This window comes from Girardinichthys multiradiatus, chromosome 1, assembly GCF_021462225.1.
Source record: "Girardinichthys multiradiatus isolate DD_20200921_A chromosome 1, DD_fGirMul_XY1, whole genome shotgun sequence".
Taxonomy (NCBI): Eukaryota; Metazoa; Chordata; class Actinopteri; order Cyprinodontiformes; family Goodeidae; genus Girardinichthys; species Girardinichthys multiradiatus.
The window spans coordinates 14,514,225-14,586,313 of record NC_061794.1 but is presented as its reverse complement, the minus strand read 5'-3'; the positions used below and the strand labels follow the sequence as shown (position 1 = coordinate 14,586,313).

Genomic DNA, 72,089 nt, shown 5'->3' with positions numbered 1-72,089 from the left:
ATCAGGGATTGCAGTATTCTCCTTTAAAATACTTTTTCTGTCATGATGTTCATTTGTGCGAACACTGTGCTGGCAACAACCATGAACCACAGGAGATAGTGTCTGTTAATATAACAGGTCTTGAGGTTAAGGTTAGGCTGGGAGCAAGTTTCTTAGCCAAAGCCATATGCGGAGAGGGACAAGAAATAGCAAGGTATGAATGCCTGAAAGTGCCCAAAAATAATTGAACCTATAGGTTGGGGAAATATGCCAACATTTGCCACGAGATTCCTCCAGATGGGGGCACCGATCTGTAATTTGTGATACAAACCTAGTTGACATAAAATCCTTCTTTAAGTCTTTTTTGGGGATTCACACATCGGCAGTTCGAAGGTGAGCTACCCATCATTCACACCAATAGTTTAGTTTGTTGATATAGAGAAAAATTTATGTTTCTTCAAGATTTGGGAGTGGGTTCCAGGATGACAGTAAGAAGGAAAGGTTAGCGGTTATTACATAAAGTGGTGTTAGATAATATGCAATGAAGAGAATTGGAGTTGAGTCTTAATGTTATCGAGGTAGCACATGGTCCAGAGAGAAAGGTGAATACATCCACTAGGACCGAGACTGGCAAGTTGTGGTGTGTGGTGCAGATTGTTGATAGTGTTTGTTTCCTTGATCCAGAGGGACGATGGGGATGACAACGGAGCGATGCAGATCCGAGGAGGAGCCACCAGAGAGGCAGTGAGAAGACTCTTCTGAAGATGATCCGGGGTTGAGTTCACCAGAGAACTCTGGAAAATGTGGAGGCAGAGGGCTGAGAGATAGAGTGAGGCCTTCAGGATTGGAGATTGGGCATCTTTCCTGGAAGGGGAACACAGAATGGTAAGCTAAGAAACATTAAGCAGAACACAACAAAATAACTAGGAGGCCTGATTACCACTCTGTTAAATATAACAATCTGGCCTGCCTCAAGGGATGCACTACTCTTCATGCTCCTCCTGATTGGCCTGAACAAGCACTAGCTGCAAGGACACACCTGCCAGACACAACCTCCAATCACAAAAGGTAGGCATGCACACACACACACAAACCTGTACACATCCCCGTGGATATGACATCTTTTTACAGAAAAAAACACTTAAGTTTATGTAAAGTAAGTAAAATAATCTTAAAATAATAGGTGACAGTATAAATAAATGAGGAACTTAATGCCTAATAGAAAATTCTTGATGTCAGTTACCCAAGAATGAGTACTAATACTAAATTCAACTAAGTGAATTTGGGGTGTTTACTCTTTATATTTACATTCCAGTAATTATTTGGTTTGCAAAAAGCCCGAAAAAGAAAAAGGGAAAAAAAACATGATCCTTATTTTAACACTGAAGTCGCTTTTAGCTTAGGAGGACAGGATGTTAGTTCAAACATGCAGGAGGCATTACCTTCATTTTCTAGCTCCCACTCACAGGTCTGTATGAGAAATCAAGTAATGCCCACTCAGTCCAATCAGGGAGAATAGTTCTGGGCAGCCAACCACCAGCAATAAAAACAACTCCTTTCCTTTACCAGACCATACTTAAGATTAACCCTATAATATGGAAATTAATTGCAACTGTGGAGATGGAAACATCATGAGCATTTTAATTTGCTTATCACATTCATGGGAGGATGCAGGTGACTTCTGTATTGAAAATCATCAAACTATTGACCTTTCTTACTTCTGTAGCCCAAAGGGGTGATGACGATTGTGACCAAACTTCTTGCTTTGCATCCAGAAGGCAAACAAAAGACAGCTGAGTGGGAGCATCATCTACTAGTATGTAGAGAGCATGATCATTTCTGCAGCATGATAAGATGGAGACTCAACCCATCTTGTTGAGGCAGTAGCAGTGGCAGGATGCAGTGCATTCCACAGTCCCACCACCAAAAAATGTATATTACCTGCCAGCACAGTGCTCGCACAGTGAAGTTCTTGCCTAGGTATGAAGCTAAAACCCTTTGTGACCTATTCTATCATAACATATGTAAGAGGCAGTCTACTATGTCTATACATTGTAAAATTATCAAGCAGGTCACTTCTCTCAGTTATTTAGGAATACACAAAGATAACGATTTTTAGCTGGAACAAGCAGGTGACAAATGTTTGTGCTAAAGTCCATCAGCACCTCAATTTTTTTATGACGACTACGACTGTTTGATGTCTGTAAAAATATTATGTTAATTGGCTACAAGGCAGTAACTGAGTCCATCATTTGGTATGGGATCACTTGCTGGTTTAGTTTCCTGACTGTTAAGAATAAGGTCCAGATTCACAATCTGGTAAAGACACCAAACAAGATAATGACTACCAAGATCCCATCCACCTAGCAAGAGCTGTTTGAGCAGGCCCTCAACAAACAGGCTAACGATATCTGTTTGGATATGAAACATGTATTGTTGTTGCAGTATGTTCAGTTAAAGTCAGGAAAAGGTAGAGTATTCTGTTTTGTAAGCACTTGAAAACACTTATTTTTTCCTCTTTTAAATAAACAAATCAATTGACAGGAGATGAAAAGAAATGAAGATAAACAATAGCATATGTTTTAAGTCTTTGATATTCCAAACAACTGTGCCACTGGAAAGGATTTTTTTACCTGCCACATATATTTTAATTAATTCAGTTAATAATTGTTTGATCATTTGTTGCATTGCAGTGTATAGCATTGAATTTTCAACCTAAGGTGGTAAGGCAATCATTATATATGCAATAAATGGTAAATGGCCTGAACTTGTATAGCGCTTTATCAACTCTGAGGACCCCAAAGCACTTTACACTACAATTAGTCATCCACCCATTCATACACACATTCATTGTAGCTACAGCTGCCCTGGGGCAGACTGACAGAAGTGAGGCTGCCATACAATCTGCCCCACCAAGCCCTCAATAAAATAAGACAGTGATGTCAAAAAAAGCAACAATGTTTTGATGCAGCTGACCTCTGTAGATTTTTCACCCTAAATCCCAATAACATGCACTATACCAAATTGGGGTGCATTTAAAGAGACTCCCATAATAATCCATAGACATGGCATGATTTGATCTTCCAAGTTTTTCCACATTCATACCCACATAAAACTAATTCTTAGAAATGCCAAAATAAATGGCAAGATAAGAGAATGTGTCAGCACATTTAAGTTATCTTTAGTTTAAAACAAAGACTACAGATAAAGGGCAGATTTTAGGATTCAAGTTATTCTGTAAACATCAATGCAAATCTGAGCCATTAGATTTCACAGTGTAGATCAACCATGATGAGTAGCCTTACTCCACCTCAAATGTTAAGCCCATCCACCATCGATGTGGATATGTAACAGAGCCTTAAAGAGAATTTCAGTTATATAGCCTCGAGGTGCTGTTATTGTTATACTTCTTTTGCTTCATTAAATAGGCTAATGAACAGTTAGCTACAGCAGTGCCATTCAGGGCTTATTTCATGCTAGTAGCTAATGTTTGAACCAGAGGCAGGCTCTCCTGACTGAGTTTCCAGTTACGTAAAAGCCTATTTTACTCACTGGGCTTATTTAGGTTATAATGGGGAGTCAATATTAGGACAAAGAGTGGGATGATCGGCAAGCAGCAACACTGATATGATAAATTGAAATAGCTCAAACACTACACAGGTTACACAACATACACCGTCAACCCAGAAGCAGAGATGTTTGCTCAGTGAGTTCATGCTTCTACGCACATGCTGCACACAAGATTAGTTTTACAGCTGGGTCCCTGTGCAATCAAATGACACTGAAACATTGTGTTGGACAACTGGATCAAAACTGGATTTTTCAAAGAGAATTTTCAGGATGTGTAACACAAACCAACTGCCAGTATTACATAAAAATGTCCACCTGAATCTTAATCTAAACCCCAAGGCAATCAATTTGAGGTGCATTTGGAAAAGGTTGAGATCCGAATATTAGAGTAAATTCAAAGTAGAAAACTAGACCTTTTTTTTAACTTAATTTAAAATATAATTTAAGACCTTTTCAAACTTTCTCCTCAGCTGTCTTTGTCTAAGCTGATTAAATTTGCTTGACATTATAGGAGGGACTTCTTGCAGGGTCTGAAAGTGAGGAGATAAAGGCATGAGTAAGTGCGAGCAGGGTGGCTGTCTGAGTGTGCAGATGAGCCATCTCCACTGATATCCTGCCACCCAGGGCTGTGATACTCGACACTCCACGCTGAGACTCTAGTGTCAAGCTGGACAGTGAGTCTTCTTCTGTTTCTTATTAAATGGAGACCCCTACACACACAAAAACACAAAAAATACTGCCATTGAAGTGAGCCAGCGCCTGGGGCTACTCAACTATTTTTGGGGGAAATGTCATATCTTCTTGATTCAAAGACAAAAACACAGATTTTCTCCTTTCATGACATTGCAGATCATCCTCTGCATTCAGAGTGGAAAGAAATGGTTCTTGTGTTCACATTGTGCAGCAGATAATTCACTGCAAGTTATTAAAAGAGAGCAGGATTCTATTTTATTCATAGGTAAAATCTAGGGGATGCAGAAAAGAAAACCGGACACCTCTGTCTGGAACAACTGGTACCTACTTCATCAAAACAAAAGATTCTGGTAGATACTGATGTTTCCTTTTGTTTTCACACAGTTGCAGTAATGTCACAAAGATTTCTCACATCTCGAAAAGCTGATGCTGATAACTTTGGCTCTGCAAGCTAAATTCAAGCTTTATGGTTTCTCAGAAATAAGACCTTTTTAACAAGGAATAGGTATTTAATTGTCATTTCCTATTCAGCAGGAAAAATTAGTATTGGACACATCAATATTTCTTTCTGTTAATATGATTTTTATGATCTTGTTGACATGAAACCCACGCAAGCATGTAACTTGGTCAGCAAAGAAAGTTGAAGCTAATTTAAAGATTGCTGAAGAATATTTGGAAAACTAATGAAACACTGCGAGAATGTGGTTTGGTCAGATAAAATTAACACTGAACTCTTTGGATGTCACTGCAAATGCTATGTTTTGAAATTGCAATATGTTCAAAATATACATTAAAATTAAATCCATTGTTCTTGTCTGAAAGATGTTGATGAAGAGGGATGCATCTTTCAGATTTCAGGAGATCAACCTGCATTTGCATTGAGAATCGCCTGCCTCTTGCCTGCACGAGCAGCAGGGAAGGTGCCCGTTGTTGTCTTCAAGTATGGCATCTCAGGACAAAAACAACAGCACAAATCTTGTTGGGAGAGGGTTTTTTTTCTATTGTTTTGGCTGGTCATGTGTAAGGTTGTAAGGTTGCTATTCACAGTGCAAGTAGCACAAACCAAACAAGAAGAGTAGCAGAGTATAAAGTGTGTTACTTAATAAATATTAAACATATGCATGGTTTAATATGACTAGAGAAAGATGATGTATTGCAAATTATGACCAACTTGAACAACTGCCTAATTTAGCAGCCTTTATGCTGCTGCTGCTTCTCCTGAAGCATAAAAGACAACACTATTCATCTTGATCTCAGGACAATCCCTCGTAACCAAATATGCACAAGTATATTGAGGTCTTAGCTAATTAGTAAAACTCATTGGTCATGAACGATGTCTGTCCACCATGGTAACCAGCTCCTATACACGTTGATGGTGGTAGTTACCACAACATTCATTACTGCACCAGGCTTTAAAACATACATTCACCACAGCATCATAATATTGAGTAGACGTAAACAGTAGCTATATTATCTGGATGGAAGACATGATAGCTACCATCCCACATTCAGCTAGATTCAGAGATGTGTCTATGGACACGATAAAAGCTGCTATCGAAAGGAAAAACATTCCCAGTAGAAACATTTGTGTAGGTCATCCTTATCACCTTCAAAAACTAATAACACTTTTCCATCATGATGCATGAAGCCAAAATATATATATATTTTTTAAAACAAAAGGCCACTGAGAACATGGGTGCAGCCATTCTCAAATAACTGTTAAAGTGCATGCATAAATAAAACAACTAGGCAATTTGATTGTCATGCGTTCAGTCCTACCTTAAAGTAGAAAAATTTGGCACATGATAAATCACCACGATGCACAAGCGTTTTGCATGATTACATGGTGGAGGAAATGATAAATCAAGCTTGATTTGCTAATTGGCTGCAAGACCCTTAACTATGTGCATTCTGAATTGAAAATGTTTCCAAACAAATACAAATGACCACTAAAAAAATCAGATCAAAGTAAAAGCCTGCTAGAAGACACAGATAATATCAAAGGGACTTTTTATCTAATACAGTATATGCATGGAGAGACTGTTACAAGTTGCAGAGCGCCGGTTCTCCGCCTTGTGCTGCTGTGTCACTGTTGTAATTTTGTTGAATCATACAAAAAGAGCTGGATAAATCATAGGTTGAGCAACATCAGCAGAACAGGTTGACATGGAGGGGTGGGGGTGCAGTCATGTGAAATGAAAGGAGCTGACCTTGAACAATTGCTCACTTTGTGTTGGAGGTGGGGGCTAAATTCTGGTTAAGCACAGAGGGTGATCGAATACCCAGTCATTCAGTAATATTTTATTTTGAAACAAATATATAAACAAATTGTGCACCAAAGCACAATAATAAGGTCTTCAGCATTTTCCTCTGACATGTATGTTGTATAGATTGGTAAGAAAGGTAATCTGGGTAGTTTTTGGCTTTCATAATCAATTTTGCAAACACCATTAAGTCTAAAACCACTCTTGTTTGTTAAATGTTAATGCCTGAGACATTGCTGACATCCAGTATCAATGGAAATTTACTGGAGCACATTCAAGGACAATTGACTTGCTGGTTGAGTCTCTCTCTTTAGTCAAGCAGAGGAGATGTAATGATGAGAAATTCCTCAGTGAAGCACCGTCACCCTGTCAGTGCCTACCTGGAAGTACAGTGTGTGGAGTCATCTCTATGGAAACAAGCACAACACTGTCAGAAAAGAGGCATACATTAGGCATAACCTGAAGTAGAAACTGTACCACAGAGAAAAGTGGGCTATAATTGATCGGTCAGTAGCTCTGACAGAAGCAAAAAAAAAGAACTACTGTGTTCCATTTTCCCAAGTCATGCATTTGATGCCCACATTTCCTACATGTAAGCAGAAAATAGTTGTTGCATCAAGTGGCAACAGTGGTGTTTGGGAGAAAACATAAAAGGGGGAGTGTAATGCACATAGGCTTGGAGCTGGAGTCTGAACGCTTACGGCAGATTCAGCCCGGGCAGAGGGGTCTCTTAATAGACTGATCCAGTTATGTTAGTTTGACGAATATGAACCCTTCTAACAATGTAACATCAGCTCCACTGGCCACTTGTTATTGCAACTTCGAAATTAAAATAAAACTTACATGAAGTATAGCTGTATTCCCAGAGATGCTGATTTATTTAGCAGAGTTTGTGATAAGCATATAGCGGGTGTGAAATACAAGCGTCCCACTTCCACTTGAGAAACATAGCATGAAGACCACCATGATTGTGTCTTTACTTATTCCAAGTCACTTCCCTGCCCTGTCATTTATAAAAATACTGCCCCTTTCTGTGGGATAGCCTACAGACCGTTGGTAAAGCAAAACACAGTCTGAGTGGCATTGGTGTATTGAGGCTATTAAGAGGCCAGGGCAGCCAATATTACACAGGGCTGACTCAAGGAGAGGGATTACATGGATAGTAGCGAACAGTGTCAGCTCATGTCTTTATATACATAGATCTATAGGATGTTTTCTTCATCAAAAGGTCTGTAGAGATCCATAAAGGGGAGTTTAGGAATTTTAACAGTTTGGAGAGCAATATTTGGGACAAGAACTGTGCTGCTGTAAAAACATGCACTCTGAGGTGATCAGACAGAATCAGTTTACACAGTGTGAGAGGTTTGTCACTGAAACTGAATTATAGCAAAACAATGGCATTATTCCTCAGGCTGCTCTACTGGGATGGTATAAATCATTTTGCTGCTGAGCAATAAAAAAATGTCAGGCAATGGATTAAAGACACTCTGGCTATAGACTTTTCTTCCCTGGTCTCAATCTAACCAAATACGACATTTGAAAATAACAGGACCCTTGAAGCAAAAGCAGCAATCATCTTTGTAACATAACCGACCATACTATACTATGACTATTGGTTCCCAGGGGCTGGATAATTGTGTGTTTTGATAAGAGCGAATGTGCTACCAACATGTTAGGAGGTGGTTAACAGGTTTTACTTGCTTTCATTGGAATTCAAAGGGTTTTGCAGAACATACAAAATCGTTCTTCATTCCACATTTTGTCTTGTGGGTATTTGCAGATTTAGCTCAGATTTCAGTCAAAGTGCAATTCAAGATAGGCATTTAGGGCAGTGTTATTTGCCTGATCTCATCATGTTCCTCACCTCCATTCCATTTTTCTTCTATGGTACATCTCCACCTCTCTCTGTTGAAGCTTTGTTGGAAAAATAGGGGGTCACAGATCCAATGAGATTTGTCAAAAGCTCAAATCAGATTAGTTTAATCTGGTGCTAGGCAAGTGCCAAATGCACTTCCTCTAAATATGGAGCATCAGACTCAGATGGAACAAAAGCCTAGGGTGTTGTGTTCTGTTTAAAGGCTACAACATGCAGCTGTTGGAGAATTACGTTTTTGAGCAACATGCTGTGAGGAACCCTTAGTTGTAGATTTGATGACTCGAAGGTCCACCAGCTTACATCATGTTTTTATTATATGGTGGATTATATAAAAACAATTTTTTGCAAATTGTGCATTGAGGAAAACTCACCCCCAGATAAGGCTATATAAAACATAGCCTTATCTTTGCTTCTATCTTTTGCTAATCTTGAGCTCAGACCTGACACTGTTCTAATTACCTTATATGGATTCAGTTTACGATCTTCTGTTAGGATCAAAAGACCAGGTGCTTTCTGATAATAATGTTAAAGTTATAAGTACATTCAGAAAATTTTAAAGCTTACTGCCTAACCTGGCAGAGCTAACTCTAGACTCAATTTCAGCAATAAGGTGATTTCAAGGATTTAGATCCTTGCTTGCACACACACTGCTAAGGTTTTCTTGTAAAGTATTATATTGTGCCGTGTCACTGAAGTAATAGAATATAAATGAAAAAAAAAAAAAAAAGACCTGTTCTTATTTGCAAAGCCTAAAGTGTTGCAATTAGGCATGAGGTCTGAGAGTCCCATGGAATAATTTAAGGAAAGATATCACGGTTTTATAATATTTCCGCAAAAAACTTTACACAAAACATATATAAAATTGTTACGGTCCTTGGCCTCCAGGGGGACTCAGGAGCGACTTTACTTTTTTCTTGTGTGTTTCAGGTTTACCTTGATGCCACAGGTGTGATGTATTGCAGCTCGTCAGCCACTCCATATAGAGCTTCACCTCAGACATGTCCCTTGCCCCGTTTTTGTTTGAATTTAAGTAGGTAGAAGAAGAAGAGGAAGCGGATACGGCGGTGGATGGGAGGCAGGATCTTGGCGCGAAACTTCGATCTGAAAACGTTGGTCTACTAAGAACCCCACAGTGGTAGAAATTATTTACTTTTGGAAGTGGCAGTAAAAGGCATAAACTGGTATGTGAATGGTTCAGAATGGATACACAGGAGGATAATATGGACTTTGATGAATGGACGCCAGTAAGTAGAGGGAGAGGACGCGGAAGAGGTAAAGCAGAAGAAGGAAAAATGTTAGACAGCCAAAGGAATAAAAGAGAGTTGGAAGAAAACAGTTCTGAAGAAGAGAGAGTAGTTAGGAGGAAAATCGGAAGGGAAGAATGTAAAATAATATTAAAGATAAAAAATGAAGAAGAAAAAGAGAACCTGAGTCCTATTTCACTATCTAGAGAAATTAAAAAAAAGATAGGAGATGTTGAAATGGTGAAGGTCTTGAGAGATGGAAATATACTGGTGGTGTGTAAAACCGAAGAACAAAGAAGAAAGGCTTTACAAGTGGAAAACATTTGCAAGAAAACAGTGACAGAGAGGAAGATTATAGGAGAAGATAAAATCATTCGGGGGGTAATTTATGGCATTCCTATGGAGGAAGATATAGACAAGTTAAAAAAAAGCATTGTTGGTGCAAAGGTAAAAAATCTCAAAAGACTGACAAAAAATGTAAATGGTGAAAGAGTAGGAAGCCTGTCAATTTTAATAGATTTTGAAGAAAAGGTGTTGCCACAAAATGTTAAAATAGGATATCTGAGTTTTTCTGTGAGGCCTTTCATTCCTCCACCACTAAGATGTTTTAAATGTCAGAGATATGGTCACATAGCAGCTGTCTGTAAAGGAAAACAAAGATGTCCAAAGTGTGGAGAAGATCACAGAATTGAAGATTGTGGGGAAGAAGTGCAGGAAAAATGTTGCAATTGTGGAGGGCAACATAGAGTTACATTCGGGGGATGTGAGGTAAGGAAGAAAGCAAAAGAAATCCAACAAATTAAAATGACTAAAAACATAAGCTATGCCGAAGCAGTCAAAAATGTACAGAAAGAAAGATCAAGGGATGAAGGTCAAATTAGGATTCAAGATTATCAACAAAGAAAAGTAGAATCAGAGGAAAATGTTACAATGTCTGTGGAAAAACTGATATTATTCATAGCTTATGTCATTAACTGCACTGAACAGGCTAAACACAAAACAGAAAAGATTAAAATAATAGTCAGAGGAGCAGAAAAGTTCTTAGGGTTTAAAGAAGGATCTTGGGAAAACATTAATAAAAAGTTGGAAACAGATGGAAGGCAAGGAGGAACCCCAGCTGATAGAAATATATGATAATATTACAGTGGAATGCAAGAAGTTTAATCGCTAATGGACAGGAATTTAAAGGGTATATAGATGGAATTGAAGAAAAACCAGAAATTATATGTATACAGGAGACGTGGTTAAAGCCAAACCTAGATTTTGTGTTTAAAGGGTATAATAGTATCAGAAGGGATAGAATAGAAGGAAGTGGAGGAGGATGTGGAATATTTATAAAAGAAGGGATACAATATCAGATATTAGGAAAAGGCAAAGAGTTAGAATATATAGTAGTTGAAATTTACAATAAAAAGGAAAAGTGTAAAATAATAAATTTTTATAATCCATGTAAAATATTATCATTTGAGTTGATGGATGAATTAATGGGATACTTAGAAGGAAAAGTAATCTGGTGTGGAGATTTTAATGCTAACAGCACATTATGGGGAAAATGTAATGATAAAAATGGACAAGTTATTGAAGAAATAATGGAAATAAAAAATTTGGTATGTATAAATGATGGAAAAGGAACAAGAATTAATGTAAAAACAGGTACAGAATCTGTGATTGATTTAACAATAGTATCAAATTGTTTAGCCAATAACTGTGAGTGGGACATTGACAAAGATACAACAGTAGGCAGTGATCATTACCCCATTAAAATCATAACAGGAATATTAATAAATAACAGGAATACAGGATTATATAAAAGATGGAACTTTAATAAGGCTGATTGGGAAAAATTTAAATATTTAAGTCAAAAGAAATTGGAAGAAATAGATGAGTCAATTGATATAAATAGTTTAAATATAAATATCTGTAAAAAAATATTACAGGCTGCAGAAGAATCAATAAAAAAAGGAGGAAGAAAGAACGATAAAAAAATTGTGCCATGGTGGACAAAAGAATGTAGTGAAGTTATAAAATTAAGAAATAAAGCATTTAAAATGTTAAAAAGTAACCCAATTTATCAGAATCTAATTGAGTACAAAAGAAAGCAGGCAAAGGTAAGAAAGATCATTAAACATACAAAAAGAGAATATTGGAGAAACTTTTGTAATACCGTAGGGAGAGAAACAAAAATTGATCAAATTTGGAAAACGATTAAAAGAATGAAGGGTATTAGAAAAGAATATGGATATCCTATATTAAAAATAGATAATATAACTATAACGGAAGATAAAGAAAAAGCAGAAATATTAGCTAAAACATTTAGTAAAATTCATAGTTCAAATAATATTAGTGAAGAGGGAAAGAAAGGTAGGGAAATCACAAAGATGAAATATAAAGAATTAATGCAAAATAATGTAGATACAAATAAATTAATAAATGAACCATTTACACAAGGAGAATTGAACTTTGTAACCAGGAAAACAAAAAATACATCACCTGGAAAAGATCAAATTTACTATACGATGATAGAACATCTTAATGACAAAGCAAAAGACAAAATATTAGAATTATACAATAAAGTCTGGGAGGAGGGAGAGCTGCCACAGAGCTGGAAGGAAGCAATAATTATTCCAATAGCTAAACCAGGAAAAGATAACACAAAACCAGAAAATTATAGACCAATCGCATTAACATCAAATATTTGTAAAATAATGGAAAAAATGATTAATAATAGATTAACATATTATTTAAATATTAATGGATATATATCTAGAAATCAAAATGGGTTTAGAAAAGGGAGAAGCACAAATGACTCTGCATTATGTTTAGAATATGAAATTAGGAGAGCACAAATAAACAAAGAAAATGTAGTAGCTGTATTTTTTGATATAGAAAAAGCATATGACATGATGTGGGTTGAAGGATTATTAATTAAATTAAATAAAATGGGTATTACTGGAAAAATGTTTAACTGGATTAAAGATTTTTTATCAAATAGAACAATACAAGTAAGAATTGGTCAAGAATTGTCAGATAAATATATAATAGATAATGGTACTCCTCAAGGAAGTATTATAAGTCCGTTATTGTTTTCTATAATGATAAATGATGTATTTAAAAATATTGGTAAGGACGTCGGTTGCTCACTATTTGCAGATGATGGAGCTATATGGAAAAGGGGTCGTAATATCAAATTTATTGAAAAGAAAATACAGGATGAGATTATTAGAATAGAACAATGGGCAAATCAATGGGGATTTAAATTCTCAGTGGAAAAAACAAAAGTAATGGTGTTTACACAGAAAAGGAAAAGAGAAAATATAAAACTAAAATTATACAATCAAGTTTTAGAACAAGTAAAAAATATAAAATTTTTAGGTATATGGTTTGATGAAAAAATTATATGGAAAGTACATATAGAAAAAATCATAGATAAATGCAAAAGAATATTAAACATTATGAGATGTATGGCTGGTATTGATTGGGGAGCAGATCGAACATCATTAAAAAGAATTTATACAGGATTAATTAGATCAAATATTGATTATGGAAGTATAATTTATGGATCAGCAGCAAACACTCATCTTATAAAATTAGACAATATACAACATCAAGCTTTAAGAATTTGTACTGGAGCAATCAGAACCAGTCCAATAGCAGCACTTCAGGTAGAGATGGGAGAGATGCCATTAGATTTAAGAAGGAAACAGTTAGCAATAAATTACTGGATAAACTTACAAGGCAATAATCCGGATCATCCCACACGTGATATTTTAAAACCATGCTGGGAAAAAGAAAAAAAACAAGTTAAGAGTTTTGGTTGGATTATCAATAATATAGCAGAAGAATTTCAAATATATGAAAAAGAAATAAGTTCAATGTTGCCTTTGCCAGTAGTGCCACCGTGGCTGTTACCAGAAGCAGTGGTGGATATGGTATTGATGGAAAAGAAAAAGGATCCAAAATGTAGATTAGATTCAAGTATAATACAAGAATATATAAACAATTACTATCATTATGTCCAGATTTACACAGACGCATCAAAAACAGATGAAAAAATAGGAGTAGCATTTGTAATACCAGAATTTAAAATAAAAGTAGGAAAAAGAATTACAGATGGATTATCAGTATATTCAGGAGAATTATTAGCCATATTGTTAGCAGTGCAGTGGGTGGAGGATATAAAACCATTAAAAACAATCATTTGTTCAGACTCAAGTTCAGCATTATTAAGTTTAAAACATAATCATTCAGAGGGTAGACCAGACATTTTGTTGGAAATAAAACTTACTTTATTTAGAATACAAAGAATGGGATTAATATTAGTGTTTTTATGGGTACCAGCACATGTAGGAGTTGGAGGGAATGAGAAGGCGGACAGGATAGCAAAGAAGGCAACACAAAACAACATTAGCTTTATAATAAATATTAGTAGGTCAGAGGCAAGAAATATAATTAAACAGAGAATCAGGAAAGAGTGGCAAAAAAGGTGGGATGAAGAAAAGAAAGGAAGATGGTTTTACAGAATCAACAAGATAGTAGGAGAAGTAAGAACAGGAAGAAGGAGTAGAAAAGAGGAAAGATTAATTACAAGATTAAGACTAGGACATACAGGACTTAATTCTACATTGTTCAAGATAAAGAAACATAATACAGGAAAATGTGATTATTGTGGAGAGGAGGAAACAATAGAACATGTAATATTGAAGTGTCAGAAATATGAACAAGAAAGAACAATTTTAAGGAGAGAATTTGTAGGTATTAAAGAAAATTTTATATTGAGAGATACTTTGCAAAGAAGTTTAGGTAGCAAACATATTCAAATTATAATTAGATTTTTCAAAAGCACTAAATTAATAAATAAAATTTGATTGTTGTAATAGTAAATAAGATTTAAAACCATGAAGAACCACACTCCATACCAGTTGGTGGCGGTAATGCACATCTTCAAGTTATTTGCCAACTGCCAAAAAACAACACAGAAGAAGAAGAAGAAGATGTCCCTTGCCCCTCTTTTCCTCTGGGCCTTGATCTGGTGTGATCTTATTTGTGTGGTGTGCTTTGAAAAGCTGTACAGTAGTTTTGTGTGGATACCTTGTCATTGGGTAACTGAAAAGGAAAGTTAGATTTTTTTGTTCTTCTCACAGTGGAAGCTGGTAGGGGTTCTCTGCCATTTTTGTTGGAACACTTTTTCTCCTGTTTTGTGGTCAGGCAGGGAGCTCAGCCTTTGTACTTTTAAGTTTACTCTTAGCTAGAGATATTTTGCTTTCATACTTAGTGGGGGGTGTTAATTATTTTGGCCTTGGAGACCCTGAAGCTTAAAGCTTCACTGTGTTTAAATATTGTGTTTGTAATTTTACCATTTCAATATTGTAAAATAAATTGAATCTTCACTCACTGACATCAACTGCTTCAGGCGGATTCCTTGTTTTATGTTACACCCAGTGCCATGACTGAACTTCCTTAAGAAGATTGTAGAATAAGTGGGGGCTCGTCCGAGATAAATTGATTTTGAACATGGCACAGTTTAATATGGAGGAGTTTGTTAGTAATCCTTCCTTACAGCAGTTTGATGTTTGTAGAAAGGATGATTTATATGAAATTGAATCCTGTTACGGTATCTCAGTGTCTAAGTCTATGCTCAAAAGTGAATTAAAATCTCTTGTCTTTAGTAGCTTAGTTGACAAAGGAGTATTGCCACTGGAAGTGGATAATGAGGGGGCCACCTCATCTTTTGGAGCTGCTGATCAGTCTGCAGTTGATGACAGAATGGGGACACCTGCTGCTACTACAAAATCAGAGGGAGGTAAACCACCACCTTCTCTCCCATGGTTTGTGCCTTTTTCTAGTGAGTCCACAAGTCCTAGTGGTGGAGCTCAATTAAAGGTGCATCTGGCTCATCTTGAACTGGAAGCCAAAGAGAGGGAATGTAAAGATGAACTTGAATTTAAGCTTAAATGCCAACGAACTGAAGCTGAAACTGCCATTAAAATGCGTCACCTGGAATTGCAGTTCCAAAAGCCATCCACTAACTTACCTACTTTAACTTTTGTTGGGGATGGAGGTAATGGCAGTAATTAGGCAGTTAAATCTCTTTCTTCTACACCCTCTACATTTGACATAAGTAAAAATATTACTCTAGTTCCACCATTCAGAGAGACTGAATTGGATGTGTATTTCAATGCATTTGAGTGGATTGCTATTGCTTTGCACTGGCCTATGAACGTTTGGCCTCTTTTGGTGCAATGTAAACTTGTTGGTAAAGCACAAGATGTGTGTGCAGCGCTGACTATTGAAGACAGTCTTGTGTATGAGAAGGTTAAAGCTGCCATACTCCGGGCATATGAATTGGTGCCTGAGGCTTACAGACAGCGTTTTAGAGCTTTAAGGAAGAACACTAGACAAACATTTGTTGAGTTTGCAAGAGAAAAAGGAATTTTGTTTAACAAATGGTGTAAAGCAACTAAGGCTACCGACTTCAATTCTCTGTGAATTGGTGTTGTTGGAAGAGTTTAAAAATTGTCTTCCCGATTGTACGGTTTTGTATCTCAATGAGCAAAAGGTTACTACTCTACAGGAAGCAGCTGTTCTGGCTGAAGAGTTTGCCCTCACTCACAAAAATGTGTTTGTGAAAAAATCTAAACAATTTTCTTGGGATAAATCATGTAAAGAGGTTAAGCCACAGTCTCAGATTAAAAGTAATTCTACATCAAAGAGACTATGTTTTTACTGTCACAAAGTGGGTCACATAGTCTCTGACTGTTTGGCCCTGAAACATAAACAAGCATCTCAACCATCAAAACCAGCTAAAGGAGTTGGTTTAGTCAAGACTCAAAGTTCCCCTTTACTGCTATTAAACCTCAGGGAACCTGATTAATGTTTCAAGCCATTCATTTTTGATTTTGTCTCCCTAACAGGACTTCCTAAGGATGAGAAATCAATAAAATACTGAGGGACACAGGTGGTTCTCAATCCTTCATCCTTTCCAATCTGCTGCCATTCAATGCGGAAACATACTGCAATGCAAGTACCATAGTACAAGGAATTGGGATGGCCTACATACCTGCACCGTTACATCATGTTCACATAAAGTCCAAGTTGGCCTCTGGGTTCTTCAAAGTGGTGGTGAGAAACTTATTTCCTGTCCAGGGGGTTGACTTTATCATGGGAAATGATCTTGCTGGGGATAAGGTACTTCCTAAACCTGAAGTGGTGGACAAACCTCGTATGATGGAGGAGGATGAAATGTTGAATTCCCACCATGATGTGTTTGCTGTCAGTGTTCTTACCAGGTCCCAAGCTCAACAGCCGGAGGAAGTGAACTTGACTGAATCTGTTCTTGGATCTGCTTTGAAGGAGGACAAGCTACTAGGAGCTGAACCTTCAAAACCAGCACATATCGAGGAAGAATTGACTCCAATGTCAGACAGTTTTCTCCTCCCATCATTGTCATGTGAGTGTTTGAGCCAAGCTCAAGAAAGTGATGAAATGCTCACTAAATGCTTTGAGTGTGTAAGTGATGCACCAGATGGAACCAAGCCCATACGTTCTACAGGTCCTTCTCAAAATATTAGCATATTGTGATAAAGTTCATTATTTTCCATAATGTCATGATGAAAATTTAACATTCATATATTTTAGATCCATTGCACACTAACTGAAATATTTCAGGTCTTTTATTGTCTTAATACGGATGATTTTGGCATACAGCTCATGAAAACCCAAAATTCCTATCTCACAAAATTAGCATATCATTAAAAGGGTCTCTAAACGAGCTATGAACCTAATCATCTGAATCAACGAGTTAACTATAAACACTTGCAAAAGATTCCTGAGGCCTTTAAAACTCCCATCCTGGTTCATCACTCAAAACCCCAATCATGGGTAAGACTGCCGACCTGACTGCTGTCCAGAAGGCCACTATTGACACCCTCAAGCAAGAGGGTAAGACACAGAAAGAAATTTCTGAACGAATAGGCTGTTCCCAGAGTGCTGTATCCAGGCACCTCAGTGGGAAGTCTGTGGGAAGGAAAAAGTGTGGCAGAAAACGCTGCACAACGAGAAGAGGTGACCGGACCCTGAGGAAGATTGTGGAGAAGGGCCGATTCCAGACCTTGGGGGACCTGCGGAAGCAGTGGACTGAGTCTGGAGTAGAAACATCCAGAGCCATCATGCACAGGCATGTGCAGGAAATGGGCTACAGGTGCCGCATTCCCCAGGTCAAGCCACTTTTGAACCAGAAACAGCGGCAGAAGTGCCTGACCTGGGCTACAGAGAAGCAGCACTGGAGTGTTGCTCAGTGGTCCAAAGTACTTTTTTCGGATGAAAGCAAATTCTGCATGTCATTCGGAAATCAAGGTGCCACAGTCTGGAGGAAGACTGGGGAGAAGGAAATGCCAAAATGCCAGAAGTCCAGTGTCAAGTACCCACAGTCAGTGATGGTCTGGGGTGCCGTGTCAGCTGCTGGTGTTGGTCCACTGTGTTTTATCAAGGGCAGGGTCAATGCTGCAGCTATCAGGGGATTTTGGAGCACTTCATGCTTCCATCTGCTGAAAAGCTTTATGGAGATGAAGATTTCAATTTTCAGCATGACCTGGCACCTGCTCACAGTGCCAAAACCACTGGTAAATGGTTTACTGACCATGGTATCACTGTGCTCAATTGGCCTGCCAACTCTCCTGACCTGAACCCCATAGAGAATCTGTGGGATATTGTGAAGAGAACGTTGAGAGACTCAAGACCCAACACTCTGGATGAGCTAAAGGCCACTATCGAAGCATCCTGGGCCTCCATAAGACCTCAGCAGTGCCACAGGCTGATTGCCTCCATGCCACACAGCATTGAAGCAGTCATTTCTGCAAAAGGATTCCCGACCAAGTATTGAGTGCATAACTGTACATGATTATTTGAAGGTTGACGTTTTTGTATTAAAAACACTTTTCTTTTATTGGTCGAATGAAATATGCTAATTTTGTGAGATAGGAATTTTGGGTTTTCATGAGCTGTATGGCAAAATCATCCGTATTAAGACAATAAAAGACCTGAAATATTTCAGTTAGTGTGCAATGAATCTAAAATATATGAATGTTAAATTTTCATCATGACATTATGGAAAATAATTAACTTTATCACAATATGCTAATATTTTGAGAAGGACCTGTATGTTGAAGATGAGTTGCTCATGAGGGAATGGATCTCAAGGCCTGCTTTGCAACAGGAGGGTATCGAGGAGGATTGGGGGTTGGTACGTTAAATAGTTATTCCTAAAGATTACCGGGAACAAATACTGCAGCTGGCACATGAACATCCATGGTCAGGTCATTTAGGAATTACTTAAACCTATGACCGCATTCTGCAGCATTTCGTTTGGCCAGCGCTGAAGAAAGATGTTGCCAGGTTCTGTAGAACATGCAAAATTTGCCAAATTGTGGGTAAACCTTAGGGTGCCACCTGTTCCCCTTAAGCCCATTCCTGCAGTTGGTGAGCCTTTTGAGTGTGTTTTGGTAGATTGTGTGGGTCCTCTGCCCAAAACAAAAACTGGTAATCAGTTTGTCTTAACAGTCGTGTGCTGCTACCCGTTTTCCTGAAGCCATACCACTTAGGAAAATCACAGCACCTACCATAACTAAGGCTCTACTCAAGATTTTCTCAACTTTTGGTCTGCCTAAAGTTATACAAACTGATCAAGGCAGTAACTTTCAGTCCAAACTCTTCAAACAGACTTTCCAGTCTTTTGGTATTAAACATATTGCTTCTATTCCTTATCACCCTTAGTCACAAGGCGCACTTGAACGATGGCACCAGACTATTAAGGTCATGATGCAAAAGTACTGTCTTGAGACAGGAAGAAACTGGGATGAAGGACTTCCTTTCTTGCTGTTTGCAACCCGAGAAGCAAAGCAGGAATCTCTTGGGTTCAGTCCTGCTGAATTGGTTTTTGGACATGAAGTGAGGGGACAACTGAAAGTGTTGAAAGAACACTTACTATCCACTGGTACACAGCCACACTCAAATGCCCTTAAGTTTGTTACACAGTGTCAGGACCGTTTATACCACGCTTGTTCAATAGCCAGAAAGTCTTTGTCCACCACCCAAGAGAAAATGAAACATTGGTATGACAGGAAAACTTCTTTCCATCTGGGTGACAAAGTACTTATGCTGGTGCCCACAGCTGGACTGTCTCTTTCAGCTCAATTTACAGGACCCTATGTGGTGAAAAACAAAATCAATGATACAGACTACATTGTTCACACTCCTGATAGGAGGCGACAAACATGTTTGTGCCATATCAACATGTTGAGACTTTTTCATTCCAGAGAAGATGACCGCAAGGACTTGTGTGGTGAGGTGTCACTACAGCCTGCGTCAATCTCTCTTGTGTCCAGACCTAACCAACCATGATGGTTTGAAAAAGTGTGATGGAGATCATTGTGGAAGATTTTCAAACTATATCATTCTTGGTGCCTTAGATGCCTACCTATCATATCTTCCCAGAGATGAGAAAGAAGATTTGAAATGACTAATCTTGACCCACCCTACTCTATTTGGAGATGTCCCTTCCAGGACTACAATACTGGAGCATGATGTTGATATGGGGAATGCATCCCTTATTAAACAGCATGCCTATCGCTGTCCTCCAGTTAAGAGGGAAATTATGAAAAAAGAGGTTCAGTATCTACTGGAAAATGGTTTAGCTGTACCAAGTCAGAGCTCCTGGAGTACTCCGTCTTCTGACACCAAAGTCTGATGCTTCTTCATGTTTCTGTACAGGCTTTAGAAGAGTAAATGCAGTCACAGTCCCTGATTCATATCCATTGCCTCGTATGGGAGACTGTATAGACGGCATTGGCACAGCCAGCTATATAACGAAGCTAGATTTACTGAAAGGATACTGGCAAGTTCCTTTGACTACCAAAGCTTCTGATATTTCAGCTTTTGTGACACCCGACCACTTCTTACAGTATACAATAATGCCATTTGGCATGTGTAATGCCCCTGCTACTTTTCAGTGACTGATGACTTCTGTGTTAGGAAACATTAAGAACTGTAATGTCTACCTGGATGACATTTTGATCTATTAATCATCCTGGATTGATCATATTAACACTCTGAACATGTGTTTGCTCAGTTAGCTCAAGCTTCTCTCACCTTGAACCTGACAAAATGTGAGTTTGCCAAGGCAGCTTTAACGTACCTCGGAAAAGAAGTGGGTCATGGCCAGGTACGTCCAGTGAATGCAAAGGTGGAAGCTGTCCTGACCTATCCAGTGCCCACCACCAGGGCCCAAGAATATACTCTGGACATCAGGCATAAGAAAGGAACTGAAAATGTCATAGCTGATGTTCTTTCCGGTGGGGGAGGGTGTTATGGTCCCTGACCTCCAGGGGGATTCAGGAGTGACTTTACTTTTTTCTTGTGTGTTTCAGGTTTACCTTGCTGCCACAGGTGTGATGTATTGCAGCTCGTCAGCCACTCCATATACAGGTCCTTCTCAAAATATTAGCATATTGTGATAAAGTTCATTATTTTCCATAATGTCATGATGAAAATTTAACATTCATATATTTTAGATTCATTGCACACTAACTGAAATATTTCAGGTCTTTTATTGTCTTAATACGGGTGATTTTGGCATACAGCTCATGAAAACTCAAAATTCCTATCTCACAAAATTAGCATATCATTAAAAGGGTCTCTAAACGAGCTATGAACCTAATCATCTGAATCAATGAGTTAACTCTAAACACCTGCAAAAGATTCCTGAGGCCTTTAAAACTCCCAGCCTAGTTCATCACTCAAAACCCCAATCGTGGGTAAGACTGCCGACCTGACTGCTGTCCAGAAGGCAACTATTGACACCCTCAAGCAAGAGGGTAAGACACAGAAAGAAATTTCTGAACGAATAGGCTGTTCCCAGAGTGCTGTATCAAGGCACCTCAGTGGGAAGTCTGTGGGAAGGAAAACTGTGGCAGAAAACGCTGCACAACGAGAAGAGGTGACCGGACCCTGAGGAAGATTGTGGAGAAGGGCCGACTCCAGACATTGGGGGACCTGCGGAAGCAGTGGACTGAGTCTGGAGTAGAAACATCCAGAGCCACCGTGCACAGGCGTGTGCAGGAAATGGGCTACAGGTGACGCATTCCCCAGGTCAAGCCACTTTTGAACCAGAAACAGCGGCAGAAGTGCCTGACCTGGGCTACAGAAAAGCAGCACTGGACTGTTGCTCAGTGGTCCAAAGTACTTTTTTCGGATGAAAGCAAATTTTGCATGTCATTCGGAAATCAAGGTGCCAGAGTCTGGAGGAAAACTGGGGAGAAGGAAATGCCAAAATGCCAGAAGTCCAGTGTCAAGTACCCACAGCCAGTGATGTCTGGGGTGCCGTGTCAGCTGCTGGTGTTGGTCCACTGTGTTTTATCAAGGGCAGGGTCAATGCAGCTAGCTATCAGGAGATTTTGAAGCACTTCATGCTTCCATCTGCTGAAAAGCTTTATGGAGATGAAGATTTCATTTTTCAGCACGACCTGGCACCTGCTCACATTGCCAAAACCACTGGTAAATGGTTTATTGACCATGGTATCACTGTGCTTAATTGGCCTGCCAACTCTCCTGACCTGAACCCCATAGAGAATCTGTGGGATATTGTGAAGAGAACGTTGAGAGACTCAAGACCCAACACTCTGGATGAGCTAAAGGCCGCTATCGAAGCATCCTGGGCCTCCATAAGACCTCAGCAGTGCCACAGGCTGATTGCCTCCATGCCACGGCACATTGAAGCAGTCATTTCTGCAAAAGGATTCCCGACCAAGTATTGAGTGCATAACTGTACATGATTATTTTGAAGGTTGACGTTTTTTGTATTAAAAACACTTTTCTTTTATTGGTCGGATGAAATATGCTAATTTTGTGAGATAGGAATTTTGGGTTTTCTTGAGTTGTATGCCAAAATCATCCGTATTAAGACAATAAAAGACCTGAAATATTTCAGTTAGTGTGCAATGAATCTAAAATATATGAATGTTAAATTTTCCTCATGACAATATGGAAAATAATGAACTTTATCACAATATGCTAATATTTTGAGAAGGACCTGTAGAGCTTCACCTCAGACCTGTCCCTTGCCCCTCTTTTCCTCTGGGCCTTGATCTGGTGTGATCTTGTTAGTGTGGTGTGCTTTGAAAAGCTGTACAGTAGTTTTGTGTGGATACCTTGTCATTGGGTAACTGAAAAGGAAACTTTGATTTTTTTTTGTTCTTCTCACAGTGGAAGCTGGTAGGGGTTCTCTGCCATTTTTGTTGGAACACTTTTTCTCCTGTTTTGTGGTCAGGCAGGGAGCTCAGCCTTTGTACTTTTAAGTTTATTCTTAGCTAGAGATATTTTGCTTTCATACTTAGTGGGGGGTTTTTTGTTAATTATTTTGGCCTTGGAGACCCTGAAGCTTAAAGCTTCATGGTGTTTAAATGTTGTATGTTTGTAATTTTACCATTTCAATGTTGTAAAATAAATTGAATCTTCATTCACTTACATCAACTGCTTAGGGGGTTCCTTGTTTTATGTTACACCCAGTGCCATGACTGAACTTAAGAGGGTTGTTACAATTTATTTATTTAGAAGAAAAACAGAAACATTCATAGAAATAGATGTAACAATATTTTTGAAAGAAAATTAAGAATCGCCTTTTGGCTCAGCTTAGCAGGTCTATGAACTGGGGTTGTCACCCTTTACCAAATGGCAGTGCAGATTTTGGTTTCACAAATTGTGCTTTTAAGAATCACTTTAGTGTAAAATAATCTGTTCATGTTTAATCAGTCTAAATGGTTTAGATTTTGAACCAGGGATAATCAAATGCAGGCCAGAATACTTGAATAAAACTTTGACATTGCCTATTTTTATTAAGCACCAAACAGAAAGCTGCAGATCACTTGATAACTTCAGATTTCAACCACAAACCAAATTTTCTTTCAACACACGGGAATGCCCATTCTCCATTGACTGAAATGTATTCCTGCAAATCAGGAAAAGAAGACTTGTTTGCTGTGCTGTATTTGTTTGTGCTTGAGTCGCCCACCAGGCAATGGCCTTGAAGGTGGTGAGCTGTCTGAGCCATATTAATAACCACAGCTGTTGTAAAAAAGATCTTAAACCGATCACAAAAACAGAAAGGTCTCCAAGTAGTTGGCTGGAAAGAGCAGAATAGAAGTTTTAATTTTGGGAGTAAGGTTTGACATCTTTTTGACAGCGAATCCTTGAAAAAGTAGGCATTGGGGTGATGCCGGTGCCTATCTCTGCAAAAGTAAGGTACACTCTGAACAGGTCACCCTTATACAGACATGGATGTCCATGTACACTCACTATGTTTAGAAACAGTTCATCTATTTAGAGTGATTTAGAATTACCGGTTAGCCTAACACCTGAGGTTGTGCTAGATTTTTTTGTTGCCAGTCATTTTGACAAAAAAAAAAAATCTTAATTTATTTTTACCCATCATTTTGTTTTTTTAAATGATAATTATTAAAAAATCAATACAATTTATTTCCTTTCATTTTAATTAATATTTAGTCCAAAGAAGCTGAACAGAGAATCCACATCAACCAGATGAATACATGTAACGTTTTTTCCACTGACTATGGTCCCAGTGACTTCATATAAAAAATAATTAAACAACTGCACTTAAAGTATGAACAGATCACCACAGTTTCACAACTTCCTTCTAGTCCATATGGACCTGAAGTGCAAACATGCATTTGTTTGTTCTTCATCTTCCACCGGATCAGTCCCTCTTTTTTCACCTTTTATCAACACCATCATCATTATTGTTTATTTTTTCAGACACTCGGCTGTCAAGTAAAGCCAATGAGGTTATGCATCAAGTGAGAAAACAGCTAATTAATATGGTAACTCGCCACCAAGTGGTCAAGGGTGTGAAGTGCAACCTGTCAAATGACAGATGCTGTTCAGGTATTTCTGTCACAGTAAAAAAAAAAAGGTCCAAAACAAAAATGATTTGTTTAAAGAGACCCCTGCCCATGTACATATGTGTATATATGCTATCCTGATGCTGTTATACCAAGCCAGCATGCTTGCATGACCCACTGTAGTGCAACGGCAGTAAGTGTGTGTCGTTTTGTCCTTTTCTTCTCTGCCCCTGTCCGTCTAGGATGAACTTAGGAACTTAATTGTCTTACACGGAGTCCATGATAGTAAAGATGGCAAGCAAAAGATAATGATGCCCCGACAAGGTTTGGTAAGTGGTCAGATAGCTGCAAAGTCCAAAGCAGATGGAATGATGTACCCTTTACAGAAGCTGAATGTCACTGGCTGGCATTTTCAACCATGTTCATGGAGAAGACTGCTGAGAAAGGCCTTGTGCTGAAAGAAAGGGCCTATCTCATTTAGACAATGAGCAGGAAGAAAATGCCCAAGGCTGTGAACTCATACTTGGAATTTGTATCAATTAGAGTTGACGATGATGCGTAAAACGGCTTCTAATGGACCGATCATTTTGCCAGCCCAGTGTAGTGACACTAGCAATATTGTCTAGCAATGGCAAGACAATATGAAGGCTTCAAAAATGCACGCAGTAAATCCAATTATAATCACGGGGGAAAAAAGGCTCCCAATCAGCTTACATTGGTAATTTAGTCTACCTCAAAGAATTATCTGTTTATCTTATTTTCATCTGATTTAGTTAATGTTAGTTTTCTTACATTATGTGTTTTTTTATTATTATATCACGTTTTAATCTACAGGGGTTGGACAATGAAACTGAAACACCTGTCATTTTAGTGTGGGAGGTTTCATGACTAAATTGGACCAGCCTGGTAGCCAGTCTTCATTGATTGCACATTGCACCAGTAAGAGCAGAGTGTGAAGGTTCAATTAGCAGGGTAAGAGCACAGTTTTCCTCAAAATATTGAAATTCACACAACATTATGGGTGACATAACAGAGTTCAAAAGAGGACAAATTGTTGGTGCATGTCTTGCTGGCGCATCTGTGACCAAGACAGCAAGTCTTTGTGATGTATCAAGAGCCACGGTATCCAGGGTAATGTCAGCATACCACCAAGAAGGACGAACCACATCCAACAGGATTAACTGTGGACGCAAGAGGAAGCTGTCAGAAAGGGATGTTCGGGTGCTAACCCGGATTGTATCCAAAAAACATAAAACCACGGCTGCCCAAATCACGGCAGAATTAAATGTGCATCTCAACTCTCCTGTTTCCACCAGAACTGTCCGTTGGGAGCTCCACAGGGTCAATACACACGGCCGGGCTGCTATAGCCAAACCTTTGGTCACTCATGCCAATGCCAAACGTCGGTTTCAATGGTGCAAGGAGCGCAAATCTTGGGCTGTGGATAATGTGAAACATGTATTGTTCTCTGATGAGTCCACCTTTACTGTTTTCCCCACATCCGGGAGAGTTACGGTGTGGAGAAGCCCCAAAGAAGCGTACCACCCAGACTGTTGCATGCCCAGAATGAAGCATGGGGGTGGATCAGTGATGGTTTGGGCTGCCATATCATGGCATTCCCTTGGCCCAATAATTGTGCTAGATGGGCGCGTCACTGCCAAGGACTACCGAACCATTCTTCAGGACCATGTGCATCCATGTGATTCTGATTCTGATCCAATGGTTCAAACGTTGTATCCTGAAGGCGGTGCCGTGTATCAGGATGACAATGCACCAATACAATTCAATTCAATTCAGTTTTATTTATATAGCGCCAATTCACAACACATGTTGTCTTAAGGCACTTCACAACAGTCAGGTACATACATTCCAATTAATCCTAACAATTGAACAGTGCAGTCGGTTTTAGCTATTTATTCAAATTGGATAAAATGTTTTTCTATCTAAGGAAACCCAGCAGATTGCATCCAGTCAATGACTTGCAGCATTCCCTCCTCCCGGATGAGCATGTAGAGACAGTGGACAGTCACTGGCGTTGACTTTGCAGCAATCCCTCATACTGAGCATGCATGTAGCGACAGCGGACTGATGAAAGATTGGTTTAATGAACATAAAAGTGAAGTTGAACATCTCCCATGGCCTGCACTTTCACCAGATCTAAATATTATTGAGCCACTTTAGGGTGTTTTGGAGGAGCGAGTCAGGAAACGTTTTCCTCCACCAGTATCACGTAGTGACCTGGCCACAATCCTGCAAGAAGAATGGCTTAAAATCCATCTGACCACTGTGCAGGACCTGTATATGTCATTCCCAAGACGAATTGACGCTGTATTGGCCACAAAAGGAGGCCCTACACCATACTAATAAATTATTGTGGTCTAAAACCAGGTGTTTCAGTTTCATTGTCTAACCCCTGTAGGTCAGCAACTCCTACTGATGACATGTCTGCTGTTTGGAACAAAACAGAAAATAAAAACAACTCACCATTTGCAAACTTAACAGTTATGACATTGCTTGACATAGTAGTGAAAGATCTACCAAATACAAGTTTAGTAAATTAAAAAACTCTGAAAGTGAGTAAAGAAAATCCTAAATAGATTAGATATTTTCAAAAAGGACTGCAATAAGGCAAATATGATAACACCTTTTGTTGTCCAATGAGCTAACCCTTCCCTCCAAGCCTGTGTCTAAGGAGATTGCTCAATCCAGCTCTCCATCCAACGGGTCCGGACTTCCCTAAACCTGAAAGATCTTACTAAGCAGGTTTACTGAAAGTTCTGTTTAAGCGGGTGTCGGGAAATGACTTGCCTAGCGTCTCACTGCCTTCATACAAAAGTCTCGCCCTTCTTCAACTGGAGGTCTGGACGACTGAGTAACCTACCACAGTCATTCACACTTTCAACAGTCACTTTTATTCACGGCTGCTCATTCCCTAATTTTACAACTGGCTCTTGGTATATGGGCTAGGCTAATTTTAGTGGATCAGCACGAGCCCCAAGTGCGCTGTTTTAACAAACTTGGCTAAGGCAACCTATAAAAACCTCCTAAAATTTCTTAGAACCAGGCAACAAGACTTTTTACCACCAATGAAAAACCAAAAATACGGTGACTCAAATAATTGAATGTCCACGATTTAACTATAATTTTATATGCTTTCTTTAATTAGTAACGCTTTTGCAGGGGTCAGTAACAGCTTAAATTTGGCCACACAAAATAATCTCAATAATAGAAATGAATCAATCAACTCAACCTGTCTTTCCCTGATGCTGAAACTAGTGAGTTTGGAGAGGCTTTGAAGACTGAGGCTCATCCATGCACCTGATGGAGATGTGTCTTCTGGTAACAACGAGTGGTTTCTTGAAGGGAATACGACTTTATCTTCAATTTTCATCCTTTAAGTGGCAGGCACTGATACTCCAGGCTTTGATGGTTAAACAGGATCTTTGTTGTTATATGTCTCCGAAGACAGTAGTTTCCAGAGGCTGAAGAGTTGAAGGAAACCCGGAGACATAAATGAGGTTGATTCAGGACTTCCAGAAGCCTGAAACCTAGAGAAATCAGCTGTTCACCGATCAAGTTCACTTCTGTTGTCTAGATAAAAGGGCTTTAGCATGATAACATAAAGTTTATCGCTTTATAGGATGTTCCCAGCAATGGTTTGGAGAAAGTAGGTTTCAGTCGCCTTTTCCAGCTGATAGAGCCAAATCACATCTAAATCTCTTGACGGTACTTGGCAGACAAAGCACTATCAGAGATGAATATAGAAGTTTTCTGTCAATCTAGTTTTGTTATCTGATGTAACTGCTTTTTGGCTTTAGCACAGACACTTAAACATTGGACTGGGTTTGCCCAGTTTGCAACCGAGAGGATGCTAAACAAATGGGAAATTGACAAAAGAGCATGTCCACGTCGTTTTACACAATAGTGCAATATATACAAAAAATAATATCACGAGGAACTTCCACGCTGCTGCATTACAGAAACCATGGCAACAGAGAGGAAGAGTGCTGGTCATTTCAAACACCTCAAATTTCTGTAAAGCCACTGAGGTGCCAGTCATAGCATTGATTTTAATAAGTTTACTGTACTGCTAAAAAGTATGCAAGTCTTAGCTATAAAAGAGAATGAGATTGAGACTTAGATTTAGTTAAATCTTTAAGTAATTTTTGGTATTTGATATTTTCCCAGTTGCACCCTCTTAGGCAAATTAGAGACACTTAAAGGAAACCAATTTTAGTGAGATAGAAAAGTATTCAAAACAATGCCTACATGGCCCAGTACTATTTTATCAGCAAACATTTGGTGTGTAACAAAACTAGTGGTATTTTAATTCCAGAGTATTAAACTAGACAAGAAATGAGAAAGGAATATTACCTTTTTGTCAAATCAAGTAATGTCCCAAAGACTGATGCTGCATTTTACAAGACAAAAATTTGTGCTGCAAAACAGGTAAGTTCAAGAGTTATGCAAGACAAACCACTAATTGATGGATATAGTGCATATTTCCCAAAATTTAGATAGATTGCTGCTTTCATATCAGGGTCAGTATTCGTCTCAAGCGAAGGAGTTTGAGTATGTAGGTGTTTTACTCACAAGATAAGATAGTGTTATGACTATGAATCTGAATATATTTAATATTAACACTTGAATATTTTATCAAATAATATTTCGGTCTGTTAAGGGTTGTCCTGTGAATACCAGCCCAGTAAGGCGGTGGTATCAGGACAAGATCGAAAAGAGTGAGCCAAGCTGACATTGTTGAACAGCAAAACTCTGCACACACATGCAATGAATTCACACAATTTCTTAAAATACAGGAATTTATTAACAAAAATAAGTCAACTCAAAGTTAAACATATTTCAATCAACAAACTCTTTACTATGCTAAACAATCCAGCTAAACTACCAAGCAGAATTAAAGAATAATGAAGACTAATGGGCTATGTACAATATAAACAAGTTGATTAAAGATGATGAAAATCATGACCAAAAGAGTGATGCAACATTACCATGCAATGCTATTTATGTTTGAGAACCAAGGATTATCTTAGTCTTAGAACCAACTTAGGCAATAATCAGCAAACGTTTAGACAACCATTCAGAGTGCAAGATCAGATAAAATATTATTTTCATAAAATAATATTTTAAAGAATGATCTGCTGAATAAAACCAACCTTCTGGATGACTAATTCTCAATGGTGTCTCATTAGCTGCCTTTATTTATTAAAATAATATTTAAAAAAATATTAAGGAAATAGTAAAATATTTAAAGAAATATTTTGGAAAAGAGACAAATCTTTCTGGAGAAATCGGGCTTAATGGTGTTTACTTAGTTATCAAGTTTAGTAAAATAATGTTTTTAGGGAAATATTATTTACTGGATTGAAAACTAACAACCTTTCTGGGTAAATACTCTTTAGTATGCAAGCATGTGTTCTTAGCTGTTAGCAGTTAAAGATAACAAAAGAAGCTGATAGCTTAGCAACAGAATCAAACACACACCTTTAAAATACTGTTAATAAAAGGGTTAAAATCCATACGATCATATGATCAATCTTCTGTGTTTAAAATCACCCTTTGAATAAAGTTTGTCTTAATTTTAAAAAACACACAAACAGAACACAAAACTGAGCACATGCTGAGCAGATAGCCTGCTAGCACCAAGATATCTGAGTTCAACACAAACAAAACCAAACTTCATAAAATGAAAAACGTTTAGATTATTTCATTCTAAATACTTCTATCTCTCTGCCCAAACCTAACCTCTGGACCGTGCTGAGGAATAGTTGTCTGGAGTTTGAAGAAACATCCACTTTGAACAAAGGTTAGCTTCAGCTAACCCCCGGAGCTGTTGGAGGGTGGCGGGGGGGGCGGCTCGCTGTCCAGCCGACCAAAATTGCACGTTACCGGTAACCACAGTGATGCGGTCCCTGTTGTCCTTCTTTCAGAAACTGCTTCACTCGGCTTGTTGGGAACTCTCTGGAAACAGTTCGTGTCTGCAGATCTCAGAGAGAAAGTCAAGCAACGGTTGTACCCTAATTTACCCCTTTTTATGAATGAATACCAGATACACATAAGGTGATTCATTCGTAGTTAACTTGTGCATATGATCGCGTGATCTTATGACACCCTTGGATCCAGTTGAAAAGTTATGTCTGTTTGCCAGCAAAGAGACATTAGCGCACTGTGCCTCCCCCTGTCAAGGTCGTCACCATCGTGGAAGAGAGCGACTTGTGGGACAAGTGGGGGTTTTATACAGGCAGTGGCATCATGGAAAGTCCGCTATTACAGTTTGCTTGGCTGTGCCGGAAGTAGGTTAAATGCACTTTATTTTGAAAGTTCCAGAAAAGTTTGTACTGGATTTTAATGTTGCAATCCATGGCTGTGGGTCCCAACAATAGGATGGAACAGGTGATGGATAGACAGACTGGGGCCCTGTTTTTGCAGTAATGAAAGTGCTCCTCCAGTCTGCCTTGGTGAAGAATAATTTGAGGAGCTCTCGATTAACTGGTCTATCTACATTTCAACCCTCACCAATGATCATGAGATATGGATCATGAATGAAACAGATCATGGAGTATAAGTGGTTAAAATGAGCTTCTATCATAGGGTTGCCATAGAGATAAAATAAGGAGCTCCATGATGCATGGGATGCTTAGAGTAGAGCCGCTGCTCCTCCGGATTGGTAGATCAGTTAGATCAGCTGCAGTGGTTTGGTTATCCGATCATGATACCTCATTGATGCTTCTCTTTGGAGGTTTTTCAGGCAACTCTTACTGCAAGGCAACTCTAGATAGACATAATTTTGCTTCTGGTCTTGAAATACAGTACACTGACATGCCCCAGAATGAGCTGGAGAGTCTTGCTGGGGGATGGAGTGTCTGGGTTTTCTTGTTAAAATGACAATGAATTAGTGGATGGTGTACATTTCCCATCGTCTGTTCATGAGCTTTTATTGTTCTTAAGCATTTGTGTTTTTTTTCTTTTACACTTTTGTCCTAGAAGCAGATTTGTGCAACCTGCACAAATACAATAATGTGGAATTTATGGAAAACAAAGATGGGCCAACTAACTGAATTACAGCTTATGCAACTCACAATTACATGTTAAGTACTGATAACTGATTCAAAGACTATCTCTGATGATTATGTGGTAGAACACAGACGATTTATGAGAATACTCCTAAAAACGGCTAGCTTTTTCAACAAAACTTCTCCAAAGTCACTTTTAGTAAATTGTTGAATACGTTTTCAGTCACACTTTTGCAATTTGTGATTGAATCTATTTGACAGAAAGCAAGCCATCACCTTGTACCCTGTCCCAATCTGCACAGACTTCATTGAGAATGTTGAAACAAATTATAAGCTAAAACATCTTCACTGAGCATTAATCTATAGCATTATTTAAAGTTTGCAAGGATTCAAACATTTTGAATCCCTACCTTCAACTATTTATTTAAATTTGTTTTATTGAATTTAAGGCAATATGATACACAATATCAATAATTATAAAAACATAAAGATGTGACAATGAAAAGGCAATAATTACAAAGAAGTTGTATTCCAGCTTCTCCCTAATTACCTAACCCTGAACTCGTTCCAATATATACTCACACATCCAGAATAAGAGTTTCTGTATATTAAATAGCCAGTAGAATTGCCTAAAGTTGGGAGGAACAAGGCGTCCCTCGCATTTTAGAGACTGGAGGACAGACTTATGAAGTCTGGAAGGCATTTTATCCCATAGGAACTGGGATATGTGTTTGTTCAATTTCTTCGACTAAATGAAGCCATTGTCAACAACACCTACCTTCCTTTCTAATCAGAATCCTTAGCGAGTGTTATTGTACTTGGTAAGACTCCTAGCAAGCCACAAACAGTACAATTTGTAACAACAAGTTGTAAAGAGATGATAAGGTCTAAATGTTTTTATCCCCCTCCCTTCTTTAATTTGGAGACTGCCGTCGGCAATAGCAATAACTGTAGATTAGCAGTGGGGGGATTTCTCTTGGGAGAGCGGATACAGAGGAAATCGTTCCAGGCCGTTCCTCTGCAAATGTTGTTCTTTGTAAAGGCCAGATCTCTCTGTTTCATTGTCTTCGCAGCCCCCGTATTTTCCCCAGTTTTACTGCTCTTCTGAGGGACAATTTGTGTGCTGGGCTATGGTTTTATTTGTTGGTACTCTGTGAAGGGTATGAGAGGATGTCAAATGAAAGCCATTAATCACCTCGCAGGCTATAAGAGATAATTGTGGAGGGAGACTGAGAAAGACATCAAGAGAGGGTGAACAAGTGAGCAGAAAAGAAGAGGTGAGCCAAGAAAAAAAAAACTGTTGAGGCAGAGCAAATAAAATAAATCAGGAAGTGGTGAGGGGATTCTAGCATCTTACAGCCTTTACCTTCAATTTCCTTCACTCACTGTTCCTCCTTGTGAGAGGACTGACTAAGTAGAGCAGAAAGATAAATATTAGAGTGAAAACATATCTTTTCAGACCCCCATGATGCTCAGTTGATGGCGGCTCGGACCATTTGTTTAAATTACCCAGTTGCACTGGGCCCAAATTTAGAGGGGATTGACAAGACACAGACACATGCTTTATGAATGAATTGTGAATCTGTGGTCATACCCTAAAACAAAGCTACAATAAACATGTCAGCTGCTGTGAATGATACAGTTTCTGGTTGAGATGGTCAATCATAAAAAATGGACACCAATAACTTTTCACAATACAACATGCTGCACAAATAACTTAGTAAATGGGTCTGTTTCCTTTGTGTTGCTTTTTATTGTTTTAGAGTAAAGTCGGAAACTTGTAAGACACAAATATAATATCAAAAATAATTTTGAAATAAATCATGGAGGACATCAGAAATTAAACAGAACTAACAATTAATAAATATTAAGTAGGTTTTCTATTTATTTTGTTTGTCAACTGGCATCAAACCTTGAGATGAGATAAAACAATAATTTGCATAATTAGTCAACAAAGACGCTGTCTCGTTAATTCAATCACAGAGTTTTTCTTTACTCTTACATCCCAAAAACACTTTGGTGCAAGTTGAGTGGTTAATGAAATCTAGTTGTGAGTACTTTCCCATCTTGCAAATATATTGTGATGAACCCAGCCTTATTATTTTACATTGTGCCTCTCAGGGGAAGTGGCTGTGGTTTGGAGTCAGCCGCTGACAGGGAACACCAGGGGCCCAGTGTCCCCTATCTATTTAAACCTGGCTGCTCCTCATGCTGCTCCTCATGATGCATGGCTGTCCTTGCTCTCCCCGTAGCAGGCAGTCCAGTTATTTGCTTTGGCTTAGTTTTGATTTGCTTTCATTATGTCTTGGTTTGTTTGGGTATATTTGCATTACACCATACATGACTTGCATATTCACTCTTCCATAAACATCCACACCCAACACAACTGATTTACTGATACTCACATGCAATGCTTTAATTATTCTTCATTAATTGATTATTTTGCCTCAACTTAAGTTTATTTTATAAAAACACTTAATTGGCTGCTAAATCAGTGTGTCTCCTCTTTTTTGCCATGGTTTCAAAAGCCAGGTTGTGACAAATACTGTGACTGTGGCATCACTTAGCAGAAAAAATACTGTAATTCCCACCAAGTTGTATTAAAAGTATAATAGTAACATTTTAAAATTTTAGAACATCTGCCAAAACTCTTTCAGTGTCCTATTTGAACAAGAGTAAATCAAAATTAACACTAAATAATTTATGTGATCGTATTAAACCCAGATCGTGTCACAGCGTTAAAAGGTTTAGGCGGGAAACCTTCCAGCCCATTTCCAAGATGTTCCCAAATCAGAAGTGATACATAGAGTTGATCCCCCTTGCTCTGGTTTGACCCCTGCGACGAGCCCCAAAACCTCCAAAGAGATGGGGTCCAAGAGGCATTCTGATCAGACTCCCAAACCACTTCACCTGACTCATTTCGTTGCTGAGTAGCACATGCTGCACAGACTCCTCTCACTCTATGTCTAAGTTTGAGGCTAACGCTGTGAGAGAAGAATCTTATTTCAGCCGCATGTGTCCGGCGTCTAGTTCTTTTGATCAAGATTTATATCTCAAGACCACAGGTGAGGCTCAGAATGCAGACAGGTGAACAGTGACCACATCAATACAAACCCCAATCTATCTATCCATCTCCCAAACCTTTCTACCATCACTCATAAACAAGAAAGGAAGCTACTTGATATGCTTTGCATGAGGAAGAGGCAGATCCCCAACCCAGAATAGCAATACACATCTTTCTGGTGAAAAAATTTAATGCCATTTGAAGTCAATAGACTTGGTTTCTACCAATTGAACTGAACTGTAATATGTCTAAACGATTAAACTGAATACTGGTTTCCTCTGCCTCCTTGTTCTTTAGGACTCCTTGGTGGTCACACCTCTGGGTTCCTTCCAGAAAGTCTCCTTACCATTCCTCTGGTCACTGGGTCCATCCTGACCCATCCTGCATCTGCTGCCTGGACCTCACCACAAACCAGCCATCACTCACCTGCCTGTCCACCCTTCAATCATCCAACGCTCCACCTTTGCTTCCTCATTTTCTCCTGAAAGCTTCATCAGAATCTGTTCTACACACATCCAACCTGTCAACCTCAACTCCTATATTTTCCTGCAATGACCACCTACCTCTCCTCCCCAGGGCCTTGGTTGTGGCCTGCACAAGAATCTCATTAAGAAATACAAAGACAGATGTGCATGTTTGTACCGGACATCAAAGATGCTGACACTGTCATTTTCAAATTACAGTTCAGACTTGACTTAGATTTTCGGATGTTGAAAGGGCACAGTTTTATTTAAAAAAAAACACATCTCATACCTTGAATGAAAATCAGAAAACAAACCCCAGAAAGACAAAGTTGTGTCTAGTGAAGCCAAGCCATGCAACAGAAAACGCTTTTTTAAAAGCTGGCCTTCACACTAAAGTGTGAACCAAAGAATCCCGCTGAGATCATTTCACCAAGGAGCTCAGTTTGGTTCATTTGACTGTGAGAGAAAAACAGACCTGGTTTGTGTGGGAGTATGTTTTGATTTTAGCATAAACACAAGACTATAAGTGAATCTGTGAATGCAGAGCATGAAGATGTGATGAAAGCACAGGCCTGATAAATGATGTATAGCAAGCATTTAGAAAGCAACCTTTTGTAACCATGGTAACATATATTCACATCAGGATCAAAGCAGTTATTGTTCCTGATAAAGCAGAGAGTAGGAAGCAGTTCAGCTGGAGCTGTGTTGACACTGCATACTAGTTTCTTAACAAAAAGTAAGAGAAATTAGGTTATCATATTTTTATGTGTCCTAAGAAATTTATCATTTTTGTCCTTCCTTAGGAGTGAAACACACAGCTTAGCTGCACTATTTTTATTGCTCTATGTGCTTTTACTTATACTGGAGAACATATAAGCTTTAAAACATCTAAAGCACAGCATTGTGTTGTCTAACTTGCTTTACAGCTAATGATTTTCTGCCTGGCTAACCCTGACTGGTGAGTAGACTCCAAAATCTAATTTTGAAAATAATTGAGATTCTTACAGTATGATAACCTTGAGTTAAAATACCATGATTGTTACAGTATTAACACTAAAAAAATACATAATTTTATAGCTTTTGAACAGAAGAGCAACACTGATTATGCTAAAATAATATATATTATTACTACAGTTATAATAATGTTGTCTATAACATTCATTAAATTTCGAGAACCCCTCATGACGACAATTAGATCGAGGCACGTGACGTCGCCCGGTACGGCGGAGCCGGGGTCTCACCCTGGAGCCAGGCCTGGGGTCGGGACTTGTCGGAGAGCGCCTGGTGGCTGGGTTGCTCCTCGAGGGACATGGCCGGGCCAAGCCCGAACGAGAGACGTGAGGCCATCCCCCAGTGGGCCCACCACCTGCAGGGGGAACCGTGAGGGAGCAGTGCAAAGAGGATTGGGTGGCGGACGAAGGTGGAGACCTAAGCGGCCCGATCCCCGGATGCTTAGGCTGGCTCTAGGGACGTGGAATGTCACTTCGCTGGGGGGGAAGGAGCCTGAGCTTGTGCGGGAGGTCGAGAGATATTGACTAGAAATAGTCGGGCTCGCCTCCATGCACAGCGTGGGCTCTGGAACCCATCTCCCTGAGAGGGGCTGGACTCTCTTCTACTCTGGAATGGCCCACGGGGAGAGGAGGCGGGCTGGGGTGGGTTTGCTTGTTGCCACCCAGCTCAGCCGTCTCGTGTTGGGTTTTTACCACGGTGGATGAGAGGGTCACATCCCTGCGCCTTCGGTTTGGGGACAGGTCTCTGACTGTCGTTTCGGCCTACGGGCCGAGCGGTAGTGCGGAGTGCCCGGCCTTCTTGGCGTCCCTGTCAGGGGTGCTGGATAGTGCTCCTCCCGGGGACTCCATTATTCTGCTGTGGGGACTTCAACGCCCACGTGGGAAACGACAGTGACATCTGGAGAGGTGTGATCGGAAGGAATGGCCTCCCCGATCTGAATCCGAGTGGTGTTTTCTTACTGGACTTCTGTGCTAGTCACGGATTGTCCATAATGAACACCATGTTCAAACATAAGGGTATCCATCAGAGCTTTGACCAGACATATAGTCTCCAACATCCGAGTGGAGTCCGAGTGGACCATGTTCTCCGCATCTATTGTCGATGCTGCTGCCCGTAGCTGCAGCCGTAAGGTCTGCGGTGCCTGTCGCGGCGGCAATCCCCGAACCCGGTGGTGGACACCGGCAGTAAGGGACGCTGTCAAGCTGAAGAAGGAGTCCTATCAGCTGTGGTTGGCTTGTAGGACTCCTGAGGCGGCTGACGGGTACCGTGAGGCCAAGCGTACCGCGGCCCGGGCGGTGGCAGAGGCAAAAACTTGGGCCTGGGAGGAGTTCGGTGAGGCCATAGAGAAGGACTACCGGTTGGCCTCGAAGATATTCTGGCAAACCGTCCGCCGCCTCAGGAGGGGGAAGCAGTGGTTCGCCAACACTGTTTACAGTGGTGGTGGTGGGGGGGGGGACGCTGCTGACCTCAACTGGGGACATTATCGGGCGGTGGAAGGAGTACTTCGAGGATCTCCTCAATCCTGCCATCACGCATTCCCTGGTGGAAACAGGCTGGGCAGGGTTGGACTCTTTCATCACCCAGGCGGAAGTCACTTAGGTGATTAAAAAGCTCCACAGTGGCAGGGCTTCGTGGGCGGATGAGATCCGCCCTGAGTACCTCAAGTCTCTGGGTGTTGTGGGGCTGTCATGGTTGACACGCCTCTTCAACATTGCGTGGCAGTCGGGGACAGTGCCTCTGGACTGGCAGACTGGGGTGGTCCCCATTCATAAGAAGGGTGACCAGAGGGTGTGTTCCAACTACAGGGGGATCACACTCCTCATCCTCCCTGGTAAGGCCTACGCCAGGATATTGGAGAGGAGAGTCCAGTCGATAGTCAAACCTCGGCTTCAGGAGGAGCCGTGTGGTTTTCGTCCCGGCCGTGGAACACTGGACCAGCTCTATACCCTCTACAGGGCACTCCAGGGTTCATGGGAGTTTGCCCAACCGGTCTACATGTGTTTTGTGGACCTGGAGAAAGCATTTGACTGTGTCCCTTGTGATGCCCTGTAGGGGGTGCTCCAGGTGTATGGAGTCAGGGGCCCTTTATTAGGGGCCATCCGATCTCTGTACAAGCGGAGCAGGAGTCTGGTTCGGATTGCCGGCACTAAGTCGGACCTGTTCCCGGTGCATATTGGAATCCGGCAGGGCTGCCCTTTGTCACCGGTCCTTTTATGGACAGGATTTTTAGGCGCAGCCAAGGGCCGGAGGGGGTCTGGTTTGGGGACCAGAGGATTTCGTCTCTTCTTTTTGCAGATGACAAGGTCCTGCTGGCCCCCTTTAGCCAAGACCTACAGCATGCGCAGGGGCGGTTCGCAGCCGAGTGTGAAGCGGCTGGGATGAGGATCAGCTCCTTCAAGTCCGAGGCCATGGTTCTCGACCAGAAAAGGGTGGCTTGTCCTCTTCAGGTTGGAGGCGAGTTCCTGCCTCAAGTGGAGGAGTTTAAGTATCTCGGGGTCTTGTTCACGAGTGAAGAAAGAATGGAGCGGGAGATCGACAGACAGATCAGTGCGGCTGCCGCAGTAATGCGGGCGCTGTGCCGGTCCACTGTGGCCAGGAGCTTTGGGTCATGACCGAAAGAACGAGATACCGGATACAAGCAGCTGAAATGAGCTTCGTCCGTAGGGTGGCCGGGCACTCCCTTAGAGATACGTTGAAGAGCTCGGCCATCCGGGAGTGGCTCGGAGTAGAGCCGCTGCTCCTCCACATCGAGAGGAGCCAGTTGAGGTGGCTCGGGCATCTATACCGGATGCCTCCTGGACGCCTTCCTAGGGAGGTGTTCCAGGCACGTCCCACCGGGAGGAGGCCTATGGGACGGCCCAGGACACGCTGGAGTGACTATGTCTCTCGGCTGGCCTGGGAGCGCTTTGGGGTCCCCCCGGAGGAGTTGTCTCTGCTGAGCCTGCTGCCCCCGCCACCCGAGTACGAGTCTATAACATTTGTAAATTGTTATTTTGATTTACATTTGTGTAGAATAACATACAGAGGACATGTCTGGGTGTATCAATGGGTTCACATACTTATAACAAAATGTTTTTTAATATCAAGAAAACCATTTTACCTCAGTCACAAGTAGCGAGATAAATTTAAAGCTTCAAGATGGCACCGCAGATGGTGGCCTCCGCGTGTTGGTGCGCAGTGTTTTGTTTTGTTTTTTGCTTTCAAATGGTCTTCCGTGATGGTACCCGGAGCTCTCTCACCAGAGAAGAACTCATGAACATCAGGGCTACTACACCAGAGGAGTTATTTCCCACTTTTCTGCCTACTGCTCTGGAATTTTTTGACATTCTGGTCAAAGTTGCGCTCACCTTTGCTCACGCGGTGAAATGCCAGAAGAGAGGGAAACGGGCTGGGGTGCTGGTACGTCTTCGCCAGCGTGGACTACAAACACCGTTACCTGGAATATTTCTCTCTAACGTGCGCTCACTTCCCAACAAAATTGAGGAACTACAACTGCTGTTGAGGAAAAACAGAGACTTTTATTCATTGGCAGTTTTGTGCTTCACGGAGACGTGGCTGTGTGGATTAATACCGGACTCTGCGCTGCAGCTGGCAGGATTCCAGCTCTACAGAGCGGACAGAGACACGGAACTCTCCGGCAAAGCGAAAGGTGGAGGAATCTGTTTCTACCTCAACAGTGGTTGGTGCAACAATGTGACAGTGATTCAGCAGCACTGTTCTCCAGATCTGGAATCCTTCATCATAAACTGTAAGCCTTTCTATTCCCCCCGTGAGTTCGCTTCGTTCATCCTGGTCGGTGTTTACATCCCGCCGCAAGCTAACGTGCAGGTCGCATAGCGCATGCTCGCCGACCAGATACTGAGTGTGGAGCGGACCAACCTGGACTCCTTAGTTATCGTCGTTGGTGACTTTAACAATGGTAATCTCACCCACGAACTCCCCAAACATAGACAGTTTATAAAATGTCCGACCAGAGAGGACAACATACTGGGTCACTGTTACACCACCATCAGAGACGCTTATCACGCCGTCCCACGTGCTGCACTGGGCCAATCCGACCACATCATGGTCCACCTGATTCCTGCATACAGGCAGAAACTAAAGCTCTGCAAACCTGTTGTGAGGACAACAAGGAAGTGGAGCAGTGAGGCTGTGGAGAATCTCCAGGCGTGTTTAGGCTGTACAGACTGGGATGTGTTCAGGACTACTACCAACAGTCTGGACGAGTACACAGAGGCTGTGACTTCCTACATCAGCTTCTGTGAGGACAGATGTGTACCATCATGCACCAGGGTGAGTTACAACAATGACAAACCCTGGTTCACAGCCAAACTCAGAAGGTTAAGACTGGATAAGGAAGAGGCCTTCAGGAGTGGGGACAAAGACATATACAGAGAGGCGAAGTACAAGTTTGGCAAGGCTCTGAAAGAGGACAAACGACTGTACTCTGAGAAGCTCCAAAACCAGTTCTCAGCCAACGACCCTGCCTCTGTCTGGAAAGGGCTCAGGCAGATCACCAACAACAAGCCGAAAGCACCCCACTCCATCAACGACCGACGCCTCGCCAACAACCTGAACGAGTTCTACTGCCGCTTTGAAAGACAAAGGGACAGTCCTGCAACCATCCCCCACGACACCCCCCAACACCTGCAGCCACAATCCACCACCCCCACCTCCCCAACCTCAAGAGGGGCCTTGGCACCTCCAACCCCCACCCTGAAGTTCCCCCCCACCAGCCCCCTACCCACGCCGGGGACGGCTCTTTCCTTCCAGGAGAGGGATGTCAACAAACTCTTCAGGAGACAGAACCCCCAGAAAGCTGCTGGACCGGATTCTGTCTCACCAGCCAGCCTGAAGCACTGCGCTGATCAGCTGTCTCCAGTCTTCACAGACCTTTTTAACACCTCACTGGAGACATGTCATGTGCCAGCCTGCTTCAAGTCCTCCACCATCATCCCTGTTCCCAAAAAGCCAAGGACCACAGGGCTTACTGACTTCAGACCTGTCGCCCTGACCTCTGTGGTGATGAAGTCCTTTGAGCGCCTTGTGCTCTCACACCTAAAAGACATCACCGACCCCCTCCTGGACCCCCTGCAGTTTGCCTACAGAGCCGACAGGTCTGTAGATGATACAGTCAACTTACCCCTTCACTTCATCTTCTGGCACCTGGACTCCACAGGAACCTACGCCAGGATCCTGTTTGTGGATTTCAGCTCTGCCTTCAACACCATCGTCCCAGCTCTGCTCCATGAGAAGCTCTCCCAGCTGAGTGTGCCCGACTCCACCTGCAGGTGGATCACTGACTTCTTGTCTGAGAGGAAGCAGCGCGTGAGGCTGGGGAAGCATGTCTCTGTCTCCCTGACCATCAGCACCGGTTCCCCCCAAGGCTGTGTTCTCTCTCCTCTGCTCTTCTCCCTGTACACCAACAGCTGCACCTCCAGTCACCAGTCTGTCAAGCTTCTGAAGTTTGCGGACGACACCACCCTGATCGGACTCATCTCTGATGGTGACGAGTCCGTGTACAGATGGGAGGTGGACCATCTGTTGGACTGGTGCAGCCATAACAACCTTCAACTCAACGCTCTAAAGACAGTGGAGATGGTTATGGACTTCAGGCAGAACCCAGCCCCACCTGCCACCATCACCCTCTGTGACTCCACAATTGACACTGTGGAATCTTTCCACTTCCTGGGAACCATCATCTCCCAGGATCTCAAGTGGGAGCCAAACATCAGCTCCCTCATCAAGAAAGCCCAGCAAAGGATGTTCTTCCTGCGGCAGCTGAAGAAATTCAACCTGCCAAAGACTATGATGGTGCACTTCTACACAGCCATCATTGAGTCCATCCTCACCTCCTCCATCACCATCTGGTACGCCGCTGCTACAACCAAGGATAAGGGCAGGCTGCAGCGTCAGTCGGTCTGCTGAGAAGGTGATTGGCTGCAGTCTACTGTCGCTCCAGGAACTGTACACCTCCAGGACCCTGAAGCGGGCAGGGAAGATTCTGGCTGATCCCTCCCACCCCGGTCACAGACTCTTTGAGACTCTCCCCTCTGGCAGGAGGCTGCGGTCCACCCGGACCAAAACCTCACGCCACAAGAACAGTTTTTTCCCATCTGCCACCAGCCTTGTTAACAAAGCCCGGAAACCACACTGACACTCTACCTTTCCCCCACACCCCCCTTTTTTGCTGACAGGACACCTGTAACTCGCAACTCTATGCGTTACATTAACGCTCAGCTTGGACTCCTGCTTTACTTGCACTGCCATACTTGCACACTGATCATCTGCACTGTTGTACTGCTCTCACACCTAATACTGCTCTATATTTACTCTCACTCACTTAAAACTGTGCACAAATATTTATATTATACTGTAGATATGTTTATACTGTTTAATTTGTATTGTATTGCACCGACTATGCCAAAACAAATTCCTTGTATGTCCAAAAACGTACTTTGCAATAAAGCTTTTCTGATTCTGATTCTGAAGTCAGTGTCAACAGGAACAGTAGGTGGTTTGGAGCTCATAAACATTGGGGTTATTGCATCACATTTTTTCCCATATCACAACATAAAATAAGTCTTCGAACCAATGTTCCTTTTCATATCAACACATTGTAGTCGACTTATGTATTGATTCTTTATTGCATATTGTGACCCAGTAAAGTTAACACAACCGTGTTTTCAAAAATAATACATTATTTCACATTTAACTAGATTGTAAGCTGACAATATTTTAAAAGGCTGAACAAAACACTAACTATTTTTCATTATGTTGTACAGTGTTCGGCAGTGTCCTCTCACAAATGGTTCTGGGTAGGAACCTGCTGGCTGGACCGAATCTTTCTGTGTGGAGTTGGCATGTTTAGTGTGGGCTCGTGGGTGGTTTTGGTTTCATTACACAAAAAGGAAAGACATGCAAAATTGATTCACAACTGACTAACATTACTCTTTGCGTGCATGGCTCCCTCTCATTTAGTTTCTACTGTGGGGTATCAACCCACTTTTGACAAACAGCCGCACAGGTAGACTATAGCAGTCTGTGACCCTGAACAGCAGGAAGCAGGTATAAACATGGTGGGTGGATGAATTTGTTCATTATGATTTCATTGCAAAAAACATGTTTATGTAAAAGTCAGTACAGCAACAACTATGGTGTGAGGCAAATAGTTTTACAATATAAGAAGATTCTTTCTCTCTGTGAAGCATTAGGAAATGTTGTATGGTCCATGGTACACAAAGTCTGAAAATGTTTAAAGATTCATATAGAGAAGTGTCAAAAACATAAGTCCTGTTTGCAGTTTGCCATAAGGCATGTAGTAGAAATAGGAAAGTTGTGGTGGCAGAATAAAACTGTGGGGTGTTTTTCCTCAGCAGGCACAGAAAATCTGGTCAGGGTTAAAGAGAAGATGGATGGAGCTAATTACAAGGGAATCTTGGAAGAAAACCTGCTAGAGGGTTATGAAGAGGGTGGAAGTTCACTTTCCAGCAGGACCACAACTCTAAAAAATACAGCCAGTGGTACAACAAATGCTTGAGATCAAAGCTAATCCCCTCCCCTCTCTCCTCTGACCCCTGCTTGCACTAAAGGTCACTGAGGAAGATGTGAACAGGTGTTTTCAGCATCAGAAAACCAGGAAAGCTCCAGGACCTCATGGTATTTCTCCCTTTTGCCTTAAAGCTTGCGCTGGCCATTATCTTCACTCAGATTTTCAACAAGTCTTTGGACCTGTGTGACGTTCCTAACTGCTTCAAGCATTTTACAATCATCCAGGTCCCCAAAAAACACACCATCACAGGCTTTAATGGCTACAGACCTGTCGCCCTGTCATCTGCGCTAATGAAATCCTTTGAGCGACTGGTCTCTAAGCATCTGAAAGAAATACCAGACCCCCTGCTGGACCCTATGCAATTTGCTTACCAGGCAAACAAGTCAGCAGATGATACAGTCAACTTGGGATGACACTTCATCCTGCACAACCTCAACGACCCAGGACTTACTCCAGGATAGTGTTTGTGGACTTAAGCTCTGCCTTTAACACCAACAAGGACCCAGACCTGCTCCTAACTGAGCTCTTTTCTGATGAAACTAAGCAAAGTTCTTAGGCTGTTGGAGCAGAGAATAGGTGGTTGACTCATGGAGGCTGTAAACAAATCCACACAACACTTTAGATTTCTTTTTTTTTTAAATCATGTGCAATTTTCCTTCCACTTTACAATTATGTACTATTTTGTGTTGGTCTATACCATAAAGCCCCAAGAAAATACAATGATGCTTGTAGTTGTAAAGTTTTGGAATTTGAAAAAGATAAAAGGCGTTTGAATTATTTGCAAACCACCTCAGATCTGAAGCGGTTTTCCTGGACTGCAGGGTGAGAAGGTACTTTAGACTAAATGGTATAGGTTAAAATGCTCATTTGTCAAACCAACCTTAACACAGGATGACACACGAGGTTTTGATGCAACATATACAGCTGTCTGATTCAAGTCATATCCATGTTGTTTTCATAAATTCAGCACCAACTAAAGCAAATACTACATTTTAATCGCATTTCAGCAGTCTCAGTTGGCATTTAGAAAAAAATTCTGGTGCAAAACCGTAACCTGCAGTCTTGATCTGTCACCCTCTGAAAACATTTGTGTATTGTTGAATATGAGAAGAGACAATTAGGCAAATCAAACCTTACAATAAGAAGGACTGTTGTAAAACAAAAAAACATGAAAAATGGAAGGGGGTTGAATTCTTGCAAAAGTACAACATAATACTGCTGACCAATAAATGCTGTGTTCTCTTTATTTGTACAAATGAATTTTTAGTGGCCAACTATAGAAATATTCAAAATATGATTAGACTGTTGTCATATCTGTCTAGGGAAAGCTGTGCAATTGATAATTATGTAATAAAATTACTCATTTTTTGCTCAGAACGTCATCTGCAGCAGTGAATTGTGGGTAATAGGGCGGATTGAGGGCACAAAAGGGGTGGGGCTAAGGACCACTCTGGAGAAATGGGACACACTACGCACTTGAACCCATCAACGGGAACGCGCAATTCAGGGACACAAGGGTGGAAGTGAGCTGCATGAAGCTGACACCCCACCCACTTGAAAAATTCCAGCAAATAGACAGAATGGTTAGTGCTTCGTTTGTGCAGGTTTGTGCCGTTAAAATTTTTGTTTGTGCTGTTTTGGTTTCTGAGATATTAAAGATTATTTTTTAGGTCATCCAGAGGTCACCATCCCCCCATTTTACTCCGAATTGAACCGGAGTGGGCTCATTTTTTAGTGCTTCGTTTGTGCAGGTTTGTGCCGTTAAAATTGTCGTTTGTGCTGTTTTAATTTCTGAGATATTATAAGTTTTAATTTCGGCCGATGACGTCACCATCCCCCCATTTTACTCCGAATTGAACCGGAGTGGGCTCATTTTTTAGTGCTTCGTTTGTGCAGGTTTGTGCCGTTAAAATTTTCGTTTGTGCTGTTTTATTTTCTGAGATATTATAAGGTTTAATTTCGGCCGATGACGTCACCATCCCCCCATTTTACTCCGAATTCAACCGGAGTGGGCTCATTTTTTAGTGCTTCGTTTGTGCAGGTTTGTGCCGTTAAAATTTTCGTTTGTGCTGTTTTAATATCTGAGATATTATAAGTTTTAATTTCGGCCGATGACGTCACCATCCCCCCATTTTACTCCGAATTGAACCGGAGTGGGCTCATTTTTTAGTGCTTCGTTTGTGCAGGTTTGTGCCGTTAAAATTTTTGTTTGTGCTGTTTTGGTTTATGAGATATTAAATAATATATTTTTTTAGGTCATCCAGAGGTCACCATCCCCCCATTTTGCTCCAAATTGAACCGGAGTGGTCTACCTTTTTAATGCTGTTTGTGCCGCTTTTATGTACAAGCTATATAATTTTCTTTCAGGTGATCACTGACGACTTAAATCGATGACGTCTATGGCCTGCGCTGAACATCATCACCACCATGAGGTGGGCACATGACCAATATATTCATAGTTGGACAGTATTTCCCATCCCATACATGAAGCTAGTAAAGACATGGAGAGGTACTTTAGCCTAAGTGAAGCTTTACCTTAAGTGGACAAAAGTACTTTTTTGCAGATCAGAGCTGCTGTTAGACTTTATAGACTAACCATCACTGCTTCCAACAAACAATAGGTTTTCTACTTTCATGCCAATATTGAAGTTTTTATCTGATCAAGTTTTTATCTGATCAAGTGTTTACATAAATGCTGTCACCACTGTCACCTGATTGTTCTGCACGCCTAATTTAATATATATAACCTATACCTTACTGATAACTGCACAGTATTGTATTTTTCCTCTCTTTTATTGTAAATCCCTTTCAGCCTTTTTGTGATTGTTTTTTGCACTTTGTTTCTTATAGCTTTTAGTTTGGGTAAGTTTTCTACTTTTTTAGATAAATATGAACTTGTGTACTTTCATTGCCTTATGGTTTGGTGCTGACACACTCAAATGTTCCTATTGTGGAACAATAAAGGTTTTCTATTCTAATTAATTGAGAGAGGTAACCATGACTTCTGAGATCACGCATGACCAAGTTACTGTTTGAAAATGTAATCTACATTATACTTTCAAAGAAGAATAACACTTCTGATTTGGAAAATTAACTTTATGTTATAAATCACCACAGGCAAAATATGGCATACTTAACCATCTAAGAACTTGTAACAAAGAACATTAAAATAGAACCTATTTCTGGTCAGGAATATCAAACCATGGCAAAATGTATTTGCCTTTTGATCTGGGCTTCTCAGAAATCTTCCCCCAAAATGTGTTGATTCACAGCATTCAGTCTGCTGTGTATAACACTGCATGTGGTTGTATTGTCTTCTTTTCAGACACAGTCTTCACTATATTTGCCAGGTCATCATAAAGCTCCCACACACATGGAGCTCTTCGGCAGTATGCAATGTAATGTCCCAGACCATCTTTAGTCAAGCTTCCCTTGAAAGCGATGACTCCTCTCAAAGAGAATGTCTTTCCTTGGAGAGCAACAGTGGGGGGAAATTCACTCAAAGGAAACTGAGTTGTGTTTGCAAGGTCAGTGTCAATCCATGTTATTTCTCCAATGCTGTAGCTGTGAGTAACAGTTCCAGCACAGAGCATTTTTCCTGAGGTGCTGGCTCCTGTTTTGAATTCAAGTGGACATTCTGATTCCTTCGGTAGTGGGCGAAGGATGCTGTCACAGAAAGCACAGCATAAGCACTGACAAAACGCATCAAATGCACATGTGTTCAGAACAGAGATTGTTGATTTCCCAACTCTAATCGGTTGATGCAGGTTTCCATTTTTTAATAGTCCCACTTTCACTCTTTTTGCCCCAAAAGATGGATCTGCATGGAGCCATTCAGTGCAGGAAGTGAGATAAGAAGTTCTCTTCCTTTTTTTGGGTGGAAGAATTAGTCCCCTCCAGTTTTCAACCACGTCTTCATCTGTTGGAGGAATGTTTGTGGTTTCATCGGATTCTACAGATTGGTGAGAATCCATTCTTGTCTTGGCTTCAGCACTGTGGGTAGTCATGGATACAGAGTTTGTTTCGGAAACTTTTGCTAATCCAGATGTTTCCTCATCATTTTTCGCTTTTGCAGAACAAATCCACATATTTCCTTCTATAAAGGAAAGATGACGAGAAATAAAGCGATCAACTCGAATGGGTAAGTTCTCGTGTTTAAAAAGGCCATGCTTTACATTTTTGAATTCTGCTTCAACAGTGGCTGAGCTTGCTGTGAGGTTGGTGCTTTTGAAGAGGGGGACCATTACTCCTGTCCAAAGTGGTAAGTAACTTGCTAGTCTTATTATGTGTGGAACAATATCAGGGAGGAAATGGATGTTGTCCCTATCCCCATTGGCTGCAGCGAGTGACCTGCTCTCCTCGCATATGTTTGATACCCAGCCGCGTAGGTCAGTCTGGATCTCGTCAAAAGAATCCACTTGATGCATTTCATTTGGATCTTCAGCTGGAATGATGATGGAGTCTTCTGTGATCTGGGTTTTTAGATATTTTTTGCACATCTCTGATTCGAGAGGGACTCCAGAACTATCATCACCCTCTGCCTCACTGAGGGCCACAACAGTGATGGCATGTATTAGCTGTTTTGCATGGTCCAAGCACTGTGATTGAAGAAGCTTTGCTATTGCCCTGACCAAGAAATCTTTGACACGGTGTGACTTGTTTTTCAGGCAGTCCCACTGACAGATCATCTTTATGCAGTGTGCCACATCAACCCTGATAAAACAAGGAGGAAGTTTTGCAGACTGGTTCCCAAGTAGCAAACGGAAGCATTCGTTAATGTATGTCTTCAGATCGGGGTAAGGAGTGAAGGCCTTCACCAGAGCACCAAGAATAGCCAGAGAAAAGTCACTCACTTCCTTTGGTATAGCAGCACCTGTACGAAGCCATTCTGTCAGCCATGTTGCAATTGCATTAATGTCGTGTCTCTCTGACAGCATTTGCACAACTGGGACTGAGCAGTTGTCCCCTGTCAGAACACCTTGATATAAGAAGATGTGGCCAGATGTACCATTTGGTCTCACCAGTCTTCTCACAACTGAGCCAGTTGCGTCAAAGCAAACTACTGAGGGGCATTTTTTGGACAATGCCTTATACACATGTAGCTGTGTTTGACTCCAATAGTGGCAGAAGAACTTGTCTAGACCAATGTCTCTTATACTACCACTGTGAGGTGTGCTATATTTTAATAACTGCAAAGACAAAATGGGATCTTTGTCACCTAATTCCAAATCTTTTCTCTCCTGCTTAGCTTTTCGTAGGGTGGCCAAATTTGGAAGGTGACTTGGCTCAGCATCTCCAATATCCATCAAATCTGATGCCTTCGCTGACCTCCATACAGCCGGCTCCATCCTGCCCTCACACAGCTCTTTTGAAATCTGTGCACGAAGGTTTCCAGACATGAACCTCTTGGATTGCCCAGTGTGCAAGGAGATATCAATGTCTTCGATGGACCACTGAAGCAGCATTGGGCTGTTGACTGTTGGCTCTCTAGCACAAGTCATTTTAATATGGCCTTGACACTCTTTACAGAAGCCTTTGATATCTATATATTTGTTTGTGACAGTTGGATAAACTTTTGCTCTCTGGAACACAAATGTACATGTGCTTTTGATCTTTTTCCAAATCAGATGGTTAATTACATGACTCCAAGTGCCAGGCTTCAAAATCATGTATTCCCTTTTGCCAGATGATGAAAACTTGTCATTATATTCCACTTTCTCAGGTACAAATTTGATCCATTCCTCAAAAGGAACTTCAAGCTGAAAACCTGAGCAGTCGTCTTGTCCAGGAGAAATGGAGCCAGAGTCAAACTCTGTGTCCACACTGCTCTCACGATCACTTTCCTGCTCACTGATCTCCAAACATGACCAGATGTTGTGTCTGTTAGATTTTACAAAAGTGTACAGGGCTTTTGGAGACATCTTGTTTTCCAGCTGCTGACTTAATACTGTCCAAATAGTGGCAGCTGGAGTGGCTATTTTGCCATTTAGAAGGATATCCTCTTTTGAACTGCAGAGAACTGCAATAAGGGAATCCCTGTCTATTGATGGCTGTCGAGGCATCTAGTTAAAGAACGAAAAGGCTTTGATTAGCATTAATCAAAATATTATTCTGGCCTATATAATCTCCCAAAGCCACAAAACATTGATATTTCAGCATTCTATCACAACTCAAAAACTCAGTTTAAATTGTTCTCTCAAATCTGTATGCCATTTATGCTGTGTTGTAATTATAGTATGTTTTTATTTTATTTTAAATGTTGAATTTTTTACTACTACTTGTCTTGTGAATTTTCAATTGAAGTATCTGTTCAACTTTAAACATGTGTCTTAGTTCTGTGGAGTCTACTGACGTGCCTAAACATCGATGACTAAAAATGAATGGAATAGCTGCAAAATGAAACCTTGCCGAATCTTTGTTTCAACATTTTTTAAAAGTCTGGACTTTTAAAAAACAGTGTTTTATCTAAAACCTAAACATTATTAGCTTACTTACCTTGTACAAGTAGTAAAACGTTTAAATTACGGCCAAAACAAGGTAAGTGGTGGGGGTCAGTACGTGGGTGGAGCCAATCCCTATGACATTGCGTGAGAACTTAGTATATCAAAGTTGCCAAGCACTTTTAAAAATTCTTACATTTAATGTCAGAAATTAGAAATTAATGCTTGATGCATTTTAAAATTTTATTTGAACAAAAAGTAAATTACTTGGTTATGAACTTTGAGCCAATGACCTACTCGCACTTCCGCTTTTGTCCAGCGTACACGAGCTGAATTAGATTATTAAAACCACAACAGTAACACAGAACAGTTATTGAAATTATAAACATTACATCATAGTGGTCGCAGACCATGTCAGGTTTTGGGCAAGGAATGTGTAGCTGCAGCTGGTGGATTTTTCCCCATTTGTGAGAGGATAATATTGAATAACTGTGTAGAAAGATAAATGTATTGGTGACTTAGTAGACATATTTAAAGCAAATTTCTTTGAGACCAAAAAAGTTTCATAATCTTTATTAAGGAATAAAGTGCAAAACACTATAACAAGGCATACATTTTACAACATCGGATAAAAACACAATTTAACTTGCATGATGAAAGAAAAACACGAAATTAATAACTGCTTGCTTGGTGGTGATGATGTTCAGCGCAGGCCAAAGACGTCATCGATTTAAGTCGTCAGTGATCACCTGAAAGAAAATTATATAGCTTGTACATAAAAGCGGCACAAACAGCATTAAAAAGGTAGACCACTCCGGTTCAATTTGGAGCAAAATGGGGGGATGGTGACCTCTGGATGACCTAAAAAAATATATTCTTTAATATCTCATAAACCAAAACAGCACAAACGAAAATTTTAACGGCACAAACCTGCACAAACGAAGCACTAAAAAATGAGCCCACTCCGGTTGAATTCGGAGTAAAATGGGGGGATGGTGACGTCATCGGCCGAAATTAAACCTTATAATATCTCAGAAATTAAAACAGCACAAACGAAAATTTTAACGGCACAAACCTGCACAAACGAAGCACTAAAAAATGAGCCCACTTCGGTTCAATTCGGAGTAAAATGGGGGGATGGTGACGTCATCGGCCGAAATTAAAACTTATAATATCTCAGATATTAAAACAGCACAAACGAAAATTTTAACGGCACAAACCTGCACAAACGAAGCACTAAAAAATGAGCCCACTCCGGTTCAATTCGGAGTAAAATGGGGGGATGGTGACGTCATCGGCCGAAATTAAAACTTATAATATCTCAGATATTAAAACAGCACAAACGAAAATTTTAACGGCACAAACCTGCACAAACGAAGCACTAAAAAATGAGCCCACTCCGGTTCAATTCGGAGTAAAATGGGGGGATGGTGACGTCATCGGCCGAAATTAAAACTTATAATATCTCAGATATTAAAACAGCACAAACGAAAATTTTAACGGCACAAACCTGCACAAACGAAGCACTAAAAAATGAGCCCACTTCGGTTCAATTCGGAGTAAAATGAGGGGATGGTGACGTCATCGGCCGAAATTAAAACTTATAATATCTCAGATATTAAAACAGCACAAACGAAAATTTTAACGGCACAAACCTGCACAAACGAAGCACTAAAAAATGAGCCCACTCCGGTTCAATTCGGAGTAAAATGGGGGGATGGTGACGTCATCGGCCGAAATTAAAACTTATAATATCTCAGATATTAAAACAGCACAAACGAAAATTTTAACGGCACAAACCTGCACAAACGAAGCACTAAAAAATGAGCCCACTCCGGTTCAATTCGGAGTAAAATGGGGGGATGGTGACGTCATCGGCCGAAATTAAAACTTATAATATCTCAGATATTAAAACAGCACAAACGAAAATTTTAACGGCACAAACCTGCACAAACGAAGCACTAAAAAATGAGCCCACTTCGGTTCAATTCGGAGTAAAATGGGGGGATGGTGACGTCATCGGCCGAAATTAAAACTTATAATATCTCAGATATTAAAACAGCACAAACGAAAATTTTAACGGCACAAACCTGCACAAACGAAGCACTAAAAAATGAGCCCACTCCGGTTCAATTCGGAGTAAAATGGGGGGATGGTGACGTCATCGGCCGAAATTAAAACTTATAATATCTCAGATATTAAAACAGCACAAACGAAAATTTTAACGGCACAAACCTGCACAAACGAAGCACTAAAAAATGAGCCCACTCCGGTTCAATTCGGAGTAAAATGGGGGGATGGTGACGTCATCGGCCGAAATTAAAACTTATAATATCTCAGATATTAAAACAGCACAAACGAAAATTTTAACGGCACAAACCTGCACAAACGAAGCACTAAAAAATGAGCCCACTCCGGTTCAATTCGGAGTAAAATGGGGGGATGGTGACGTCATCGGCCGAAATTAAAACTTATAATATCTCAGATATTAAAACAGCACAAACGAAAATTTTAACGGCACAAACCTGCACAAACGAAGCACTAAAAAATGAGCCCACTCCGGTTCAATTCGGAGTAAAATGGGGGGATGGTGACGTCATCGGCCGAAATTAAAACTTATAATATCTCAGATATTAAAACAGCACAAACGAAAATTTTAACGGCACAAACCTGCACAAACGAAGCACTAAAAAATGAGCCCACTCCGGTTCAATTCGGAGTAAAATGGGGGGATGGTGACCTCTGGATGACCTAAAAAATAATCTTTAATATCTCAGAAACCAAAACAGCACAAACAAAAATTTTAACGGCACAAACCTGCACAAACGAAGCACTAATCATTCTGTCTATTTGCTGGAATTTTTCAAGTGGGTGGGGTGTCAGCTTCACGCAGCTGTGGAAGTGTGAGTATTGGGACAGGGCCCAGAGAGAATGTATTGAGCAGCTCGGGTAACTTGCTGTGTTTTTCTGTTTTGCAGGTAAGCTGGGTGGTAAATACATAGATTAGAAATAATAGTCATATCATAAGTGCTTTGTGGTAGAAAAAAGAAAAGCTAAAGAAGGAAATCTCATGTTGAAGGTGCTATGCTATAGCGTTGTTAAAAATGTCACTCGTTGTGCGAGGCAGTCATGGTGTTGGGTCGCATATCCTTTTCATGATTTTTGTAAGCTAAGAGACAGAAGCCTAACTATACAGAGATGCTTGTAACATCAGTAAACGCATGGCATTATAATTGTAACTTGCATTATGTTGAGTAAATGTGTTACATGAGAAGGCGCTTGTGTAAAACTGAACTGCGGAGCTAAATGTGCAGCTAACTTTGGCATCAGGCTAGGATAATGGAGCGCACGTAGTTCCGGTTCTTGTACTAGCTCAGTTAGTAGCCTGTGAGTAAAGCCTGTATTCCCCACACCACTATTTTTGGTTTAAGTTGTACTTTATTTTTTGTATATATTTTCTAACAGAGGATATGTAAAAATACATTATTTTGATTGCATTAAGGTGAAATATCATAGGAATATGCTAAGACATTAATTTAAAATACAATTCATATGTGGTTTGAACTGGTTAAGAACTGTTAAAAGTATTATAAAAGGGTAATCAGAATTCATTATGGTATTAGTAAATGTAATAAAATACATTTTGGTGAACTTAATCAGTTAATGAAAGCGATGTATGTGGGATAAAACTGCAGAAATGTAGACTGTAATCTAAGTGGCCATACTAAGAACTGTTTTACTACTATTTGAGTTCTACAGTGCAAATACATTGTACTATTGTAACTGTTTAGCAGAAGAAGTTGGCCAGTGCTTGATAAAGCAGTTCAGAGGGAACGCACTGAGCAGCTCGGATAACCTGCTGTATTTTTCTGTTTTGCAGTTTTTGCAAAATAAATATGTTGCACTGGAGATGAGTTGGCCCATCATTTTCAAAATTGAAACAGCACCAGACTGTGGATTCCGCCTCCAGAACATCATCAAAATATCCACAAGAAGTCATCTGTCTGAGGCAAAAGTCCAAAATCTCATTACAAAAGCCTCTGCAGCAATCCCACTCGAGACATTTAATTAGGCACATGCAGTTGTGCAATTCAGGTCCATGCGGACCAGGAGGAAGTTGTGGGACTTTGCGCTCAGGCCACAGCAGGTGACCTGTTCATATTTTAAGTGCAATTATTTAATTTCATTGTTTATATGTAGTTACTGGGACCACAGTCAGTCGGACTGAATATTAATTAAAATAAATTAAAATAATGCTATTGATTGTTTAATTATTATCCCTTTATTTTTAAAGGGATAATAATTCGTTAGGTTCGTATCCCACAGATTACCACTCTGGGTCCCTGAGCAAGACCCTTAGCCCCAGAATGCTCCCCGGGCGCCGCACAATGGCAGCACACTGCTCCCTGTAAGGGATGGGTTAAATGCAGAAGACAAATTTCGTTGTAATGTACATGTGCAATGACCAATAAAGATTATTATCTAATTATCTATATTTCCACGTGTGTTCATTCACAGTTTTGTTGCCTTTGATGAGAATTTACAATGTAAATAGTGGTGAAAAAAGAGACTCGTTAGATGAGAAAGTGTATCTGAAACCTTTGATTAATTTGGTGATATACTTTGTACATTAGGAAGACCACCTTTTGCCCAAGTGTAAGCTTTGCTCTTGAGATGTTGGGTCAGTATTGCTATTAATTCTCCTTCCTTGTGATGGCATCTATTTTCTGAAGTTAAAGATATAGCTGAACACCCCCACAACATTATACACATTAATCTGTAAGGGAATTTGCCTGTGGGACTATGGGATGTGGGAGGAGCCCACAGCAGCACCCACTGTTCACTGAGAAGAGTAAGAATGGAACAAGCTTTCATGGGTCCAAAAAATTTGCTAGGCTTGTCTCTGTACAACAGGGTAGCTTAAGAACTGTTTCTTGTGTTTTTCAGAATAAGAGTTTCAAGCAAAAACTACGGGCTTTTCAAACTTTTTTTCCAAACTTAAAGCACATATCTTCATATCAGTGGTCTCATAATACTAGTTTACACTTACCTTTCCAAATGAAGACAGATTTTGATGAGAAAAGTTGTTTCATGTTAGGACCAATCAGGTCAACCACATTAATCCACCCTGTGTATTGTAAATAACAGTAGATTTGTTTTATCAAATGTTTTTGTTCTTAGAAAGGCTTGACTGGTACTGATTGTACTGTGTTAATGCCAGTTGTATTTAGTGATATAAGAGGAAGTCTCGCAGTGTGCTGTGCCAGATTAGGCATGCAGTAAACACGCACACACATAAACACTTATCAATTCAGACAGAGATGTTTCACAACAAAATTTAATGGCTGTCAGTGGTTGCCAAATTCTTTGCAAATTATATTCAAATATGCTAATATGCTGACAGGAGAGAGATGAAAATCATCTTGAAATACAACACTGCAGGAAAATAAGTGTGAACTGTGACAGCTTGCTCCTAGAGTCCCTGTTTCCATGTTACTCCCATCATTCTAATTGGTTTTAGCTTTGCTGCTCTCTGCTGCTTTTTATAGAGTCCATATATTGTTGGCTGTGGATTCGTTTTACTTTTCCAACCCTCAAGATTTGTAGTTTTTATTCACTGCATAGTGTTTGATTTAAGGTTCAATTAACAAAAAAGCACCATGGCTGCCTGTTTATAACTCAGAGATGTGTTCACTTAACAAGTCATAGTATTTTTACTGTGTATTCATAGCAGAGCTCCTCAGTATTAGAGCGCACAGCATTCACTAAACTAAGACCGAATTAGAAACCATATGTCGTAATTGCAAGTTTCATACCTCATAATGTTACTGTAAGAAATAAATTCCAAACCCTGAAGTAAATGACACGGGCTATTAATAATTCTCTGCTTGCAATTATGAAAAAAAATACTGATAATTACAAGATCCCTATCATGCAGTTACGATGATTAGATGGGCAACTGATTTTGCAATTAGTGTTTCTTTTGTGCTGATCTCACAATTATGATGTTTGATAAGGGGCTGATTGTAGTAGCAAAGACTAAGCAAGGGGCTTTCTTTTTTTAAATTCCAAAAATAATTAATGACACACGGATATGGCAAACATTTATCCTCATAAACACAGTGGAATGCTCCACTGAATAATTATTTGTAATACCTTTTTAAAGGATCCTGGATGTTTCTGCATTTTTCTATACATAGTTCTGATAATATGTGTTCATGAATATCGTGGAAAAAATAAAGTCATTCTTATATTGTGTCCTTTGTTGCCGTGTATGTTGGCGTATAAAACATGTTTCATGAATGATGCATGTATCCATTCAGGAACTTTATAGTTTGTTTTATGGTTTGAAAGAACAGGATTGTTGCCAGATTAAATCCCAAATTTAATCTAATCACCATGCCTGCCATAAAGGGGGTGAATCAAAAGTCAAATTGCAGTTATTACACTTAGGAGGTGTAGCGAGTTTATTTTCCCTTTGCATTGTAAACAAAATTCCCTTAAAGGTTAAGAGTAGTGTCTAATCACTAGCTCCTCCCAAGAAGGGTGAAAAATTTACTCTAAAATCACATCCTTAGAGAAAGGAGTAGCATTGTAACACTTGGAGCATAGTGTTGTCATAAGTTACAGGTTGAATGATCAACTGGTGCACCCATTTTACAATCAAATGTTTCCAATATATATATAGTGAGATATACATATATAGCTGGGCATACATTTGTTAGATGTTGTGGCTTTTAGCAACATTCTCATAACTTTGTTGTTGTTTTGTAGTGTCTGCCAGAATGATGGAATCACACTCCATTATGAATTCAGCAGACGTGGAGATGCAGAAAGTGGTGGTTGCTGATCTCATCCGTTGTGCAGAGTTTATGCTGTTCAATAATGTCAGAGCTCGTCTCACACCTTTCTATTTTGTCCTAATACCATCGCCTTACTGGGCTGATATTCACAGGACAACCCTTAACAGACCAAAATATTATTTGATAAAATATTAATATTAATTATTAAATAATATTCTCAGATTCATATTTACAACAGCCTCATCATTCTCCTAATAAGCCCAAAATGTTTTTTTCTGTTTTTTTTTTTTCTGTTTGCGGTTTGTCTCATGATATTATTAGTCTTTTGAGCGTTTGATTTCACCTTTGAGCTGGATTTTCATCACTACACATAGTCTGTTAGATTTTTGTGACTGCACTATATACACTAGGTTACTTGTGGAGATTTGTGGAGGGGTCTGATGGACCCCAACAAAGCTGTACAGATGTCAGACAGGCTTCATGGATAAGTGGATGGCGAACTGTGAATTGGCTCTTCACTGGTTGATACACAATCGCTTGACAAGTTGATATTTGAGATACTACAGACTAGGAGGGTTGTCCGAGTGAATAATCATGTACCAGAATGCAGTCTAACAGGCTAAGGTACTGCTGGTAGTAAAATATATTTACCCCTTTGCAGATTTCTTTTGTTTTTGCTCTTTGTCTTACTTACATGTTTTGAGTCAAATAAATATTATGACAGTGACAAACATAACCTAAGTAAGGACCAAATTTGTTTTTCAAATAATTAGGAGAAAAAGCTATTAGGCCAATTTGGCACTATGTTCAAAAGGTATTGTCCTCTAAACTTAAATGGGACATGTCATGAGAAATCCACGTTAATAGCTCTTAAATACACTTTGTTGTGTATTTGGAGTCTGTAGGAGTGCAGAAAATTTGAATTTAGTATCTCCAGATGCTGCGTAGATATTGTTATATTCTGTTTGGTTCATATTTTTCAAATTGCAGTTTTCTCTATTCTCCATTATGTTTTTTGAACTGTTACATCACAGTATTTCCTGCAGAACAGCTGAACAAGGTCATGGACCTCCGGCTGATCAGTTTAATGTATCCGTCATTTTAATTTCTCGTGATATTTTTGTCCATGTGTGCCGAAGCTGCAAGAGGAAAAGTAATATTGGGTTGTTGGGTGTTTTAAGCCACACAATTCTTTACACCGTACCCCAGCATCAGAACCTTTTTAAAGAGCCTGGTTAAATTTTATTTATTATGGAAATGGACCCACATCAGTGGGGTAATTCCTCTTTGTCTGTGCAAAGCACTTTAAGGACGAGGGCCTTCAGCAACCTCCACCAGTATCAAGAAGTATTTGCCGAAAAGCTTCATCTGATTAAGTGGTCAGTTTCTTCTATCAATGGAAACAACAAACACAGCAAAGCAGTAAGCTGCAAATAATGCTAAAATAATAAAGTTTAGTTTTAGACATTTATTATGTGTTGATATGATGTCCTGGCCATTGTTTTGATAGCAGTAGAAGCATTCCTTCTGCTAATGTTAGTGCTGTGTGCTGCTTTTAGATCCTTGAAGATATAACTGTACTGCGTGTTTTGAATAATCAGTCAATCAGTCATTTATTTTCTATACCACTTCTTCCATAGTGGGTCGCAGGGAAGCTGGAGCCTATCTCCAGTAGTCTATAGGCTGGGGGCCGGGTGCACCCTAGACAGGTTGCCAGTTCATCGCAGGGCAACACACAAACAACCATGCACACGCCTAACGGCAATTTAGAAAGACCAATTAACAAAACAGTCATGTTTTGGACTGTGGGAAGAAGCCGGAGTACCCGGTGAGAACCCACGCTTGCACAAGGAGAACATGCAAATTCCATGCAGAAAGACCCCTGGCCAGGAGTTGAACCCAGGACCTTCTTGCTGCAAGGTAACAGTGCAACCAACAGTGCCACCGTGCAGTTTTGAAGAGTATTATGACATAAACAGTTTTGCATTGTTATTGTCTTGTTTCGGCGCCTCAAGATAATTGTAACTCTGCTATCAAACTACAAAAATGTCCAAATGGGGTTGAGTGGAACGCTCTTTGACCCAGAGGGGGGTGGGGTGTGAAGTGCCTCAAAAGCATTTAGCACTGAACCAAAACGAGTTGCTCTCAGATGCACCTCAGAACAGACGTAAATGTTAATGATTTAAATGTAAAAAGGAAACATTTAAACGCATGATATGTCCCCTTTAATAACCACCCTTGATGGCAGTTGTTGATGGCAACAACTGCCATCAATAGTTTGCTATAACTGACACTGAGTCTTTTTAAATCACTGTGGAGGACGGTTTGCCCACTCTGCTTTGCACACTTTTTAAATTCAGCCACACCAGAGGCTTTACAAGCATGAACACCCTATTTAGGGTCATGTCACAGCATCTCAATCATATTTTTTCGAACACCGTTTGCGTCTGCGGGGCCTCGGAGAGACAGTCAGCAATGCTTGTACCTTAATTATCCCCGTTCATGAATGAAAATACCGGATACACAAACAGTATTTCATTCTACTTAACATATGATCGATGATCGAATGGCTTTGGATCCAGTTGAATTTTATGTATTTTTGCCAGCAAAAGACATTCGCGCACTGGGCCTCTCCTGAACCGTCCTCCTCGAAGGCCGTGTGGAAAGAGAGCGATATGTGGGAAGGGTGGGGGTCTTATACGGGCAGTGGCATCACTGGGAAGTCCTCTGCAACCCCCCTTCCCCCTTCAGAGTTGTGCTTTATTTTGGGTAATGGCGCCACAGGAAGTCCGCAGTTATCCCCTTTCCTGGCTGTGCTGGAAGAAGGTTAATGCACTTTATTTTGAAAAGTTCCAGAAAAGTATGTACCGGAGTTTTAATGTGGAAATCCATGGCTGTAGGTCCCAACAAGGCTCAACTGAATTAAAAATTGAATAAATCCAATGTGGAGGTCATTGGGACCTCATGAGTGATGCTTGCCCAAAACTAAGGTAGTGCAAATATATCAATCATAGGTTTGTATTTTTATGATAAACTTTATTTGTTGCAATGACACATGTAGAGAATGTGGCTCAGAGGGAAGAATAGTCCTCTTGCAATCCAAATGTTGTGGGTTTGATTCCTGCCTCCTCCTGCCACATGTTGATGTTCCCCTGGGCAAGTAACTTAACCTTAAATTGCCTACTGATCTACGTATCAGTGTATGAATGTGTTCGTTTGCGAGTGCAATTTGGTGAATGTGGCTTTAGTGTAAAGTGCTTGAGTGGGTAGTATGATTGGAAAGACCTACAGAAGGGCAGTCCATTTACATTCTCTGTTCACATGAACTAAATAAATCCCAAATCTGTTTTATTTGGTTGTAATGCCTTTGGTTTCTAGATTTAAAGGTTTCTGTTTGAGATGAGACACTGACTGGACAGGGAAAGGAATCTTACACACCACTACTGTCAAAAACAAGATGTCTGTATCTGAGGGTAATAAAATTAGTCACATGCAAAGAGGTGACATCCAGCAGCCCACACTGAACAAAATGTTTTCATAACTTTGGGCCAGAAACTGCAAAAACTGGTATGTGCTACCAAGAACCAATGTCAAAATGTAATGAGCATGCAAATGTTATCTGTTTTCTATGGAATGTTTTACTCTTAGCATGATGTGTCTCTGAAGCATGTTCTAAGTTTTGGTTCCTAAATGTTGAGACACTAGAAAGTTTGTATAGTTATGCTTACCAATATCAATGAGACATAAAGAGGGAAGCAGGATATAATTTGTCCTTGCTTTGCTTTAGCAGTATCACAGCACAGCACTCATGCCTCCTCCAGGGTTCTGGCTCATTTTTAGATGTCTGTCACATGTTTTGCAAGAGGCCGAAAGCTGTGATTAAATTTGCTCATTAATGCTCGCCCTGTGACTGAGCACCACAACATTACTTTGCACAGGTCAAGGAGCCTCAGAGCAATATTCAAAAGAGAATAATATCTGCGTGGACTCATTAAGAGGAAGGACGGACATTGCACTTGGCCACTTTTAGGAATGTAAAGACTTGAGGGATCAAAAGCATATTAGAAGAACATTCTGGAAGCGCCTACCTTTTAAGAAAATGGCAGGATTTTCAATGTCGACAGTGGAAAGGCTCAATAAGGATGACCCTGAAGGGCTGCTGTTCTCACTAGTTAGCTGTTTTACATGACTTATATGGGTTTTAGAACACACACACACGTGTGTGTGTGTTCTAAAACCCATCAGGGACTACACTTGTGGCAAAACTGCTATTTTGCAGCGAGAGCAGAGGGTCCAATAACAGGTCAAACTTCTTTAAGAAATGATTCAGGGATAGAGTCAGCAGGGAAACCTCGGCGTTTCATATGGTTAACAATGTGTTAAAAAATGTAAGAGAAATCGGCTCAAACTGATTGAAGACAGCTAAGCAAGGGACAAAGACAGATGGGTCAAATGTAGAGGGAGGAGTCCATGACCTGGTCAACTTAGGCTTTTTAACAAAATACCAGATACAATCATTACAAGTACCCAGAGAGGCCTCTATGCTGGCTGACGCAGGCACTTTTAAAACAGAGTTAATTGTGGTAAAAAGAACACTGGGATTGTGACAACCTGACGCAATGATTGGGGAGAAACGTGGAACTCAGTGATTGACATAATGGAAAATCCAGAGTACCCCCTTTACAACACATTAGTTTAGCCACAACATCCTCAGTCAGAGGCTTGTTCAGATCTGCTGCAACACAGGCTGCTTTATGAGATCCCTTCTAAAACAGCTATAACAACAAACAATGACTGTTTTAGAAACTTAAATGACATAATGTGTATTGAAAGTCTTAGTGCCACAAAGCCCAGTTTGCTAGTAGTTGTAAAGTAACTGTTTGCTTAAACAGTGCTCTGCTATAATCAACATAGCTGCTGTCACTCTCTGGTTCTGAAATGCTGGCTTCTATGACATAAGTGGGCTTTAATGTGGGACATGACTGCCTTTAAGTAGTGTGTTATGACCAGCGAGGGAAGTGATGCACCCATGATGGGTGCATCACTTCACCTGCCTCTCTTCTTACCCCTATGCGCCCATAAGTCAAGAACAGGGTAAATCTGAACTCATTTTTGGTAGTTTCTGCAATCTCCTTAGATGTTTTCTCTGCTTGATGCATGCCAATTATTTGACCCTTCTGAAACAGACTGACATCTTTTCCACGACCACGGGACATGTCTTTCGACATGGTTGTTGTCGAGGTAGGAAAACTTCACTGGCGATCCGTTAACTCTTACATTACTCCTCACCTCTCATCGACTCTTTTTATTTGGCACCCCAAAGGACAATCCTCAGTCAGAGATCATTTGTACATTTCCACAAGTTTATTAAAACCAATCTGAATTCAGAGAGGGAGACACCACATTTACACGGGTACCTGAAAACGTCTGTGTGTTGTCTCAATGGGGGCTGCGTTACATTACATTTTATACCCCACGCTGCTATGCAGTATCTGTTTTTCAGTTACATACACAATCATTCTGTCTATGGATGTCTCCCCAGCAAGTGTCAAAGAAACAGCGATATACTTCATTATTTAATCAAAGAATTGTTTCCCACACGTGGATACAGACAGAGAACACCTGCAAGCCTTATCCTTGAATAATGAACACTCATTGTTTTATAACACTAGAGGCTACTGTTACAGTATCAAAGAAACAGAGATACATTTCATCATTTAATAAAGAATTGTTTCCCACACGTCTTCAGGAATCTTCAGGGTGGAATACTTATCAGAAGTTTCGGTCAGCATAGAAAGGAGTAGCATGCCTCCCTAATACACTGCCGGCTTCTCACGATACAGACGGAAAAGACATGCAAGCCTTAACCTTGAATAATAAACACTCATTGTGTTATAATACTAGAGGCTAGTGTTAAGGTTTTTTCTAACTATCAAAAGCATAACTAAAACTCCTAATGAAATCAATCTATAAACAGCAAAGTCCCAAATATATCTTAGTCTTAGCTACTAATAATAAGCCATTTATATTTTCACACTACTAATAATAAGTCATTTATATTTTCACACTACTAATAATAAGGCATTTATATTTCCACAATGTTTAAGAAATGAGAAGCAACTCATTGCACCAGCTGGGGTTAAATAACTTGTTGCCAGCTGAAACATAATCGCCCATGCAGTAATTATCCAATGGGAGGTTCGTACCTATTTGCTTAGTTAAATCCAGATGGAGACTTTTTTTCGGCCAGGCAGTGTATTTAAATATTCACGTGTATATATTAGCAATTGTTTATATTAGATCAATTTCTTCGGTTACTGGGCTAAATACATTACCTAAGGTATTCTAAATCAAACAATTAAACATTAAATGCACCAAACTAAGCAGTAAATATAGCTTCGCTGCACTCAGTGTACTCAACCATTGTGGAACAAAACACATGGAAATATCTGGGTGCATAAAACGAAAAATGAAGCAGTCTAACTGGTTTACCTTCCACAGAATGAGTTGTTTTTGACTTGCTATCACATTTATCACAGGCTTTTACTACTCAATTTGTGTATGGTTTTTGGAGCTCCTCTGGGCTTCGCAGTGGACCGCTGGGGCAGGTACAGTATAAATTACCGTAAATACGGCAATGAGTGAAAAAACCGGCAGCGAAGCTGAGCAGCATGGAGCAGTATTAGAATCTTTAGAGAAACATTTATTTAAATATATTGAATGCACATGTGATTTATTTTACTTTGATAATAATAATTTAAATTTCAGATTGTTATAATTAATAAAATAATTAACAATAACTGCCGATATCTAAATGTACTTTTACCCAAGGAAGTGTTCTTACCTGCTTGATCCGTTTAGCAACAGCAACAACAACCTTTTTCTTGGCGATCTTTTCCAATCAGATGCTCTGAACAGTGTGGCTAAAGACTCCGCTTCAACATTCTCCTTCATCTGGAAGATTTTCTGACCTCTGACATCATTTCTCTTGTGAATTCAGAGGTTTCTTGTTCAAAGCAGTTTGCCAAGAAGTCATCCGATCACAATTGGCTGTGCTTGGTGGGACCAGCCCATTTGTCCCTCATCAATTTTCCAGCTCTGATCCTCTTCGTTTCAGGAAAGTAGTGCAGACTAACAGCTGCTGTTATAGTATTGCTGCCACCACCAGCAATGCACCATTTCACCATATTGACGCTGTATTTCACGCAACTTGGCTTCTAACTGAACAGTCTATCATTAATGCACACATGCAACTTTGGACTCTCAAAATTTTACTACGGAATATGCCTCATGCATGAGATCACCGTACCCCTATTTCCCATGAAATTGAAAAGAGGCAGATAATCCAAATACTGTTGCAAAGGCTGAAGACAAGAATAAATATTAGAAGCATTAACAATATTCAAGTGAAAGCTATAAACAAGTGCAGATCTTATTTAGAAATTCTGGCCTGGTGATACACCACTGTTGTGGCCTTGCGGTGCTACAAATCATGAGCACAAATCATGTGTACAAGTTGTAGATGTACACAATTTATTGTGACAAGTAGCCATTAGATTTATTATGGTGGTGTCCTATTCCCACATGACATAACTATGAGGGGGCAGCCCCAGATTTCCTTTCAGTGCCAAAACACATTTAACTAGACTTTATCTAAACACAATAATTATTTTCCCACCATGCTCTATTCATCTGAATCTTCTTTATCACTTCTCCATTAATACTAAGATTAAAGCCATTCCCTGAAAGTGTTTGACCCACAGACCGAGATGCGCAGTATGTCTATGCTCCAAAATGAATTTGCTATGTTAAGAGTTGCCTTATCTAAAATCATTAGAATGAATACTTTCCTTAAAGTTGCAAGTTCAGTACTGAGGTGAGCTACTTCAAACTATATTTCCAGCCTCACTAAAAAAAAAAACAGGTTTCTCATCAGAGCATCATGATATTCCTACCTAAGAAGTTTGTCCAATCCTGCTCTGTTTTCTCAACGGGAGACATGAAGGAGAGATATCAAAATCTTCCCTAAATTGGGTTAAACCTCTGATGCATTTTTGCACTTTTTGGCATTTTGCACAACATAAATGCCAGTTCATTAAAATTTATATATTAAACTCTACATGATGCCGAATATCTTGTCTCAGACCTTTAAGCCGACATGGTGTTGAAGAAAACAAGCTAAAATAATGAGACAAGTGGAGGTCACCAACATGAATTGTGCTATTATTGGACACATTGTACTGTAGTGCAGAAGAAGTGACACTTCTTTTTGTTCCTCCAACGCACATTTAATTGAATGCCCAAATCCTTATAGGCTAAATTAAAGTGACGATCAGTTTTATGGCAGCCAAGCTTTTACAGTTTGTAGTATTGTAGTAATCGGTCAATGTTGACACATGCACAACAGACCTAATCTTTTCTTTAATTGGACGCATTACTTTTCCTTGACAAATCCTGGTGCCTAAAAAGCTGAATATGTGTTCCTGATGTAGTTGTAGTTAGAAAAGAACATTTGCAATCACCACCTGCTACTTGAAACAGCATTTATAAATGCAATCAGTTTGCAAAAAAACTAAAAAAGATAATTTGATTTATGTAGTTAAACCGCTTCGCAGAACTACAATCTTTAAAAGAGCCTTGAGATAGAATAGAAGGAAGTTCAAACATTTAGTGAAAGAGGTGTTCTTAGTAGCAATACGACTTGTCATCAAACTGACTCTGGCTGTGGAAAATGGAACTGTTATTTTACTGCATTTTCATAGAAGCAGTTAGAAACCAAGTAAATGGGTTCTAACTGTTTTTAACTGGTTCTTGGCTGTGTTTTTAAAGACCTAGGTAAAAAACAGTTCTACTAATAGCCCTGGTAAAGAATGGGAAATGCTTTGGTGGAAAAGCACCAAAAGGTGTCTGAACTTAAGGTCATTCTCTTATCCATTTGCAATTGTGTAGAGTACCTATAAGGGTGTTTTTTTATTTTTTATTTAACCAAACTATTTATTAAACCACTGCTCTAATAAGGGCCTCCAGTTTTGTTTCCTAAAAGGACAGACGTTATTTATATTTGTCAGATAAGTGGTCAGGGGACCATTGAAATCGGCTTTAAAAGGAAGTGCCTCTTACCAGTTTGTTGCTCAGAAGTTGTTTCTACGTGTCACGAGCTCTGATCCTTCCTCTGTGTCAGCGAGCCCCTTCTACAGAAGAGTAACACAGTTCTCCTACCTGAGATCGCGATTAGCGCTTAGGGTTTTACTATATCAAATTACGTGCTTCCACCTACTTCCACCTACCTAACAAAGTCCCAAATATATCTTAGTCTTAGCTACTAATAATAAGCCATTTATATTTTCACACTACTAATAATAAGGCATTTATATTTCCACAATGTTTAAGAAATGAGAAGCAACTCATTGCACCAGCTGGGGTTAAATAACTTGTTGCCAGCTGAAACATAATCGCCCATGCAGTAATTATCCAATGGGAGGTTCGTACCTATTTGCTTAGTTAAATCCAGATGGAGACTTTTTTTCGGCCAGGCAGTGTATTTATATATTCACGTGTATATATTAGCAATTGTTTATATTAGATCAATTTATTTGGTTACTGGGCTAAATACATTACCTAAGGTATTCTAAATCAAACAATTAAACATTAAATGCACCAAACTAAGCAGTAAATATATAAATATAGCTTCGCTGCACTCAGTGTACTCACCCATTGTGGAACAAAACACATGGAAATATCTGGGTGCATAAAACGAAAAATGAAGCAGTCTAACTGGTTTACCTTCCACAAAATGAGTTGTTTTTGACTTGCTATCACATTTATCAAATTACGTGCTTCCACCTACTTCCACCTACCTAACTTCTGCCGCAGTTGGGCTTCTCCAACTTGCTACACACCAACCTGAATCTCAGTATCCGTGTGTGAGTCTTACCTGTGAAAAAATTAACATTAGGTTATCAGACTACCCCATTACACATTATGCGACATGGATCTAATAAACACTGGTACGAAGTCAAGTTTAATGCGTGCATTTTCTATTATGACCGTTCACAACTAAATCATTTACGACATACGCCAATAAGCTATATCATCAGCATGCTTCGCATCAGCGTACACCGTCCATCTGCGCCATCACAGACAACCACAACAAACACACAATGAAGAACTCAGCCCTTGTTGTTGCAACATTTATGTGCCTCAAAACAAATATGAAGAAAAGCAGGACAAAGAGACAGTAAACGTGATCATGGTTGGGGAAAAACGAGTAACGTGGGATGTCGGTGTTGTGAGAAATTCAATTCCCCTAAAATAATCTGTTCTCCTTTGTCTTGCAATGTGATGTTTAATATGCTTCAGAGTATGCTATGTTGAATTTATAAAAATGTTAAAAAAAAGTTTAATAAAAAGTAAAATAAAAAATATTATTTATTTAATTTATTTAAAGCAGCTCTGTAAACATCTTTTTGATATTTGATGATGCAAATACAGTGCAATTTCTTAATCCCAGAACATGTAAAGCATCTGGGAGGGACTAGGCCAGAATTAATGTGAAAGTGCTCATCTCTCAAATACAATTAATGAGATTATAGCCATGTATAATAGCTTTGTAAAAATGTAAGTTAGTAGGGATCTGGATGTTACTACACCAATTTAAACCTCAAAGATCTTTCATGCTGAGGTAGCGACTCTTGTGTTTGGCGGATGGTTTGCCTAAAGCAGTGTATTTAATGGAAAATTATGACTCATTCTGCATTTTTTGTTTTGGTTTTAAATTCAAAAGGCTTAAAATGGCTTTAGGTTCAATACACCAGATCAGTGTACACAACTTCATGGCACACTGCTGAGACAAACAACAAGCTGATGAAGGCTAAAACAAAAGAAGTGGAGGTTTTGCTCTTATCATTGCAATTTTTAAATTATTAGTTTGCAGTTTCTACATAAGAAAGCAGGTCCCCATTTCAGGCAAAAACATTTTTAATTTTGAAACTTTGCCATATACTTGTAAAAGTCATACAAGCCCATTAAGTTGCAGAATTGCAATACCATTTCAAAAAATTTTTTTATTAATGCAGATCCTCACCTTTATCCTCTTATACTGCACTGCAGTTTTATCACATTTTCCATTAGGGAACCATCCAAAATCAGACACTAAACACTATTTTTTTATTTTACAGGGAAACCAAAACCATTTTTTTTCTTTATAAAGCGAAAAGAAGGAACAGTTTAGTGATGCACAGAAGACTGCAGCCCAAAACCTTGTGCATCCACACACCAGATCTATGAATCCTAAAAAAAACATAAATATGTCAAGGCTAAAATGTTCGGATACCTAAACACTTACCTACATTTTTTATTATCCAGCTATGTGGATACACACACTAAAGCTACAAATGTGGCTCTAAACCAAAATCATCAGAAGCAAAATATGCATCATAAACCTGAGGTGAACTTCACTGCTTTTATGCTTTTGTTACAAACACACTGTGTCTGCACGCCGTCAGTTAAACCATTATAATTGTAATTCTAGCCAATTTAAATCAGTGTTATTATTTCCATAATCCTTTTTTATTACCAAGCCATTTTCTTACAGAAAATCTTTTTCCATGTGCTTTAAGTTATGATGTTTTATTTATAGTAAGTAAAATAAAATGCAAATCATACTGTCTGATTGGCTATGCTCAGACAAGAATATAAAAAGCTTTAAACATCAATTTGAGATTTTCAGCTTGTTTTTGAATCAACAAAAATAACTGTTTTATAATCACTTTTTTCAGAACTTTGTAAGTCCACCTTTCAAGTGTCCCAGAAAAGAAAAAATCATATGTGCATATGTACAGATACCTTTCAGCCATGTTATCATACATAGTTGATACCCTTCTCTGACAAAACAATTGCAGTAACTCTGTTGTTGGACCATTTGTTTGCTGAATATTGGACCTTTTGTACGTTGCTGGAGGCCACTATGCTGTTCAGCGGCATCGGCCATTTTGTACCCCAGGATAGTCCGCTACTGCAAATCCCAGCGGGCACCACGGCTGATAGGACGGGGGCGTCGCAACTCCAACGTCACAGTGGACTATGTAAGGGCACCGGAGACGCCCACCATGGCTTTTCATGGTGGAAACTGAGATGCTGGAGCATCACTCTGGAGAAGAAATCCCACGTGGACTTTCATTCATTCCCCCCGCCCAATTACAACACCAGAGGACATCTCTGATTTCGATTCATAAATAAGGATTTTTGGTTAAGAAATTAATTTGATGATATGATTTTCAATTATAATTATTGACAAATATTAATTAATCAATAATCATAATTCCGACACTGTGAAGTTTTATTTTTGTTTCCTCTCCTTTGTTCCAGAGTGAGTGGTGATGCGGATAATCTTTGCCGAGTGTTGCTGATAGGAAAAGTCAGATATGGGGAAAGATAGTTTGAAAACCTCTCAGTAACCCCCCTGGAATATTCATGAGTGTGGAGGTAATTGCTTTTGCTGTGTAGGCATGTAATATTAACACTGGCTTAATGGGCAGAAATGGAGACAAAGCAAAAACAAAACCCCACTTTAAATCCTTACTAAATAGCTTATGTAAGTGTGATGAATACTTCCCTGCAAGTCCCACGAAGGTGAATTCATTAGAAAATCTAACCATGGTGGGTTTATCATTTCTTTCTTAGTTTTATGTCACAAGTCAGTAAATATTCTCAAGCTCAATTTCTACCATGTGTCTTTTAAATGGTAAACGCAATTGAAAGCAAAAATGCAACAATTCTAAACACAAAGTTTGAAAATTTGCTTTTGTAATATTGCTTAATGTGTTTTTGCACTGCAACAAGATATGCACTTAAAAAGAAATTGGGTTTACTATGCTATTTATACCCTAATCCCTTGCATACATCAAGAAAGAGATTTATTTAAAGGGCACACAGTAGTTTATCACTTTTTCAACTTTTATTTGTGTTTGGCCTCTTGGTTGACAATATGAAAATTTTAATACAATTCAATATCCAAAGATGAGAAATATGAAAAAAAAAAAAAAAATTATTTATTGGAGCTAGTGGAAGAGAGAGAGAGAGGTACTAAACGATGCTGCTCATGTTGAGCAATATGGTTTCAGTTAGGTAACCAATTTTGACCACTTTAACAGTGGTGCAAGCCTGGTCTGAGCTTCTTAAATGAACAACTCTGTCATCCCTGTCTTTGTCAGGAAAGCAAGTTAACACTCTCTCAAATTTCTGCGTACACAGTTTCCCCTGGCAGCAGAGTACTGAAAAGTCACCAAACCGGGGGTCGTGATAATACACTGCAAGTGTTATCCCTTATTTTGTGCTGACTTGAAACCCTCTGTTTGCAGTGAAGCTGTGAGCATATCAGCATGTTGACAGCTCCTAAAATTACATTTGTCAAGGTCGTAGGTTTTGTCAATGTTCTTTGTTATCACCAAAACTCCAAGAGCCAGTTATAGAATATCTGCAAAAACACTTTGTTCATGTGCTAACAACGTCTCTGTGTTTTGGGATGGAAAAGGGAGGTATAAAAAAATCTAATTAGCTAGTACTAATCCACATCAGGCTGAAACACTGTAGTAATGTCACCTGCTAGTGATCAAACAAAGAGATGAGCAGCAGTATAAGGCCTACACTCGTTCTCAAGTTAATAAGGGAAATTTGTTTTCCCTAAATGAGCTCAACTAACAAGATGAGCTGACAAGCCAATTCAGGGAGGTACGGACATGACACAAGGATCTTGTTATTAAAATAATTGATTACAACTGGGTTGTTGTTGATGTTTGGAAAAGTTAAAGAAAATTGTCATAAAATCTTTTAACTCCTTTGAGTCAAATTAAAGTAAAAAAATTAACTTGGTACGTTCAGTCTGTTTTGTTCATTGTGTCTCATAACTAAAAATGTAAAAAATAATAAATAAAGACAAGGCTGCTCTCCTTGGGTGTAATCCCCCTATGCTTTATGTTTGTTTTTCCTAATCCTGCCTAAAGAACTGTGACTCCGGAGGGCAGAAGGCAATGGATAGATTGTTTCCAGTTCTCTGAGAATTAATGATGATCTTGTTGTTCACAATTAGTTGACAGGAGCATCTTATCTGACCATAATAAAGTAAACAGATCATGCACAATGCAAACCAGAAGTCCCTCAGCCAAAATAAGGTCAGCCACGTTTTGGATGATCAGAGCATTCAATTACAGCAGATTTGAGCAAACTTAACAAATGATTAGAAGAAGTATTTTAATTACAAAGTGTCTCTGCTTTCTTTATTGTGGAATAAACACCTTAACTGGTGGGCTGCTATAGAAAACAATCTAATATTTAATCAGTAGCTGTTATGGCAGAGGTCCCCAACTCCAGTCCCTGAGAGCCATTGCCATGTGACTCCTTGAATTCCTCAGCTCTAACACGCCTGAATCAAATGGTTGAATTACTTCCTCAGAATGTCATCAGGTTCTGCAGAGGCCTAGTAATAAGCCGATCATTTGATTCATGTGTGTAGTAACAAGGATGCATCTAAAGGTTGCAGAACAGTGAGTCTTAAGGGGTAGAGTTGGAGATTCATGTGTTTAAGGTGAGTTTAAGGTGGTGATCAGAGGAAGCATTTTCATGCGTCCAGCCTACTGCATCTTCTAGTAGCAAGTAAGTAAATCTTATATATAGTACCTTTCACCGGTCTAAAAAAAACAACAGAATACTTTACAATTGAAACAGGAATAAAAAAACTACGAAGATGAAACAGAAAAGCATAAAAGCAGATATAAAACAGAAAACATATAACAGAAAAATCATACTGCCAAAATTAGTAAAAAGCCAGTCAGGCCTGCTTCTTAAAAGTTTAAATGGAATCAAGACAGTGCAAAAATGGATGCAGCGATTCAACAACCTTGGGGCTACCGCTCTGAAGGATTTATCCACTATTATCTTAAAATGTGTTGATGGAACCATTAAAGGTATGAAATTTGCACCAGTAAGAGCAGAGTGTGAAGGTTCAATTAGCAGGGTAAGAGCACAGTTTTGCTCAAAATATTGAAATGCACACAACATTATGGGTGACATACCAGAGTTCAAAAGAGGACAAATTGTTGGTGCACGTCTTGCTGGCGCATCTGTGACCAAGACAGCAAGTCTTTGTGATATATCAAGAGCCACAGTATCCAGGGTAATGTCAGCATACCACCAAGA

At 39.9% G+C, this 72,089-nt stretch overlaps 2 long non-coding RNA genes across 3 annotated transcripts; both read left to right on the top strand.

Annotated features, from left to right (window-relative positions):
* Nucleotides 1–14,566: 14,566 nt before the first annotated feature.
* Nucleotides 14,567–23,147, top strand: LOC124865952. Of its 2 annotated transcripts, XR_007037696.1 has the most exons (5): nucleotides 14,567–14,776; nucleotides 15,293–15,426; nucleotides 16,538–17,073; nucleotides 21,047–21,104; nucleotides 22,716–23,147. It is a non-coding gene; the product is annotated as an uncharacterized LOC124865952 (long non-coding RNA). The 2 variants fall into 2 exon arrangements; XR_007037695.1 differs by having other exon boundaries at nucleotides 14,567–15,426.
* Nucleotides 23,148–47,320: 24,173 nt separating this feature from the next.
* LOC124872541 lies at nucleotides 47,321–48,220 on the top strand. The gene is made up of 3 exons (XR_007039320.1): nucleotides 47,321–47,616; nucleotides 47,730–47,915; nucleotides 48,035–48,220. It is a non-coding gene; the product is annotated as an uncharacterized LOC124872541 (long non-coding RNA).
* Nucleotides 48,221–72,089: the final 23,869 nt, after the last annotated feature.